Source organism: Planococcus citri, chromosome 1 (genome assembly GCF_950023065.1).
Source record: "Planococcus citri chromosome 1, ihPlaCitr1.1, whole genome shotgun sequence".
Lineage (NCBI taxonomy): Eukaryota > Metazoa > Arthropoda > Insecta > Hemiptera > Pseudococcidae > Planococcus > Planococcus citri.
In genome coordinates, this window is record NC_088677.1 from 69606529 (window position 1) to 69678617 (window position 72089).

A 72089-nucleotide genomic window follows, 5' to 3' on the forward strand; every position below is an offset into this window, starting at 1 on the left:
TAAAGTCGAAATATAAAGTTGATTTTTCTCATTTTAATTATTGAAAATTGCTCATATTCAACACCTCGTAAGGTAATTATCTTATTCAACTCACATTGGAGTGTGAAAGTAAATTCGGCTTAACTATGAAGAATATTTTTTTAGTTGTGAAAACATATCTACGCATAAAACTTCACTTTTGATTTTCGATACTTATTACTTTCTGTAAATTTTAATTTTAGCGAAAAAAAATGTTATAATAAGAAAATGCCTACATTAATTTTTTCAAAATTTTTAAATGATACAACCCAACTATGATAAATAAAAACATTTGAAATTCATGGTAACAAGTATCAGTAAGTAATTCTGCATTTATTTCACTTATGGTTTCAAGACTTGACTTTTTTTTTACATACTTAGGTAATTTTAACGCATTGTGTACCTATTTTGAAAAATTCAACCAAAATTTTACATTTTTAGTGATCTTTGCTTTTGTAGGTATTTTTATGACATTTCGAACGGTTTTAGATACTTTTGCATGCCTCTTAGGCACTAAAATTCCAATTTTTTAAAATGCTTTTTTGACATTTTTTTTTTTGAGAAATTTCATTGCGTGTTTTTTTGGGGTGGGGGTGGGGGGAATTCAAGGCATACTTTGAGTTATGATTTTTGGGATTTTAAAAAAAAGTGAAAGTCGACTCATCAAAATAGGTTGAAATTTCGTAAGAAAATCAAATATTTCCACGAAAAAGTACTTCGAGCATTTTGGAAGAATTTTGAGCCCAAATTTGAGTCATAATTAGGTATGTACTAACTTACTCTAAATAGGGGCTCAAAATTCTTCAAAAAGGCTCGAAAAACGTTTTTGTGGAAATGTCTGATTTTTTCGCGAAATTTTAATCCAACTATTTTGATTGATCGAATCATACTTTTCGAAAATTCCAAAAATATAAATTCAAATTTGGGTTCAAAATTCATCAAAAATGTTCAATAAACATCAGACACGTCTATCACTACTTTTTTTTCAAATTTCATTTATTTTTAAGTTCTTTCGTGTTTTTTTTTATCATTTTATTAATTTTTTTCTTTTTAAATAAAATGGTCTCACATATTGTTATGGATATTGATCACGCCATTCGTCACCATGTTGCCTTCGCACCCATAGACAATACTTATTGTTAATTCAAAAAAGAAGGAACAAATATAGCAGAAGGTAAAGTGTTATTTTAGTTAATTTATTGTTGCCAGAGAAGGTTATGATCCACAGTCGTGTGGGAGGCTTGTGGAAGGACCCTCTCGGTTTGAGAAATCTATCAAAAATTTGATTACATCTCACAAATTTGTGAAACTATTTATACAATTTAAATTGGAAACATTTGATGTATTCTTTAAAATTTACGATGCAAATAAGATTATGCGCGAATGGCACCTTGGCCAGAACAGATGTCCTTAAAAATATTAGAAATGTGTTCTTGGTGGGAGGGAGGGTTAATTCAGACATCGTCAATTGGCAGATCAGTTCAAACTTGAATTATGCTGCGTACAGCGAATGAAAACATGAATCTATCATACTCAAAATACCATAATTTTTTTTCATCAGTCCCCTAATTTCTTTTGATTGTAAAAAAATTAAAATTTCCACTTCTTGATAATTCCAAGTAATGAACTTCTTGCCTACTCATTTTATAAGTAGGTACCTATTGAAATCAATCATCAAGAAATAACATACTATTCACCTCTAACGAGAACAATAAAAATACCATGCATTACCTGAATAAGGTAGATCGAGATGCAGAAGAAAAGCAGCTTAATTTGATAATTTATCAAATGGGCATCAATTTGGAAAAAAAATTGAAAGCGATTTCACAAATTTTTCGCTCGAATCCTTATAACCATTCATCCAACAAATTTGTTGAAAACATAACATATAATTTTTCCAAAAATTAATTAAAGGCTTGTTGCACCCTTTGCAAAGCAGCTTAATACATCTAGTGTCCTCGCGGTGCAACCAGAAGCTACAGCCACCGTGCAGAAATCATCTTTGTTCGTATCAGGAGAGAGAGAGAAAAGACAGAAACTTTATACTAGAATACTCAAATTACAACCAATCAAAAGAAAGAAAAATATTCACGTTACAAAAAAGCTAATAAGGAACAAAAGAACTGGCGTAATACGAGTAGACGACCAATGAGTTACGTTATTTGGATTTTTTTCTGTTTCATCATTGAAATTACAAATCACGCCCGGAAAATAATTTCCTGGAAAGATGCTAAAATTACGGTAGGTAAGTCATTTCTTTTCTTTTTTTTCAGCGATTTAAAACAAAACATCCGCATGGATCGTTATTCGTTTCCCTAACGATTTGTTAAAAATATGTGAGGTTATCTACCAAGATGATTTCTTCCATTTGTACATATAAAAAGAAGTGAAAATCTCATAAAATTCAGGTTACAACAACTGTTTGTAAATGTACCTCATCGACGAAAAAAGGGGTTTCCATTCACAACGACAAGCGGAGTTGGAGCCAAACGTACGTTGAACTGTCGAGAAAATCTCGTTGACTCATCAATGTTTATGGACCAATTTATAGGAAAGAATCACAGATAATGTTTTCTCTAAATAAAAATGTTTTTGATACAAAACGTGACTAGTAAGTAATAGCTAAGTACTTAAGTAGGTAGGTATTTAAAAATGTGTTAAAAATTTTAATAGTCTCAGTGAAAGGTTTAGAGGATTTTTATTTTTGTTTTTCATTTGTCTGTTAGAAAATGGAATTTATATGACTTCATGTGAGCTCGTTGTGTTAAATATGTGAATGTGTATAATTAATTCAAGGTTTCCTTTTATTCTTATATCCTACCTAAATGTACCCACCTGATTCGTATTCCTATCTTTTAATTTCCACACACCTATTTTCTTTTGTTTTCCTCTCCGGAATCAAATCATTTTAATGTTACTCATATTCATATATAACAGAAGGTATTTTTTGTGAGTTTGTGGAATTCAATTTCCTGTTTCCATTACTCATTCTCAGTAGAACAATTACTCGAGTTGTGATAGGTAGTTTTGAATCGTCAATTCAACACATCTGGATTTGAAAACCAATAGATGCTTATTTGCTTAGGTAAGAGAAAACGAAAAGGAATTAAGCCTCTTCAAAAACATTTGAAAAATAAGTAAGTACTTTGTTTACGATAATTCAAGATGCAATATTTTCATATTTTCAACTTCAAACCAATACTTTTACTTTTACCAAAAATGAGTAGATAAGCGAGCGTAATGTAAATTTTTATGAAAAATAACAAAATGGCGCAGTAATTTTCTGCCTGTCAAGTGACTACCTAGATGTATTTTAGAAATCTTGATAGATAAGAAAATGCGATTGTTCTTAAATTCAAGTTTGATAATGTGTTCATTAATTAATCAACAAACCCCAAAAGCTTTTTTTGGTGATTGATTAAGCTACTAATACGTACGTATATTCAACCTGGATCTACTGCTCATATAAATTTTCGTAAGTACATATTACAATTCTGCCTGTGGTATATTGCATATCGTAAGTTGGTGTTGAGCGGTGATCAGCTATACAAAAAGCTTTTAAAGATTCACAGAGAAAAGAGTAAAGTACTGTTCCATTAGGCAGTGTTGCCAATTAGGCATAATTAATACCAGATCTAACATCGCGTGAGGAGTTTTAGCTGGTTTTAGCATACAGAAAAATGTATCTAGCATTTAGCTTTTATTTAGCATTACCTTACCTATAGCATATTTGACGAAATTTTAGCATAGGTAATTCTAAATTCCAACTAATTGTTGTTTTTCTTCATTTTCCTCCATTACTTATTTCATAATAACGTGAGAATAATAAGAAATTATGAAATTTCAGTTTGGTATCACAGTATTTATGATAAATACAGTTCACATCTTTCAGTTTCAATTCCGTTGATTTCATCATGAGGAGTCTACGAAATTTGGCATACTTTTTAGCATACTTGAATAAAATTTTTGAGCTTGAACCATTGGGAAAAATTGTAAAAATTATTAATTTTTGCAACATCGTGGGAATAATATAATAAGTTATTCAAATTTTGTATGGTTATTATTTTTAATTCAATGTAGGTACGACAGACAGATTTCCTTTTACGTGATGCTAATTTGTAATTAAATTAACTTTAAACATTGCCCGAGTGATTATTTTTACATTATTTTTTATTAGATGGAAAATTGAACGAATAATGATGTCGTGTACAGTTTTATTTTAATCAAGACGTGGTAACTTCAAAGAAAATAGTAGGGACATTTTCATATGTAGATAGCTTTGAAAAGGCGAAATGAAACGATTTCATTCCAATCGGCGTTGTACATCCTGAATGATCTTCCCTTGAGCGATGTCACGAATACCGGAAGATCAGTTTTCAAAAAACAATGCGAAACAAAGTACCTTTCCGGTTGCACTCTTTTGCGATTTTGAAACGATATAGCGTTCGGTGCCCGTACTAAGTATCGAAGTTGACGATAAAACAACTTGTAAGGCGGTTTAGACTGATTGTAAATGCAATTCGAGGTAGGGGGTACAAAGCGATACGATTTTCCACATCGTGTACAACCCATTCCGAGCAAATATCCAGCAGATCGTGTGGGTCATCGTGTTCAACATTTTTGAACCATTTTTCATTTTTTTTTTAGAAAATAAGTATATCAAACATGGTTTGAGGGTAATAATTTTTGGTAAGTCAATTCACGATCAATTCAAGCTGAACGTTCAAACTTCAGCGTGCCCTTTTTTTAAACGATTTATTTTTACTTACCTTTTACCTAATCATATTTTGAACAGTTTACAAATTCAGACTTTTATGTACAAGTGCCAATGCAGCAAAGTGGAAACCGGATATGTCAAGAATTCATCCAACTATTCATTTGGATTCAACGTTATTTTCCCATTTGTATACCAGCATGTTCACGTATAAGTAATGCATATATTATGTTTCACAAAAGAGACGAATCAATCAGAAAATTACACATCCACCAAAAATTCTCCAAAAAAGAATCATACATCTCGTTCTCATTAGGCGGAAGAAAGTACAGGTGCTGTGACTAGGTCAGTTACCTTACCTTATAATTAGATTCGAAATTGAACGTATAACGAAACAAATAATTATGTAATTCATAAATTTTAGTAATAAAGTGTAGTAATTTAATCTTAAAAACCCCCTTTCCACCAAATTTTTGAGGTTTTTCCTCAGAAGTCAAAATCTTGAGTTGTTTCTGAGATACACCTTTCTCACGTAATTTTTAGTCAGAAGAAGCTTCCAAGTAATAATACAAACGTGACTAAAAGTAATAAACAAACCAGTTTCAAATCTTCACTGTAAAAATCTGTATGGTGTAGCTCCAAGGGAAAAGATTGATTGTTAGGGCTTCGAGGTAGGTAGAGTGTAAAGGAAAATAGGTAAAGGAAAACAAAATAGAAAAGGGGGAAAAATAGGAAAAGGACAGTTTGGAGAAAATACATTCAAGTTTTTTTTCAAAAAACCGAACGAAAATAGGATCGCAAAATAGAAAAGTAAGTAAGTAATTTTTTTATTTTATTCTTATCAAGAAGAGTAGGTAACACCTTTTCCAAAAAAGCAGCCAAGACTGCTGGAAAGAAAAATGTAGCCCCTTTCAGGGCAATTTCTTGATCAACTCAAGTTCGAGTATGAAGGTAAATTTGAACCCACATAAAGAAAACTTCTGTCCCTCAAGGATAAATACACATTAAAATTCAGTCATCACTTTCTACATCAATCTTATTGGAAAAATTTTAAATCAGAAAATTCTTCAACTTTCTGGAAAACTTTTAATTTTACAAATCGGAAATGAAGAATATCAAAAACAACAAAATGTTTTCATGACGTATTGCCTGAAAATTGGACCTCAAAATATGCTACAGTGATCACCTTGATAGAAAATTGATAAAAATCCTGGAATACTCTTAGAGCGTGAATTTTCCACTAATTTCTTTCAACATTGTTTGTCGTTAGAATGTAATTCATTCAATTCTTAGATAATTCCACTCGCAATGAATCTGTTGAAGGAGTGAACTGCTTGCCTACCCAATTTATACATTGCATTGAGATCAACCAATCAATGAGAGACTTATTTTGATTTGGTAGCTACTTACCTGATAAAAATTCTGAAATGAGTAAGTAAATTTTCCAACGATTTTTTTTTTCGAACAGCGTTGTTTCATAAGCATAAAAAAACACCCATCGCCTGGATAAGACCGAAGGAACGAATGAACGAACGAACAAATTTATTTACAATCAACATACCTACAAGTTTGCAAAAATAATAAGATACTTCGGTATTCCCTTCAATGCGCAAATGCGCGAGCGAGGAGAAAGGCGGATGAAAAGTAGATGAATGAACCACTTCCCAAGGTTTGTTCCCATTGATATTGGATTTAATTCATGGGCATAAATTACCTACTTCCATAGTTGATTCTTGAAAAATAAAAATAAGTGTGTCTTGATCCAAACGAACCGAAACACATTTTAGAAAATTGGGGACATTATTGCAATTGAAACAAAAGCGCAGCCTGATTTACTAAATTATCCACAGTTGCATACAATGATACCAAAACTTGTGGTACAATAGAGTCGAATAATAATACCTACTGCGTTAACTAGGTATATGACAAATTTATAAATTTTCACTACAAAAAGACCCTTAACAAAATTATTTTGATTAAGATTTATACAGAGCACTGGAATATGAAAAAAGTTGTTTTCAAGTCCCGAGAATTCAAAAATGGGCAATTCTAAGGACAACGCGGAAAAAATAATTATCAACGAAATTACCTCCCAAAAATTCAGAATCTCTATGTAAGCGGTGTCAGTTCTTCAGTGAATTCTCTCACATTCATCTGAACTTTCCGTAATTTAAAAACGAGTTTCTTGGCATCTAATTTACGTTTCAAGATAAGTATTATTTCTTCAATGAAATCGTACAGCTCCGAAGCATCGTGAAGTAATACATTCTTCGAATGAATTAACCCAGATTCCATAAATTTTCCAGCTGCAAGGACCGCTGAGCACAAATATGTGAATGGAACAACATAAAATCCTGATCTAGGAAAAGTGAGCTATAATGTAACTATTAGTACAATCTAAGCTATTTCATCATTCAGTTTTTGTGTATGTTTTGTTTTGTAAGTTCAAAAATACCTCCCATTTCACATAATTTATCATCGGTCACTTCACAAATTAAATAATTATCTAAATTATAGCCATTCAAGTATGCAGTTACCTATACAAATGAAAATTTCGACTAGAGGTATTCTTTTTTGTTGAAATTTTCAGGTTTTGTTTACATATACTTATAATTGGAATAGGTTGAAACTCTTATTTTCATTTATGATGCTCCACAATTATAGCTGACGCAATTTTTGCAGTACCTATCTTTCTCTTTTTTTTTTAATTTTTTGCAATAATTTTTCAACTTTAAACATTTAAACACATTTTTTAATACAGAAATTGCAGGGATTTTAAATCCATTTCAAACAATTCTAGTACATAATAATATATCAACTGAACGAAGTGATTTCTGGAAATATTATCTAAGTTAGGTACCCATTTTCCTACAATAGTTTAGGATCATACATTCAAATAATTCCACCCAAAAAAGAAATACAATATTGATATCATAATTCAAAACACTACCTAAACTAGATAAAATCTTAAAAATATAGAAGAGATGAAAAAAATTAAAGTACATAAATAATCGAGCAGTTTTCTATTTTAGAGAACGCAATCGATAATAAATTATTCATAATTTTTTGACTCTTTTGCCATGGTCAAATAAAAAAATTGAAAAAAAAATCTGAAAAGCGAAATACGAAAAAAAAATAAATAATACCTAAAATACATATATTACTTCCTTAATAAGTACGTCAGAAATTATTGCAATGATGAGTGCTTTTTTTTTGTATTTGTTTTTTTGCAAGTAAATATTAACCAATAAAAAAGTGATTTCTTACTTTACAGCTAATAGTTTCTCTGTTAATAAAATTGGTCATGGTTCCATTTGTGCCTGATTTTACCAAAAATATTAGTCTTTTGGTAGTGAAAATATTGTCTACAATGCTGCATGCACTACAAAATGGGAAAAGTGTAACACTTCATGCAGCCACTGCAGATCCAATAGTTCAAATGTCCATATTGTGAAACTACTCCAATTAACGCACAGTTCACGATAATTGGAGTTGGCTGGTTAATATAAGGTATCCAGCAATCCAGTAAATAATGCTTGAAAATTTGAATTACCTAATTGTACTCGTGATATTTAGAAACCATTTTCCAAGATTTGTTTCCATTCATTGATGAGGGTATTCAAATTTCAAAGCGAAGAGTTACATACTCATAATCGAGAATACGACTGATTATAATTTGTCCTGTTGTTATCAGTTTTGCGCATTTTTCAACAGGGTAAAAAATTATGTTGTTGCAGGAAGTTCATTATAAAATCGTCAATGAACAAAACAAAGAACCATCTTGCAAAATATGTGAATATTATTTTTTCCTCTCGCATTTGAAATTATGTACTAAAGCTGAATAAGGATAAATCTACGTTAGAAAAAAAAATACACACGTTACAAAGATATTCTTACAAAATAATTATGATCGATCTTGACACAATCATTTTTCGTAGATTGTAAGTACTTTTTTACAATTAAAAATTCGATTTTGAAAGAAAAACAATGCTAAATTCGTGCTCATAATATTGTGAAACTACCCCAATTAACCCACTGTTCACGATAATTGAAGTTGGCTGGTTAATACGAGGTATCCAGTAAATAATGCCTCATAGCCATAATAGATAAATTCGGAAAAATCAATAATTCGGTACCTACATATTACTTATAAGTTCCAAAAATTCAGAATCGCGCGCTGTGTAAATGGTGTCAGTTCTAGAGTGAATTCTCTCACATTCATCTTAACTTTCAGTAATTTAAAAACTAATTTCTTGGCATCTGATTTGCGTTTCAAGATGAGTAATTTCTTCAATGAAACTGTACAGCTTCGAAGCATCGTCAAGTAATACATTCTTCGAATAAATTAGCCCAGACTCCACGAATTTTCCAGCTGCAAGGAATAATTATTTGTTTGAAAACAATGTTTAGTCAAAAGACTCGAAAGTAAGGCAGTATTGCCAGAGCAAGCAGCGCAAATGTGTATAGGTAAGTTAAGTAGGTACTATGAGGTAGTGCATGAAAGCTTCTGATTTTTTCCGAACTTATTAGACAACCAATAACTACAGTATCAGTGTAAGGGTTAAATTTATACTGTCAATTTTTTTTTTTTTCAAGACCAGAATATATCAATCGCCAAGAATGCAAATTATCTGGAGAAATCCTGATCTAGGAAAAGTAAGCTATAAGTAATTCAATTTTTACCCACCAATGCTAATTACTGATTATTGCTGTTCAAGAGCAGACATTTCACGATCACATAATTTACCAACCGATTTGATCCTTTTTTTTTTTTGGCATCTCGAAATATTTCAATCACATCTTACAGAACTGTCCCAGCATTTAGACTATTTTAGTGATTTTTGCAACATATGATATAGTTCTGAACGTGATTTTTTATTTACGGGACTACTTTAATACAGTCTTAGGCAATTTCGATGTTATTTTATAATTTTTCAGGTTTTGTGTTTTTTTTTGTTGAAGAAGTATAGAAGGAAAAATTCAACGTCATTTTCAACCATTTAATAACGAATAATAATAATAATAATAATAAAGTAAAAAGAATAAACTGACGGTTGAGCCAGTAATAAATGAAGCGCGATCTAGCGCATTAATAAATAAGAATAACCTATTTGTATTAATCCGATCCCACCACGGAAAGAACCAGGTAAGTCATTTTTTCAAACTTTCGTGCAACGTACGGCGTTTTGAGCTATCAGAATGCTCCAATTTTGTAGTGAATTTGAATTTCATCAAAGTAATGACTGGAAATACATCACATTGAGGCATAGTGGGAAAAAAATGAAAAGATACGCCAGTTATGAGGTGAAAAGTCACTCTTTTCGTGAAAAAATCAAGCAAAAAATCGAAAAATTAGTGTTTTGCAACGACTTGAATTCGATAAAAATCGATTATTATGATAACATAATGAACAATTTTCGCATTCTAAATAGTTAACGATGTTGAAATTTTCTTCTTATCGCCTCACATTTGGTCTCGGCTCATTTCTCTCCCCTCCTCTTTTTTTTAAAGGCCATTTTAACTACAAAAAATCAATTTTTTTTCAAAATCTACATGGGCTACATTTTTCTACTCCTCAGTGTGAATTTAATTCAACCCTAAACTGATTTTTGAAAAAAAGTGACTTCGTGTGAAGAAATGACGACTCATTTTATTGAAGCTTCATTACAAAATGGCCGCTTGAAAACTTCAACATGTCTTAATTTATTGAAAAATAATCAAATAAAAACGCAGAAAAAAAACTGCAGATTCTTCTATGTATCGTTAGGAACACATTTTAGAAAACGTGAACTTTTCATCTCAATATGGTAAAAAATTGAAAAATTAACTCTAAAAGCCACATTTTGGTATCGACTCCCAAAGTAATTTACGTCGAGTTTTGAAGTTTTTCTCATCATGGTCGACCTTTTCAGCCCAGTTTTGTTGAAAAAAAAACCGTCAAAGGCTGATTTGAGTTCGATAGTAGAGACGCGTGCATTTGTATAAATTACACGTTTATCGAATTTGTATGGATACCTACCTGTGATTTTAAGAGTTTTTCTTGTCTCGATATTATGAAAATGTTTCAATAAATTTACGAAGATTCCAAACCATTTTAAATTATTGATTTTATTCTACATACTTAGTTACTTACTTATTAAGTTATTACACATATAAGGATTGAAAAATAGGAAGGTAGGTAAGTCACTTTTTTTTTTTAATTCTTATCAAGGAGAGTCAGACTGAACACTGAGTTGGAAGTCTGCTGGAGTGTAAAACTTCAAATATATCCCTTCACTTCTATTTTTTTGCAAATTATTTTCAAAATTATTAAAAATGAAATATCTCGTTCTCCATTCTGCCTTCTATCAATCTTTGATTTTTTACCCATTGCACTTCAAGTCACGTTTTTCAGACAAAAAACTCGATAATCTGTAAATACTTTGAATCAACTTCGAGATGTTGGAAAAATTTGGACTCTCGTCTCTTCACTCTACTCTTACCCTATCCATCATTCATATCAGTAAATCAAATGTTCATCACCCAAAATTATTCCTTCATTAGTAAGTACTTTTTTTTTTTATTAGTTATAGTGTTTTGCAATTAAATAATAAGGTTAACTAATAAAAAAGTGATTTCTTATTTTACAACTAACAGTTTCCCTGTTAATAAAATTGGTTATGGCTCTATCTGTGCCTGATTTTACTAAAAATATTAGTACTTTGGAGGTGAATGGGAAGAATGTAACAAGTACTTCATGCAGTCTCTGCAGATCTAATATTGAATTGAAATTTCATTACCATTATAAAGATTTTCCACTGGTACTTTTTACCAGTGGTGATGACTAGTTTTTTTTTCATACGGGATAGTTGAAAAACAATCAATACTCCCTCCCTCCCCCACCCTTGAAGAGGGTCCACCCCCCTCAAAATTTGAAATACGTATATTTCCTAACGTCCTGCACTTATTTGAGTGCAATTTTTTTTGTTAGGTAGCAATTAATGCCTGGAATTCAAGAAACATTTTTTCCACTCACCCTCGCCTCACACTCACGTCTCAACTCTTTACTCACATAATTAGGAACACACAACTTTGGCTGTAATTCAGTTATTTTTACGCGGTTTTCACAGCTAACCTTCAAGTTGAACTTGCAATGTAAAAAAAACTACTTACCGCATCCTTTGTATCCCTGTTTCATCACCTCCCCTCCATCACTTCAAAATTTGGTACCCATTTTTGGTTGTATTTTCAATGGTTTCAACTTTCTTCTGTATGCTGAAATTTTTCATAGTAAGATTAGGTACTCGTAGCTATGAAATAATGATCACTATCCTTGGTCTACAAAGTTTGACCCCAAAGCTTCCTCCTCCTTCCCTCCTTCCTTTTTCTTAAAATCTATGTAAATCTAAATTTTGAAAAAACGAGTTTTTTATTTCTCGAAACATTATTAGCAGTAAGTATGAAGCACAGTGAAGTAGATCTATATTGTCATTTTCAGCACTTAGTTAAATTATTGTAAGTATGTGTACTTACTATTTACTTATTCATAAATTCACAGTTCATTTTTGTCAAATTGAAGAGCTCTCAAAATGATGAATCCTTCAAAAACATGATAATTTTGTAATTTTCTCCTAAAAATGGTATAATTGAACACTCAATGTAGAATTATAATATGTATTATACGACAGTGGGCATCGAAATTTTCTAATTCTTCAATCTTTCGAACTCTCGCTGGTTGGAGGGGAGGTTAGCCATTGACGTAAACATTTTTAAAATTATTCCTACGTCCTGTTGATGTCATCTGATCATAATTTATTGCAAATCCCTTCATCTTAGTTTCAAAAACAGACATATCCTGGATATGGTCTGTGTTTGAAACTAAGGCGCAACTTTGAGCGCGTTTTTTACCCTTTTACGTACTATCTTGAAAATAACAGACTTCGGCAATGAAAAGAGCGTTAAAAATCCTATAAGAATCAATTTATCTATCTCGATTTTTGTAAAAGTGGCGTTTGTCTAACTTTGTAACCAACCTCATCAAGTACTTAAATTGGTGTACGAACGCGTTGTAAAGAACCAATTAGGTGTACTGTCATTTTATAGAAATCGTGTTTACGTGTAATTGGTTTAAAATGATTAATCAACGAAATATCATCATCGGGTACCTGCTGCTAGCACAAATTTCGTTGGGAATCGCAAAACACCAAGAAGCAGAAGTGGAACGAGAAGCCAAAAGAGTAGCCGTACCAGCGTGTACCGCCTGAAATAAATCAGAACCCTTCGTCATAATCATTTTAAACTTACATATTTATTTGCTTACATCGTGTTTTTGTAAGAATCAAATTTCTCAATAATCTAATCAGATATATATTTACTTTATTAAATTATGGAATTTAACATATTAATCAGAAGTAAGCAATCCTGAATTTGTCATCCGCAGTCGTGCTTAAAAATTCTAGCTCATTTAATAATTAATAATAAGTAATTTGTAGATCAGAAAATGCGATTGTTTTTTAAAATCAAGTTTAATAATGTCTTCGTTAATTAACAAACCCCAAGAGCTTTCGCTCGAGGGTAATGTAAAAGAAAAATGGCGACGTTTTAAGCGCAGTTACAAATCAATATTATCTTGACACGTTAATTTCCATTCAATCTAACGATAAGAAGGAACGACTAACCAATGAAGCTAACCAGATAACCTCATGAAGTCTGCCTTCCCGAGATTTGCATGGACAGTGGTCTCAGGGGTTGCCCTTGACCCAAGTATCACACTATCAAAAATTTAACTGCCAGTTTTGAGTTTGGGTCCCACAGTAAAATTTTGAATTTAAAAATTGTCAAAATTCGCTACCCTGATGCTTAGGTTTTTCCCACGGTGTTGTCAAGGAAAAAAAGCGTAAACCGCTGAACCCCAAGATGCACAAATACATAAATAAACGATTATAAAATTCCCCGAGAAAAACAAAATTGCCAGTGATTTTTCTTTCTTTGCCAGTTACCAAAAAATCAGGGATCGAAATGTCATCTAATTAAAAAAAAAAAAATTGAACAATCAACAAGAATCCTGTGAATGTGGGTTAAAATTTAGCGATAAAAACGAATAAATGTTCGTGATTCAATTTTTTGACCACTTCCAAAAAATTTGGGGCCTAAAATCTCATTTTCAGAACAAAAAAAAGTGAAAAATCAATTATGAACAGTCTAAAAGGTCCGCTCGTCTGATGTCCTCTGTGGGACATTCAGAAAAATAATAGGCGTTAAGCGCACCATCCGCCTCAGTTAATATGAATTAGGCAACCATTCTTACCAATTTGTAACCACGGTAAATGGGTGTCCGGGGAGTGGTGGTACAAACTTCAGATTTGGATATAACCGGGTACGACTAAGAAAAAACGTTATATGAACAGGTTGCCTATCTTGAAAATTGAAGGGGCAAAATTACATTTTAATAATAAGCAAATAAAATGAAAATTTTGATGATGGGAACTGGTAGTACTTTGAAAACTGAGCAAATTTTGTCCATACAAATTTTTGCTAACTTGAAAATTGAAGGGGCTATGACCACATTTAGAATAAAAAAAGATTCGAAGAAAAAATCAATAGCGAAAATGGATTCTAAATTCAAAATTGATCAAATTTTGTTCTCTTCAATTTTTGGCCCAGATCAAAATTGGAGGAGCTACGCGACATTCAAAGTATGAGAAATTTCAAGGGTTGCTCAATTTTTTTGAAATTTCGCTATTGATTTTTTCTTCCGAGTCTTTTTTTATTCTAAATGTGGTCATAGCCCCTTCAATTTTCAAGTTAGGCAAAAATTTGTAGGGACAAAATTTGCTCAGTTTTCAAAGTACTACCAGTTCCCACCAACAAAATTTTCATTTTATTTGTTTATTATTAAAATGTAATTTTGCCCCTTCAATTTTCAAGATAGGCAACTTGTCCTGAAACGTTTTTTTAAGTCGTACCCGGTTATATCCAAATCTGAAGTTTTGACATCCACTCACCAGACACCCTGTATAGCAAAATAACCTAACCGCACTTGCAAGTAAACCACGCAATGGGCCACACTGGCATACATACATTCCCTTCCGCCTCACACCCACCATAGTCACCATGTCCTATAGTAACCTAGTTAATGGTTCTTCAATAGAATCAGATACTCTCGTAAAAGTGGAGGAAGTAAGTATAATCATTTATCAATCAGGAGAAAAAAAATTGTTTTTATCAGATTAGATCTCCTGTAGGAGAGATCTGAATAAATCTGATCAAATATGGATTTAGGGTAATGATTTTGGACAAGTCAATTCACAATCAATACAAGCTGAACGTTCAAACTTCAGCATGCCTTTTTTTCCAACACGAATGATTTTTCTAATTTTCAAATTATTTATTTTTACCTACGGAATCATATTTTGAAGAATAATTATTATTTGTAAATTTTAATCTTACCTATTGAAAAAAAAATTCTAATAAGAAAATTGAGATAGGTCTGGTACTTTCTTTTTTGAATGTATTATACCAGAAGTCGCAATACCGACTGAAATAAATCAGAACCCTTCGTTAGTACTTGAGTAAATTTAAAACTTATTTATTTGCTTACATCATGTTTTTGTATGAATATAATTTTGTTTCTTGATAATCATCTACTTAACCAGACATTTACTTTTTGTAGGCAAACCTCATGCTCACACATTTCATACGTAGGTATATAATATATTAAGATCAGCCATCAGAGAATGACATCAACGTGTGTGTCTCCCTAAAATAGACTGAAATAATTTCAATTCATCAAAATAAATGTTTCATCACTGCTGTTTCGTTTTCTTTTAATTTTTTTTTAAAACTACCTAGATGGATACGACATCATGAAAAAAGTGCCACAAGAGCATCTAAATAAAGAAATTAATGTTTTTTGAATTCAATTTTTATATAGGTAGGTACCTACTAAATTTGAAAACAAGTCATTTCGAAACCATTTTAACATCAAATGTTATGAAAATTGCGCGGAATTCAACCTATATGTAGGTACCTAAATTATTTTTCCATAATAATATTGAAATCTCTACACCACCATCAAAACCACCACCTGAAAGGATACCAAGTGGAGCAGATGGTCAAGAGGGATACCCAGGAGGTCCAGGAGGAAATTTCTTGGGAATAGGCAAAACGTTTGAGAATCTGCAAGGGCTCACAGTTTCAGTCAGAGGAGGTAACGGAGGACGAGAACAGGATGGTGCAAGTGGGAAGTCAATTAATATTACAATCCAAAATGATGCAAATGCGACAGTATTCAACAAGGATGGCAGAATCTACTGTGAAGCTAGTAAATCACTCCAAACTTCAGGAATAATATACTTATCTATACATTAGGTACTAATAAATTCATTTTGTCAGCAACAACAAATTTAACAAATCCAGTCAGAACTGTAGTTGAAAAACAACTTCAAAATATTTCAAACTATTCCGATAGTTGCACCTGTACCTGTATTCTCCAAAGTTCTCTAAGAAATCACTTCCAATGTTCCAAATATAATGAAATTCCTCCATAGAGATTAAACTTACCTACCAGAATTCAATATCTCACATGAAGACTTACACTGCATTGTTGAAGGGTAAAAGTGGAGGAAAAGTAAGTAATTGTTTTTCAATCAGGAGAAAACAAATTGTTTTTATCAGATCAGATTACTACTTAGACCAGATCCAATCTTTGGCCAGATCAAACTTTTGATTGCATTACATCTGTTCAGAACATGATTGGATTTCCTGTAGGAGAGATCTGAATAAATCTGATCAAACATGGTTTTAGGGTAATAATTTTATACAAGTCAATTCACGATCAATTCAAGCTGAACGTTCAAACTTTAGCATGCCTTTTTTTTCAACACAAATGATTTTTCTAATTTTCAAATTATTTATTTTTACCTACCCACTTAAATCATATTTTGAATAATTTACAAAATCAGACTTCTACAAGTGCCAACGCAGCAAAGCGGAGAAAGGATAATTTCAATATTTTTGAGATCACTTCCCTGCGAATTATGCCGTAAGTTACTATATCAACATGGAAGATTCACAATTATTGGTAAGTTATTTTTTTCTTTTAGCGATTTATGTCTTTAATCATGTCTATCTGAAAAGTGCAGTTTAAAAAATAAGTACATACTTGTTCTTGTGAAATTCTGAAATACTAAGTCATTTTTGTCAACAGTTTTTATTTGTGAATATTAAGCTTTATTTTTAGATTAGTAATTTTACTAGCAATTTAATTTTTGAGAACATGAATAGAACGCCCAAGTAATTTATATGAAAGTAAAATTCAGCTTTCGAAGAATATTTTTTTAGATAGGTCAAGAGCAAAACCATTCCAGAGCATCGAGTAATTTTAAAATTGAATCAATTCGCTTATTGACGAACGCATTTTCCAATCAAATTACAATTGTTTTCATGATCCTTTCCATCAATTTATGAACCATTTCCCAAAGTTTGTTCCCATTGATATTGGATCAAATTCATATAAATTATCTACTTGCATAGTTGATTTTTGACAAATTAAAGGAAACTATGTCTTGATCCAAACGAACAGAAACAAGCTTTAGAAAATTGGGGCCATAATTATTGTAATTGAAACAGAAACAACCTGATTTACCTACTAAATTATCCACAGTTGCATGAAATGATACCGAAACTCACAGCAGATACAATAAAGCCGAATAATAGGTAATACTGCGTTTAATAACTACGACAAATTTATGGATTTTCACTACAATAAAACCCTTAAAATTGGACAAATCGAAACCTTCATAATATAAATTTTCAAAAATTCAGAATCGCTGTGTAAATGGTGTCAGTTCTAGAGTGAATCCTCTCATATTCATCTGAACTTTAAGTAATTTAAAAACAAGTTTCCTGCTATCTGATTTGCATTTCAAGGTGAGCATTTCTTCAATGAAATCATACAGCTTCGAAGCATTGTGAAGTAATACGTTCTTCGAATGAATTAGCCCAGATTCCACAAATTTTCCAGCTGCAAGGAATAATTGTATCATTTGTTTGAAAACTAAAGTACATATAATAAAAGACTCGAGACTAAGGAAATATATCTAGAGCAAGCAGCGCAAATGTGTAGGTAAGTAAAGAACTGAATATACTAGACATGAAAACTAACTACAGGTTTGTGCAGAACTACGTACTATAGAATGCGGTTTTCAACTTTGAATATCGTCTTTTCTGGTCATAATAATTTCATTTTTGGAGTGTTTTAGTACAATTACTGATACGTACGTGCACTGCACTTAAAATGGTATTTCTCAAACCCAGAATTTTTATTTTCATTCCTTAGAAATAAAATATTCAGACGAGTTGCAAAATATCAACTGGGACATTTTTTGTTCTCATGAATTTTCTCATCGGCTCCACCATTACACTGATAAATTATAAAAGAATGAAATGTATAGGTACCTGATTTTTTAAAATTTAAAAAAAAACCATAATGGTCACTGGAAAGGGTTGTTTTCCGTTTTCAATTAAGCTGGGCAACAAGTCATTGCCAAATGAACACAATAAGAAGTGGGAGCAGTTTCAAAACTTTTGACCAATGTGTACTTCCCCACATCTGTATCCAGCTCAAACTTTCAAAAAACTTTCAATTTTCCAACTTTTTTTCAACATTTTATCATTTTTTTGGGTTGTTGTTGTTCCAGTGCCCTCTTGACGTATTTAATACTTTGCATATACCACCACTCTGTTGGACCATTATAGAAAGGTTCAATCTCCCAAGACAATTGAGCACTTCGTAGATGACATTGACAGATGAGGAAACCTAACATGCAAGATGATGCAACGTTTGGCGTATAACGTAGATCAGAAGAAGTATAAGCAATCTTGAATTTGTAATTCCCATTATTTCTTCCAAATTAACGCAGTATAATTTTAGAAATTCTAACATTCGTTTTCGGTGTTCGAAATTGCAGCCATTTCTGCAATTATTCAACTACTCGAATGACATTAAATTTGAATCTAGGCATGAAAAATAATAGGAAAGTGTGTTTTGATCCAAATGAACCCAATAGAAACTTGTGGCTGTAATTGCGATTGAAACAGAAGCAACCTGATTTACAAAATTTACAATGATACCAAAACTCATGGTACATACATATGTACAATAGAGTCGAAATACTGCGTTTAATAACTACGACAAATTTATGGATTTTCATTACAATAAAACCCTTAACAAAATTGGGACAGTACCTACAACTGTTGTTATGTAAGGTACGTGATCACAAGTTTCAAAAATAATTCAGAATTTCTGTGTAAATGGTGTCAGTTCTAGAGTGAATCCTCTCATATTCATCTGAACAAACCTTTGGCCAGATCAAACTTGTGATTGCACCTACATCTGTTCAGAACTGACTTCTAGGACAGATCCGAATAAATCTGATCAATAATCATTTTGTACAGGTCAATTAATGACCAATTCCAGCTGAATGTTCTTGCTTCAACATGCCTTTTTTTACAACACGAATGATTTTTCTAATTTTCAAATTATTCATTTTTTTTTTTTTCCTACCTAATCATTTACAAACTCAGACTTCTACAAGTACCAACGTAGCGAAATATTAATTTCTGTAAATTTTAATCTTATTGAAAAAAAATTGTTAATAAGAAAATTGAGACTAGTATTTTCTTTCCATGCACATTCCCAACAACTGAAATAAATCAGAACCCTTCGTTAGTAAGTAAATTTTTAACTTATTTATTCGCTTACATCATGTGTTTATGTGAATCAAACGCAATTACAAGTAGGTCTAGGTAGAGGTACTACTCTCGGCCGCGGCGTACTCGTACTCGTACTCAATAAGGTCAGCCTCACAATATATATATAGGTATTAGTATCCAGACTTGTCAACTAATGAATGGGTTAATTTTACTATACAAGTGGACTGACCAACTTGTCAACTATAGTTGAGAAGTTGGTCAGTCCACTTGTATAGTAAAATTAACCCATTCAATAGTTGACATGTCTGGATACTAATACCTATATATATAAAATTGAAACAAATCGCTTATTGACGATCGCATTTTTCTATCCTTTCCTTCAATTTAGGAACTATTTCCCAAGGTTTGTTCCCATTGATATTGGATTTCCACACTTGATTTTTGAAAAATTAAAGGAAATGTGTTTTGATCCAGATGAACCCTAACACATTTTAGAAAATTGGGGCCATGATTGCAATTGAAACAGAAGCAGCCTGATTTTCAAAAATAACCACAGTTGCATACAATGATATCTAAACTCATGGCAGATACAATAAAATCGAATAATAATACAAACTACATGCGACAAATTTATGAATTTTTTCAATACAATAAAACTCTTCAACAAAATTGTTTTCTCAAATACAAATGAGTTCCAAGAATTCAGAATCGCTATGTAAATGGTGTCTGTTCTAGAGTGAATCCTCTCATATTCATCTGAACTTTTAGTAATTTAAAAACAAGTTTCCTGCCATCTGATTTGCGTTTCAAGGTGAGCATTTCTTCAATGAAATTGTACAGCTTCGAAGTATTGTGAAGTAATGCATTCTTCGAATGAATTAGCCCAGATTCCACAAATTTTCCAGCTGCAAGAAATAATTATTCGTTTGAAGACTAAAGTACAAATAATCAAAACTTCGAAATACTCGAGATTAAGGACGGTATTTCCAAAGCAAGCGGCGCAAATGCGTAGGTAAGTACCAGGTACTTGAAAGCTACATATAGGTTTGTGCAGAACTATGTACTAAATTAATGTACGTAGAGACAGTTTTTAACCTTGGAAATCGTCTTTTCTGGTCTCTATACAAGCTGTGGTCTGGTTGTTTCTTGACAGCTTTTGATCCACCATATACCTAACTTTACACTAATGCAATAGGCACCACTTATCCCGTTACATCATAGTAATAAAGGAGTTAATAAATTTTTAATCGCCGTTGTCCATGTAAGCAATCTTGAATTTGTCATCCCCATTATTTCTTCCAAAATAACGAGTAGGTATAATTTTAAAAATTCAAACGTTCGTTTTTAGTGTCCGAAATTGTAGCCATTTCTGCAATTCTTTAACTACTCGGATGGGATTAAATTTGAATTTAGACATCTTGTTGTAAAGTTGGAGTGGAAATGATGACACATGAATACTTATTCGATCAAAATTGATTGAAAACTAGTCCACCTAACAATTTTTTCATCAGAAGAAAAAAAAATAGAAATCAGTCGAAACAAGCCATCAGCTATTCGCTGATTGCAATATAGTTTTTGCATATTTTGCTTTCACCATAAATTGGTTAATAGTTGCATTGGTTGCTAAGTTCGCTTTTAAATATCAACTTGAAGCTGATTTCTCATTTCTTGATCTTTTTTATAATTTATAAAGTTGAATGTGATGGCAGAATCAACATCAGTTTAAAAATTCTATTTTTCTGATTTTTCATTCTTACGTAATACTTCTTGTCGATAAAAATATATCTGATTTTTATAAAATTGAATTCAAAAAAATAATTTATCGTGCAAATTAAAAATTGCTTGACAATTTTTCATGAACCCCGTCCCAAAATTTCAAATCATCATTGACAAAAACAACTACAATTGCATGATGAAAAAGCAACCACAGTCGCGAAAAAACCTTGTAGGATATAATATAACCTTATTAACCGTAGTTACTTTAATTTTCAAAAATCATGGATGTATAATTCCATGTCAAAATCCCTTACTTACCTACTTCAATTTTGATGAAAAACTAATCCCAGATTTTTTTCACGTTTCAAAGTTCTATGAATGGTTTGGTGCATGAAAAAATCATTTTTTTTTCAAGCTTTTAAATCTAGCTATGTATTTTAAAATTAAATTAATGCACAAGAACAAGAAATTCAATATTATTCATTTTTTAATATTTTATTTAAGTTCATCGTTATTTTATTTTTTCGTCAGTCCAGTATGAAGTTGATCCAAAAAATTTCTCCATTAAAAATGTTGAAAAATGTAAGTGAAAATCCATTTCTGCCGGATTTCTAAAATTTCATTAAAATTGAAATGAAAAATCGTGAAATGTATTTTTTTCGCGGTTTTATTTCATGATTTTATTCATCACACTCGGTAAAAGTGGGCAAGGAGTGCTAGAGTGCGCAACCATAAAACAGGTGTTGAATTCGATAAACTACATATGAATTTTATGATGATTTCTTCAGATTTTTATGTTAGTAGGCAAAACGAGGCCAAAATTCAAAAATTATTCTTAAAAATGAAGCAAAATTCTAGAAAATTACAGAATTCCTGAAAAATCTCAACCAACTTTTCAAAACTTTTAAGAATCCCTTACTTTGGAGACTAATCCTTTGGGTTCTTTTTTCACAAAAAAAATCTTATTTTCATTTATCGGATTCAACATCATTACTCGTACAGGTAAATTTTTTTTAAACCTCTTCTTTCGATGTGGTACGTTGGTACGTGCCTACGTGGGTAAGGTATACCTACACTAATGGCGAAATCTGTTGTTAAGTTGAGGTGCATCAGCACTCTACCGTTTCTTTATTTTAATACCTAGCTATCTAATCGTAAGAAAACGTACTTAGGTGAGTCTGATTCTTCTGAATCCCATGACCAAACCTCTGTTACGTTTGAAATATTTAAATAAGTTTTGTTTATTAAAGCAAAGATCTTCCACCGTGTGAAAGATAAATGTGAAATTCTCTTTCAGACGTTATACTCGTACTTAGTTATAAAATACAAATACAAACAATTCAGTAATTTTGTTTGCTGAGAATGTGATTATACAGTTGTCCGAAAATTTTTGAAATGTCTTACCATTTTATTTTCTCGAAATATTAGTACATTTCTTTGCTTTACCAAAAAAAAAGAAACTTTTTGAACAACTTTTCAAAAGTAAAAAGGACGTGAGAGAAATATTGAGGAAAAACTGAAGAGCACTACTTCATAATTTTCAGTTTTTATTCTTTCAGTTAATATGTATATTGTATGTAGATGAAAACAACCCAAAGACTTTCAGCGTACTAGGCTAGGATCTAGAAAAATCTTGGAGCAGATACATTACATAATGAAATGAGTTTTTCGAAATCAATGGGAGGACTCATCTTGAAAAAGTACATTGGCCAGCATCAAATTTTGGCACTCAAATTTCGGCCAGCTTTAACAGATCAATTACTAAATTTTAATTTCGTTTTTACTAGCCAACAATATTTCTAATTTCAATTTCTGTAATTTAAGACTTCAAATCGGCATACTTTATAGCATTTGTTTAGGGTAAGTTTTTTAAACCTCTCCGTCTGATGCGGTGCACGAGTAATGTACCTAGACAAATGGCGAATTTTGTCATTTAAAACAACTACGCTAATTCAATTAATGCTCATCTAAATATACTTTCGCTAATTATCGTTGTTCTACAAGCAGATAAACGTGCCAGCAAAAGCAAGGAGCACATTCGTCTCCAGTGTCAACACATCGAAATACAAATCATCACTCACTTTTCACCGCTGTAATAACTTCATCATTGTAGAAGCTTTTCATCAAGCCAACGACATATTCAGAATCACCTCGATCATCGATTTGATTCCCGTAACAACACTCCAGCATAAATGCCACCAAGCCAAAGGCTGGAACATTCTAGAAACATTGAAATCCAGGTAGAAATAACTTGAGGAATCCTCCAACCACTAATTTTTAAAACAACAAATCAACAATGGGTTTCCAAATTCACCTCGTGCTTGTTGATAAAGACACTCATTTCTCGACCAGCGATCAGTAGATCAGTATCAGTAAACTCGTGGAATGAAGTCCAGGGCGAAACAATGGGTTTTTCTCGAAGCGTTTCGTGAAAAGTAATTAAATTTGGAATCAGGTCTGTATTTAAAACTGTATCTTCGTTGTCGAGGATTTTCAAACGTATCAAGAGTTCCTTCCTATAAGACACCCAATAAGAGTGGAAATTTACCATAATCGGATTCGTTCGAATAAATTAAAAATAACCAAGTCCTACACACTTGAATGATTCAACATTAACGTATTTAGAAGCACCGTAGGCAATTAGCTGGCTTTTTTTGAGAATCTTCGAGGGGCAAAATGAATCATGCTCGAGAATAATCCAAAACCTGAAATCTGGATGAGGTGAACTCGAAGCTAGATCTTCGCAAATCTTCGGAATGAAAAATAAAATACATTGAAGACGAAAAAAAAAGACTCAATTTGATCGTATGGAAGCACAGAAAAGCATATTAAGTTCATACTTTTCCAACTTCGTGTAACAGATTCTGGCAATTTTGCAAATTCCTGATTATTAGCCAATTTCCTGAAGACATTGATTGCTCTAGATGTGTCTGGATGGAACTTACAGCCTTGGTTAAAGTCACAACAAGACATTTTTCCGGACTAATGCCCTAAAAATAAATCATCATAATGAGAAGTCTCACGGTTTCAAGTCAGAATTGACTCATTTCATTTGAAATACTCGTACCATGTGAAGGGCAAAATTGAAAATACATTTCAACGGTTCCGAATCGTCAAATAACACAATGGCAATGGGAATATCACAGTTTGAATCTTTGAACACAGTACTTAAATCGAATGAGCCAAAGTCACAATACTCTTTACCCAATTCATCTGCAAATAAATCACTCAAATTATGAAATGATCGCAATACCTACGTTTGCAGATTCATCGCCATCATACCTTCCACAAATCTGAGTATAATTTGAACACCATTCTCAGGGCATAGACTCTGAGCGAGTAATACTTTTTGGAAACTGTTCAGCTGGACCCAAGAATCAGGAAACCCTTTTTTCCCAATTGTTTCAACCCACTGACACTTGTTTTGTTCAACGTCCTCTGGAATAGTCTGCAAATTCCCCAAGAATAACACAATTTTTCCACTTCCAAAACCTCAAGCATTTTCAAAACACAATTCACCTTCAAAAAATCCATATTTTTGATGCATTCGTCAGGCTTTGAACTTTTTAAAATCTCGTAAAACATCTGCAGTTGGATTTCATCCAAAGTACCTTTCATAAGCATGGAATTAACAGCGATTAAAAATGCAAAAATTAACTTATCCTGAAACAGATTTTTTTCATCTTGAAAGTCCTTCAATCACTCGAACAATATGTCAAAATTTTAGCATATTATCCATACCATCTCTTCAAGAGCGAAAATACTGATAGAGAAATAATTTTTCAACACCAATTCCGTAATAGTCTCGCATCTTTGTTCAGGTTTACCCGTTTTTTCAATCCTTTCCACCGTTGAACCGATCAAATTACCGAACCAATCCAAAGAAAACTGATAAATATCGCATAAATTTCGCAAACTCGCTGAAAACACCCACAAATAATTTGGAATTCCTCGTCATTAAAAAAATACTCCTGCATAAAAGAGCTTACTTGAAATTTGAAACAGATTCGAGAAATATTTGGTGTTGGAGGAATATTCACTCTGAGTGCTTTGAATGGTCTCGATACGAGACTCAATTTCGGATACTTTTTTCGAATTCTCATCTATGACCATCGAGCTCATGGTGACCACGTTTAGCTCGTCATCACCTTCCAGAATATCTTGATCAGTCGACAGGACTGATAAGATCTTAATCTCAGCTTCGTTAGCAGCTCTGTAAACTCACAATTTAATAAGCCCTGCTCAGATGAAGCTACTGCCCCCCCCCCTGAAAAATACCAACTTTTTCAAATCCAATAACTGTACAGCGATTTGATTATATTCGAGGTACAGATCGGCTCGATCTCTCATCATGATTTGTTTCAAAAGCATCATTTCCGAGGCACATTTGGGCATCGTGCAATTAACAATGGTCACTTTATCGTATATTTCCGCGGTAAAATGAGGATTCTCCATGAATGTGGTTAAATATAATCTATCAACGTTTAAAATCTTTTACAATAATAACCCAATACCTCAGAAAGAAGAAAAAGAGTGGAAAAGTGACTTTAACTGACTCTAATTCAGGCTTGTACTCGATCGAAGCTTCACCCAACTTGACGAATAAACCAGAAGGTGCCCTAAAATACCTCTTCTCCAATAAAGGGTACAGAATTGTATCTAAATATTGCCCAATGTTCTCCAAAAGCACAGGATGATCTGAGGCAATAGCTGTCTCTAGACGTTGCAGATAGTCAACACATTCGGGCTGGATTACGACTAGATTCTTATTCGAGTTCTTGATCCATTTAGTCATCACATGATGAGGATCGATTAAAATTGGATACCGACCAGAACATCTGTAAAATCAACTCACATGGTTGGAAAATACCTCAGAGGAAGAATCGAGCCAGAAGATGTTTCAGCAATAACCTGATCATGGCTAAATTTTCACGATAAAAGTCACCCTCGGGTAGTCCAATGATGTGTTCTTTTTGTACATCTATCTCATCCATGAGGATATTTCCAAGTTTGAAGTCACCTCTACACCTGATTCCTGCATTTGTAATGGTAGAATACCAAGCTTTAACTTTGGATTCTCTGAACTGACATGGTAAAGCAGTTAAATACGTTAATGAAGTGGCACAGAGTAATACATCTCCTAAAACCAGACATAAAATTTCACATTTACTAACACAGAAAGCAAACCCCATTTTTTGAAGACATCCTAAAATTCAGAATAGGAAAATGCACACCATACTCGTACCTATCAAAGTATCAAAAGTTTCATCAATAATGGCTTTCTTCTCAATCCACTGAGACTTCTTACGCTGTAATATTTTCACATACTCTTCGGCTCGAAGTTTCTTCTTGAAAAATAAGTTCTCTTTTTTCTCCAAACAATCCAGTTCAGTTTTTTCTTTTTCTAATGTCTCGATTAAACTGGCTCTCTTTGTACGTACATCTTCGAGATTCTTTTCTTTAGATTTGAAATTAGATTCGGCAATTGCGTACTCTTCTTCGGCCTCGTTCAGATTTAGTTTCACATCAGAGTCCATTTTAGTGACTTGGGTGTACTCGTAGATCACCATGATCCATTTGTAAATGGCTAAAGAGCAAATTAAGGGGTTTGCGATGAGCCTGATGTCATCAAGACGTGTAAAAATGTGACTAATAAAAATACCTTCAGCAGCCACCGAACAGCTGCGTATTTTATCACCGTCGAAATCCTCATTCGATGCGATTTTCTCTTCAAAAATACGAACGTTACGAGTGGATACTTCTGATTTATCGAAATTCACTAAAATATCGATAAACTTCGGATCACCGATAAACTTGACCGTAGGTCTCCAAGAATCTTCGACTACTTTACCCGATTCTTGTACTTTTTCTGGTTTGATTTCCTATTTATAAAAGATTCAAAAAATTATTTAAAAATAGTCTATGAGAAATAAAAAGAGGGCGACGTTGTTGAAAAAAACGACCTTGATGATAGCCAAAGCTTCTACTACAGCTTTCAGAGGTTTAGGTGGATTTTTCATTGTTTTTAATAAAGTTATATCAGTTGACGAAAGTGACTGTAGATTTTCACAAACGTTTTCCCACACGACCTGGATTTGAGCAACCTGTTGTTCGAATTCTTGTTTTCTAGAGTTCAATTTCTTTTCACAATTTTTCAACGTGGTTTTAGCTCCGTTTGTGGTTATTTCGGCCTATCAAAAAAACTCGTTTAATATTAATATTTATAGACTAATGAACACATTCACAATTCCAGGGAAAAGATACCTCTGTTTCAACTTCCTTTTCAGCTTCTACTTCGTTCTCTAGCCGTTCAACTTGGATTTTTTTATCGTGTATTGTTGGCTGTAATGTTTCACATTCTCTTTCCAGGAATGGAATTTGTTCTTTAATGACTGAAAGTCGTTGTAATGATTTTTCCAGCAATTTTCGTTTGTTTTGTAAATCCCTGGTAGAGATATAAATGATTAAAACAAGGTTTAAAGAAGGCATTAAGTGCAAGAATTTAACCCTGAACTCGATGAATCTTGTAAATAATTGGAACCTAACAAGAATGCATAGTTAAGTAGGTACCTAGAGAAATACCAAATAAAAACGAATTGGAAACCAATTTCATCAATGAAAAAAGTAAAGCATTATTTTGTTTTGTTTTTTCCTTTTTTCAATTCCACTTTAAATTTGAGTTCAGTCTACTTTTCTTCACTACCTATTTGACATCAATTCCTATCTATCTTGCCACCCCTACATGAATGAACTTGACAGATGTCACAAGAGACCGCTTCTTCAAGTTCATTCGTGTGTTTTTTTAATTTTCTGCCTCGTATATTTTTAGAATCAGTTTTTTATTATTCATTTTTCTATAAGTATAAATTGTCTTCTTTGTTATTGTTTTGTTTTGTGTAAACTTATGGTTTAAGTATAATAATAAAGTGAAATTATTTCTAGAAATTGTTTCACCACTCACCAATGATCGTAATTAAAATAATACAAAGGGTAAGGAATTACTTTTTTTTTTCTAAAATACAAAATAAAACGAGAATGTAGCTTGATAAAAATAAATACCTAATTATTTTATTTTTGATTTTTAATGGTTACAACATCAGACGTTCATAGTAGGCTATGTATTTCTTCACAATCTAATTATCCAGATCATATCTAAAAAAAAAAAAAAAAAAAAAAAAATAGATAGGTACCTATAAATGATTAAAACACGGTTTAAAAACGATATTATTTGTGACTGCAAGAATTTAACCCGGAACTCAATGCCCCATGGATAGTAATTGGAAGCCTATACAAACATGAACAAATATGGGATATAATTTATGTATATCTAAAAACAATTTCATCAATAACGGAAAGGTAAAGCATAATTTTGTTTTCCTCTATTTTTCAACTCCACATTAAATTTGAGTTCAGTCTATTTGGCATCAACTCAGATCTATCTTGCCGACTTACTGATGAGTAATGACTGTTTTGGCTTTATTGAAAAATGATGAACAAGTTATGGCGGATCATTTAAGGTTCTTATTAGAAAAAATCATTTTTGGTTACAAATTTTCATAAAATACCTACATTCAAGTGGTTATTAGTTAATGGTTATTGCAGTGGCGTAGCCAGGATTTTCTCAAGGAGGGGGCAAAACCAGATTTTTAGGCATGAAAAATCGAAATGAGGGGTAATTTTCTGGAAATCTATTGTAATGTGTGGTGATTTCATGAAAATGAAAGCAAAATTACTGCTCGAGCGAAGCGAGAGCGAAATTTTTTGGAAAAAATGGGTCCAAACAACAAAAAAACGTCCATTTTTGCATGTTTTCTTTCAAATTTTCGCTCTCAAGGGGGGGGGCATGGCCCCCTTCGCCCCCCCCCCTTGGCTACACCACTGGGTTATTGTTTTCAGTTATCATCCCTGTCGAAAACTTGATTTATCGTAATACCTATACTATAGTTATTTCATATTTTGTTTTGATTCTTGCTCGTTCAATTGTCTCACATATTATGCACGAAGCTCGTGTACCTATCTATCATACTAAAGACCTAATACAAAAGTTTCAAATATATTCACAAAGCAATTACACAAAAAAACTATCATCGCCTGGTGCGTTGAACAGCAACAATAATTATCGAAATCTTTGAAATTAAAATAATAAAACGAGTTCTTTTTATAGTCATTTCAACCACGAATTTTTCTTCTGGTTTACGTTCTAATTCATCTTTGCGCTTTTTAGATGCAAGCCGAAGTTCATTCTTTCACTTTAAAACGTTCAAAAGTTTAATGATACCGAGAATAAATTGATCATGATAATCGCAAGGATTGAAGTACTTAGTAAGTAAAAAATGTATCTATTTCGGATCCGTGACTTGATCCAAGCGAAAGTGACAATCTACTTCATCGCCTGGTGCTTTGAACAACAAGAATAATCGAAATCTTTGAAATTTAAATAATAAAACGAGAATGCTACTTAATAAGGATGAAAAATTTGTCGGATTTCACAAAAAGTAATTGATTTCTCGAAGTAGGTAAGTGAGTAATTCCTTATCTGGTCAAGTAGGTATTTATGATAGGTTTAAAATACGAGACAAGAAACGCCGAAAACTGGGTTTTGTGCACAACGAAAAAGAACGATCATCCAATGATCACTTCGATACCAATCATTATTATAAGAGTGAATTTCTTCAGCTTTCGTAGCATGCAAGAGGTCATCATTATCTTCGTCAATATTGCACAAACTCAATATTCAAGGACAAATAAAGCTGCTCAAATTGCAATCATAAGTTAGTGATGGTTCGTTTAAATTTTCAAATTGAAAACTTTTTTTTACAGTGACAAATTTTAAAATGAATTGAGCACGCGACATCTTTTATTTCAAAATTTCAAGTTTTATGGCTTGAATATCATTAGGTACCTATAAGTAATTGACGACCACCTCGAGGTCGAAACGATCTCGGTGCTTCATAATTTTATATGTAAGGGTAAATAACTAATAACTGATTGGTGAAATTTATCTGACAATGAGATGAATAGAAATTAATTCCCGTTGTCTTCTTTACAACCCTCAAGTTTCAGATAATTCAATAATTTTGTCAATAATTTTTAAAAAAAAAACAGTATGCCAGCTGTGCGAAAGAGAAACTTTAACCATTTTTAAACAGTAAGTAATCCATTACATGCATTTACCAATACCAGCATCTTGAAATGAAAAATACCGATATCCGCAAACGAAATTATAAAAATATACTTGTGTAGAATTTTTCATTAGTGCAGTTATTCTCAGTATAAATATTGCAATCAATAATTTCAAGTTTCAAAATAGTATTATCATTTTTTATTTATTCGGAGGAATGTAAGTCGTATAATTTTTTTTCATCAAGAATTGTCTGGGTTAGTTGGGAAGGAATGCGCATCATGGTGCTTGAACTAACTACCAAATTACAACGAAGTGAGGATGTCAGGTTACCTTTAATTTACAATAAAAAAATTCGAGAGGAGCCTACTTCATATACAAATTACAAACACACCAGGTCAGACAACTTAACCTAGTACCTACGCCTTAAAAATGTTGCTCAATCGAGAGACGAAATTATTTAATTATAGGGCCATTTCATAATTCTACCGAAAAAATGCGACTTTCGACCTCAATTCTTTCGATTTCCACATAATCTACGCACCCAACAACTCACTAAAACGCCATTAGTTTGCCTGCAGCCCCCTCCAGTGGTGGATGGGGGGCTATTTTTGTATGTGCGATTTCTCGAAGTACTCCATATTGGAAGTTTCTCATTTTGGCTGCAATGAAACTTGGCTAAAAACTGATTTTACATTGACCATTTTCAAAATCGACACTCTCGATCTTAGGGAGCTGTGCCCCCTCAAATTTGGGCCGAGATTTCAAAAAAAAAAAGGATGGACGTGTGATATATCAACTGGTGTGTTTTCCGAAGTGCTGAATATGTAGGTAACTAGGTATACGACCTCAGTTTTTCGATTGAGTTTCATCCAAAATCTTGCCACCCTCAAAAGGGTCAAATTCCAACAAAAAACTTGTTTGGGTAACGTGATACATGAAATGGTATGTTATCGGGGAGGTAATTTTCGTTTGTTTTGTAAATCCCTAGTAGAGATATAAATGATTAAAACACGGTTTAAAAAAGATATTATTTGTGAGTGCAGGAATTTAACCCGGAGCTCAATGAATCCTGTGGATAATAATTAGAAGCGTACGAATATGAACAAATATTGGATACACGAGCGACGTAAATGTTAATGACTAGAAACAATTTCATCAATAACGGAAAGGTAAAGCATAATTTTGTTTTTCCCCCCTATCTCAACTCCACATTAAATTTGAGTTCAGTCTATTTTCTTCGCTATCAATTTGGCATCAACTCAGATCTGTATCTTGCGGACTTACTGATGAGTGATGACTCTTTTGGACTTCCTTGAGGGAGAGGGCTACATTCACACACCCAATGCAGCTGAGGGAACGCTGAAACTATCCTCAGTGCATTGGAATAGGGTTGGACGACATTGCCTCGTCGTAAATACAGAATTTTCCAGCTCCGAGTTTCATTCATCGTAACAATCGTAACACACTTTGTTTTTTTAGTGTCATTTTGATGGCTTTATATGTGACACATTCAAATTATAACTTTAAGTAAATACGAGTATGTTGAATTATTGATGTGGGTGCTGCTCAAAAGAAAGCAATATGACATCTGAACTGTAGGAAGTGGTATCTTCAGATAAGTCTACAAACATTAGGACGCCACATCTTGGTATTATTGGGAAAAATTCACTTCAGCGAGATTATTAAAACAGGACCCATTAGACAGAAAAATGAAAAAAAAACATGAATGAACTTCACAGATGTCACAAGAGACTGCTTCTTCAAGTTCATTAGTATTTTTTATTTTAAATTTTTCTGCCTAGTATATTTTTAGAATCAGTTTTTTATTATTCTTTTTTCTAAAAGTATATTTTCTTCTTTGTTATTGTTTTTTTTTTTTTCGTATAAACTTAGGGATTTAAAATAATAAAGTGAAATGTTTTTTAATGAAACATCGTCTGATTCTGAAACAGATAAGCTCAATACAAATTAAAACGAAGAATCTTGCAGAAAACTGCAGATTGTTTTGGAAGGATATCTCGAGCTAACTTTCATTGCCTACTATAGTAATTGTATAATAGAGAAAATACTTTTTAAATTATACATTTTCCTGACCTTTTTGCAAAAATTCCAATAAATCAAAAACGAAATTCTCGTTTCTTGAATGAAGTCGTTTTGATCTTGGAATTACGACTCAAATTTGTCCTTGCTTAGCTCGGGTTTCTATGTTTTTTGTTTGCAGAATTTAAAATTAACCTATTGTTCAAAATGCGAAAAATTCACAAGCTGAAGACATCGGTTTCTCACTTCAAAAAATATGTTATATTGAAACAATTTTTTGAAAGTTTTTTTTTTAGGCTACTTTGCTTTATTATTCGAAAACCGAATGTTTTGTAGAAAGAAGAGGGGGGGTGAAGAAATTTACCTAACAATGAAATAAAACAAAGGTGGAAATTAATCATGATAATCAAGGATTGGTGATAGTAAGTAAAAAGTGTATATGTATATTTTCGGATCTGTGATTAGATCCAGGCGAAAGTGACAATCTACTTCATCGCCTGGTGCTTTAAACAGCAAGAATTATCGAAATCTTTGAAATTAAAAATTAAATGATAAAACAAGAATGTTACTTTATTAAGGGTAATATTCAAAGCAGTACCCAGTTCGACAAAGTAAAATAATTTCCGCGATGAAATGTAATGAATTGGAAAATAAAAAAATACCTATAGTCGAAAATTTGTCGGATTTCACACAAACTAATCGATATAAATTCATATTTAATTCAAATATTACAAAATTCAGACCCACGTGGAATAATCAGTTTTCCATGTTGTGCACTGATTGTGATGACGATTTCTATACACTTAAGTATTCTTTCATTTATTTTCTCTTGAGTAAGTGAGTAATTCTTTATCTGGTTAAGTAGGTATTTATGATAAATTTAAAATACGATCCAAGCGACTCAATTTGCAATCATAAATTGGCGATGGTTCGTTTAAATTTTCAAATTGAAAACTTTTTTTACAGTCATGAAAACATTTTAAAATGAAATGAGCACTCGACATCTTTTATTTCAAAATTTCAAGTTTTATGGTTTGAATTATTATAACGACGACCACCTCGAGGTCGAAACGATCTCGGTGCTTCGTAATTTTATATGTACGTAAATAACTAATGACTGATTGGTGAAATTTATCTGACAATGAGATGAATAGATATTATTAACGTCTTTAAAATTCTCGTTGTCTTCTTTACAGCCCTCAACAGTTTCAAAACAACTCAATAATTTTTCAAGAAGTAGTTACATACAAATCAAATAGCCTAATATATAAACGAAAAGAATTAAAACAAACGCCCTTTTGAAAAAGTAAGTAATCCATTACTGATCTGTCGATTCAATTAATTTCGCGAGCAATTACGAGCTTCTATCTCTCTCTTTTTTTTCAAGTACCTATTTGACAATTTTTCTATCAGCTATAAATGCATTTTTTTCAGATAATCACGACAAAATAATTAGTAGTTCATTTGTTGTTTATATTATTATTTTTCTTCTACATGCCGACGTAGTGAAATAAATTTAATGACGAATGCATTCGTGTATTTTTTCAATCAGCATTGGGAGATAAATTGAAGAGTCTGCTACTGACTGTCTCCTTTGTGAAACTGATGAGATTCAGCAACGAATGTAAATAAATTTAATAATTATTTTATAATGATAATATCATACCCAAAGTCACATATTTCCATACATATATAAAAGAATGGGAAAAATTACATATTTCATCAGTTGTTTTTATAATGTTCGATTTATTAACGCACAAATTGACATTTTTTGCGAATTCTTTCATCGTGACCTGTTATTTAGACAATTCCGGATTGTCTATAATTTCTGTTGAAAACTTTACGTTTATAGGTATTTGACACTCAACAAAAATGTAGTATTTTTCGGGAAGAATCAGGAGAAAATTTTGACCCCATATTGCTTACATACTTTTTCATTGAAAAATATTTACATGGAAGAATACATAATGAGTCGTGATTGATTTTAAACGTAAAAATTGACAAAATCCCTTATTAAAGTTTTTTTTACACCTAACAGTAAGCATAGAATTTTTCAAAACTGGTTCCCTCAATATTTCGAAAAAGTGATTTCAAATTTTTCCAAAATTGATTCATCTCTATACTTTGAAAAGTGATATCGAATTTATTCACCTTAATATTTCAAATTAATTCAGTTTTTTTTTTTTTGGTTCTTCTAGATGTTTCGAAAAGTGCTTCCAACCCAATTTCATGGCATATTTAATTTATTTAGAACTGACAGTAAGCATAGAATTTTCAAAACTGGTTCCCTCGATATTTTGAAAAGTGATATCGAATTTATTCATTTTAATAATATTTCAAGTTAATTCAGTTTTTTTGGTTTATCTCAATACTTATTTCGAAAAGTGCTTTCAAATTAATTTTAATAATTATCTAATTTATTCAAAACTGGTTCACTTCAATATTTCATACTTATTCGGTTGTTTTTTACACCTAAGCATAGGTAGAACTTTTAGAACGGGTTCACTTCAATAATTCGAATTTATTTATTTTTTCAAAACTGTTTTATCTTAATATTTCAAATTTACAGTGTTAGCATAATATTTTTTTAAAATACACCGTTGATGAATAATTTTTTAATTTGCAGCAAGGACAATCAACATTAACCGATTACCCAGTCAGCTTGACCGGACAAGTTGAGGATTTTGGTAAAAAAAACTTTTCCAAACTATCTACCATTTACCAGCCTTATTACAAAGCTAGTGAAACGTAAACTTGTCTTCACAATCACCAAAGTTACATGTAGGTATAGTTATTTCATAGTTTATTTTGTTTTTTGTTCGTTCAATTTTGACAGATTTTGGTTTACATGTAGAACTTTCCCATATATTTTCCAAAGAAAACAATTTCGAAGAAGTATTTGGACTTTATGAGTTCCGAAATATACTACGAATTTGCTGTGGACGAAGACAGCTGTAACTATGGTGTTTCATGTTTATTCGAGGTACCTACGTCGTACGCCTGTTCTAATAAATTTCTAGTTACGAGAACACCCCATGCATAGGAGAACCTGAGCCGAAGACAAAAGCAACACCGGAAGAAGACCCAACAAAATATGGTAATGTTTCGATCGTGATACAAAATCAATGTATTTTATTCCATTAACACAGATACAAGTACATTTTCCTCTTCTTACTTTACCAATAATCCAATATTCGCTGTTTTCTTTTATACTCGATTGAACTACAACTTATATAGAGACGCCATCGACGACAATTTTCTTATCAACACAACCAGCTTAATAATATATGCTGGTTATTCATTTGCAGTAAGTATTCGTGGTTTTAATTTTAATTCAGCTTCCAGTATATTCTTGACATGTACCTCTACAGAGTGCCGAAGTTCTCACGTTTTACATACGTTTCCTTACAACAGATCTGACGACGTTGCATCGCTGCGAAGACCTTAAGGAGTCAAACTGCACTAGCGACAATAGTAAGAATACCTACCTACCTAAGTTTTTTTTTGTTTTTTTTTTTTTGTAATTACGTACGAGCGCTGTAATAAGTTATTCATTATTACTTATTAACTCATTAGGTATTCGTTTTTGCCGAACATTTACGTTATTTTGGTTCTAACAAAAACGAAGAAAGAAAAAAGAACTGTCGAACAATAATTATTCTCACGAATAAATTTTTTTTCAAAACTTGGTTTTGAGATGACAAATTTTCTAGCGATTTTAGTTACAAAACGAGTTTTTCCTGCAATCTTCATGAAGAAGTTGGATTTTTTGCGATTTTGGCAAATAAAAAATAAAATTTCTGGGCAAATCATTAAAAAAAATGGGTTATTTTGAGATTTTGGTAAAAAAAAATTATACTTACTTTCTGGCAGGAAATTTTAACAATAAACAGACTATTTTATAAATTTTCATAAAAAATAGGTTTTTTATAGTTTTTTTTGCAATTTTGGCAAATAAGTGAGAGTTTTTGATAATTTTGCTGGAAAACTTTTTTTTTGCAATTTTCACGAAAGAAAACTGATATTTTTTCGACTAAAAATAAGAGACTTGTTGGAAATATTGACAGAAAAAAGTTTTTTCAGCAATTTTGGAAAGAAACATAACGAACACCATCTGGAAAAACTTCAAAGGTAGGTACCTAATTGCCGATTTGTTATCTCTGAGAAAAGATAATCATTTACTAATTTACTAGAATCACGCGGATCCTTCCAACAGAGTAAGGTATTTTTTTATTTATTTATTTTTTTAAATGCACCGTTGATGAATAATCTTTCAATTTGTAGCAAGAACAATCAACATCAACCGATTACCAAGTCAGCTTGGCCAGACAAGTGAAGGTAAGAAAAAACTTTTCCAAACTATTTACTATTTAGTAGCCTTACAAAGCTGGAAAAAGGTAAAATCTTCTCAATCACCAAAGTTACAAGGAGGTATAAAGGCATAGAAGGAGCACTCTACAATGCAGTCCAGTTAGGACTTGATTGTCAACTTCGAACAGTTTTACCAGGTAGTTACTTGAGTGGGTTTTCATCACAGTTACTTTTTTTTCGAAAAAGTAGTATTCCAATCCATAGTTTTTTTTTGTCCACAGAACGAATCAGTAATGCTACATTGAAACGTGAGGAACAAGTTATGGATCATTTATGTATGATTCTTATTTTGGGTTCGAATTATTATAGGCCTAACTGACGACCGCTTGGAGGTCGGAACGATCTCTGTGCTCCATAACTTTAAATGTACATATGAAAGTAAATACATTCAAGTATAACTAAGAACTAATTGGTGAAATTTATCTGACAATGAGATGAATCACTGAAAGAAATAAACAGTAATAGTTACATTGAAACGATGCACTCAAAGTCAGTGCATTAAAACGCGGTAATTTTGGTATAGGAATGAAACGCATTAATCAGTACATATTTTGAGAAGTAACTATTACACAGAAGTGTAGTAACCATTCCATCGTTTTTATTCAACAATATTTAAAAAGTGGGGATAGGTGATATCAATTTCACGTTTCTCCGCACATCTAAATAATTCTTACTGCAACGAATTTTTCTAGACCTAATTTCCCTAAGAAAATTTTCCTACCTGACTGGGATTCGAACCTGCGACCTCTCGTTCCTAACTACCTACACTTAACGACATGGCCGCGAGTAGAATATTTGATTCAGGCCCTCGAAGTATTTATAGGTTTTTCACTGTTTGAAAAAAATGATTTCATTGCAGTATGGCGATGTACTCAGTACATCGTTTACTGTATTCAGTAAATCACTACATGGTTCTCAGTCATGTTTAAGGAATGTAATCTTTGCTTACTGTACGATTTAATTATTACCCACCAAATGATGTTTTGAATACCATGTCTGCAGGACTGAGTTCTTAAAGAAATGTAATGAGAACATAGACATGAATTTTGAAAAGTGATGCAATAAATCCATCCTGGCGATGTACTCATTCCATCACTTGATGCATTCTCTGATTTAACCTATGTAATCATTACATCAAAATGAAGTAATTTGAAAATTACTGTACTGTGCAGTAACCATTGCATCAATTTCAGGACTGAATAAAGCGTTTTGAAAATCATTTCTTTCAGTGTAAAAATTTCGAACATCTTTAAAATTCCCATTGTCTTATTTACAGCACTGAAGCTTCAAATAACTCAATGATTTTCAACACGGGTAGGGTAGCCGACTAGCCGAAAAGCCGATCGTCCTTCGAAGTAAATAAAGGAACACAAGAACTCTTTTTAAACAGTAAGTAATCCATCACATGTATTTACCAATATGTACCTACATCTTGAAATCAAAGAGACTGATAGCTGCAAGCGAAACTATAAAAATATACTTGAGTAGAATTTTTTCTATTTATTCGAAGGAATGTATATTTTTTTATCAAGAATTGCCTGGGTTAGTTGGGAATGCGCATCATGGTGCTTGAACTAATCTAACTACCAAATTACAACGAAGTGAGGATGTCAGGTTATACCTATTGTACTATTTCCTCAATTTACGTTTAAAAAATTCGAGAGGAGCACTTCAAATACAAATTACAAACACACCCGGTGTCACCACTTAACCCAGTACCCACGAATTGAAATTTTCCTCAATTAAGACGAAAAATGGGTAGGGGGCGGTACAACGGCATAAAAAGTTTCATCAATGATCATTTTTTGCGTAATTTTAAATTGCAATTCGCTGTTATAGTGCCATTTTGAAATCTGTAATTTTTTTGGTTACAGTTATTGTTTTAGTTACCGAAGTAATTATTTTTTTTTGAAAATTGTTCAATTTGAATGTTCAACTTTCAACTTTTATACCTACTTTGTACTTTAAATTAAATGTGAAAAAATTATACAACTCATTTCGAAATTCAGATCAGAGTTGAATTATTTAAATTTTCGAAGTGAAAAAGTGAAGGGAGAAAAACATGAAATCGACGAAAAATTGAAAACATTAACCAATAGGTAATTGAATTAAATTATTATTGGTTTTAGGTTGATCCGAAAAACATTTTTCAAGAGTTATGGATCATTTATGATTTTTATTTGAAAAAATTAGTTTTGGTTACAAATTTTCGTAAAATATCTGGTTCACCTTAATATTTTAAATTTAGTTTTTTTTTTTTTAAAAAAAAGGGTTCACCTCGATATTTTTGAATTTAATCATTTTTTCAAAACTGGTTCACCTTAATATATTTCAAATTTACTGTTTTCTTTCAAAAAAAGGTTCATCTCAATATTTTTGAATTTATTCAGTTTTTATTACACCTTAGAATAGAATTTCGAATTTACTCACTTTTTTTCAAAAAAAAAAATTGTTCACCTTAACAATTCGAATTTCTTCAGTTTTTGAAAAACCGGTTCACTATAATGTTTCAAATTTATTGACTTTGTAGTTTACTCTAGAGCATATTTTTTAAAAAATATACCCTACTGTTGATGAATTATGTTTTAATTTGCAGCAAGGACAATCAACATCAACCGACTGCCAAGTCAACTTGACCAGACAAGTTGAGGATTTGGGTCCGAACTATCTACCATTTACAAGCATTACACATATGTAGGACAACAAGAACAACCATTCACAATCATCAAAGTTACAAGGAGGTATAGTTTTATCATCTTTTATTTTGTTTTTTGTTCGTTTAATTGTTTCAAATATTACGAACGAAGCTTGTGTATCTATCACACAAATGACCGAATCCGTACCTAAGTTTCGAACATTCACAAGGCATTACACGAAAAAATATTATCATCGCCTGGTGCTTAGAACAGCAAGAATTCTCGAAATCTTTGAAATTAAAATAATAAAACGAGAATGTTACCTACTTGATAAAAATCGAGAATTTTATTTTTGATTTTTAACGAATACAACATCAGACTTTGAAGTATTTCTTCACAATCTGGTTATCCAGATCATAACTAGTCGTTAAAGATTCAAAATGCTCAATCCTAATTTTCCGATTACTTTTCTGTCGAATTATCGACTGCTCACAAATGATTATTCATTTTTTTAGCCTTTTGATTTTAACTAGGTAGGTACTTATTACTTAACTATGTACTCATCATTCGGATAATCATTTACGTAAGATGAACAGATGCATAAGTAGGCAGGTACTTTTAGTGTTAGAAATGTAATAAGCAATACTTAACTTATTACTTACTGAGCTTTAACGTCAAAAACAATAACACTCAAATCGACCAATTACACAATATGGAAGGCGAAGTGCACTTTCGGCAATATAGTAGATTGTACATACATAGTAAGAATAGTTTTTTGTTTTTGTTTTTTTTTTTTGTAATTACGAGCTCTGAAATAAGTCATTCATTAAGTATTTATCAAGTCATTATTCGTTTTTACCTAACATTTAGGTTATTTCGGTTCCAAAAAAACGAAGAAAGAAAAAAATAACTGTAGGAAGACTGGCTACCGTTTTCAAAGGTATTAGAACCCACACTCTGCATGAAACGAAAATAAGGAGACAATGTACTGTTTACAGCAAGGCGAAAAAAGAAAAACGTGTGAAAACAGTCTGTAATAAATATGAGTAGCATTAGGTATGCGTAATGCGTTTTCCTATTTTTACCATAAGAAATGATGCGTAAGCTTTTGTAACTGTAATGGAATATTATGTTTGAATTCTGCAGACTGCTTTTTCCCAAATTCTAGCACGCCACACTACTAGGCGTCTACTAACCACATTTTTATTACTTTCAGAACACGTGCAGGTTACTCAGCAATACTTCTCAGCATCGGATTTTAGAGCAAGATCCTTCAAACAGAGTAAGGCATTTTTTTTTTTTTTAATACACTGTTGATGAATAATTTTTTAATTTGTAGCAAGGACAATCAACATCAACCGATTGCCAAGTAACTTGACCAGACAAGTTAAGGATTAGGGTAACATCTTCACAAGTTCACAATCACCAATGTTACAAGGAGGGAGGTATAAAGGCGTAATTCACGAGCGTCTGTTTTGTTACAGATGGCCGGTTGGAGCGGAATTTTTTTTCTGGACTTGGAGTTTTTCGAGTGTGGTGCGTGTGTGGATGTGTTGTCGTGTGTTTTACATTACGTTTTTTGTTTTTATTTTTTTTTTATAAATTTCGTCTCTGTGTATGAGCATTTCAGCATTTGTCTCTTATTGTCGGCGGTGTGCAAAACTCAAAAATAAAAAATATTTGATCAAAAGTCAAAACCAACTAACCAAAAACCAAATATAAAAAAATTAAAATTTGTATCATCAAAATATGTATAATGTTTTGACTTTTCTGCATCAATTGATTAGTAGAAGTGAATACAATAATTAATAATACTAATACTAGGTACCTAATTGGCAGAAAAAAAACTGAAAACTGAAACCAAAAACTCAAAAAACCAAATAAAAGTACCAAAAAACTATAAACCAAAAACCAAAAATCAATTTATTTCAGTTTTCGTATTTTTTAAGTATTTTTTTACCCTTACTTTTATACATGGTGCCAAAAACCTATTTTTTCACTTTCATATTTCTTTTTACTTTTTTACATTGGCGATGGTGCTAAAAACGTATATATTTTTTTTACTTTTTTACCCTTTGTTTTGTAGGTATAAATAAGTGGTACCAAAAAAATATTTTTCGTTACTTTTTTACCCTACTTTTGTAGGATATGGAGCCAACATTAATTTTTATATTTTTGTTTCAGTATTGAATTTTATTTCATTTTTAAAAGTGAAGATAATTGAAAATTCAATTGAAATACATAATTATGTTACGTACATATTTTTAGAGGTGAGGAGTTAGAGAAGTACCACAAACCACAACACAATAACAATAAGAGACAAATGCTGAAAGGCTCATACACAGAGACAAAATTTATAAAAGCAAGAACAGAATATATTTCGGAGAATGCCGTCAGGTGCAGCAGGAAGGGTTGTCAAAATAGGCATTCTCCCATTTACTGCAGTATACCATCCAAATTTTGTCGGATCTAAAGAGTTACCTATTGCGTTTTGAACCTCAAAGTAGACACGCTTACTGTGTTGTTCTAGCGCAGCTTTTGTTGGAGGAATTGATGACAAAACAGTTGCATGCTTTTTCAGGGATTTTGCAAAGCATTTGAATCTGTAATCATTCAAGTCTTCATTCTGTTTTCCGCCATACAATGCAACAGTGATGATTTCGCCAGCTTGTACAATTTCATCCAATTTTGCATTTCTGTCATAAAATTTATCTATCTCTTCTTTGAGGTATGGTATTTTTAGAAGTTTTTTGATAGATGAAATTTTTCCTTTAACAAAACAAATGAAGGAATAAAGACAATTTTTTCGCTCGTAAGGGATGGATATGCACACAATAGGGGTCGCGAATGGTTCACTTCTAACTTCCTTGCATCTGTTGCCAAATATCTGCATTCCATTCATTCATAAGAATCGAGAAAAATCATATAACTACCTTCAAGATTACGAAAATGCCATTCTCACATATACTTTTGGTATACCTACCAAAAAAGTTCACTCCCCTCCAGTCCTAGGGGCGAGAGGTAGCTGTCATGTTCATTATGTAAAAAATTCTTCGTTGTTCAAAGTTGCAGAGAAAAAAATTCCCAAAAAAATATGGTATTTGTGGTGAAAACGGTAAAAATTGAATTGGAGGGGGTCAGGGGGTCCACATGTGGGGAAGCGCTCGAAAACTACGCTGTACAATGTAGTAGGGATGTGTGCACATTACAATGGATGCTTATAGAAATCTCAATATCTTTAACCCCTTTCCCTAACACTCGCATTCGACATGGGCATCACCTCAATGTGGGGGAGAGGAGGGAGGGGAGGTCATGGTTACTCAGAATGTCACCGTAAAGGGTGTAACATGGTTTTCATACTTACATCGGACTCAAAAATTGGTTTAAAAACCAACTCCCTTCGCATTTATAGCATTTTTCAAGAGAACACGTTATTCGGATAGCTGTAGGTCCACCCCCCTTTTGGGGTTACGAAAATGATCGATAGATCATCTGAAAGGAAATTTCATGCAGATTCTTTTATTACTAAACTATTTTTAAGCTCCGGGCAATATTTGAGGAAATAATCTTCAAAAACCGAAATTGGGGGGCTAAGATCCACAATAAAAGGGGAAGCTCACACCGGACGCACCCGGACACCTCAGATCCTTACTCAGGGCATCAAAAAGGACCAGTATACCAATTTTCAGCTTGCTCCCTCAAAATTCCTTATAGAACCCCAATTCTCCTGGACTATTGCGAAGAATGCAGTCGAACAGCTCTACCAGGTAAGGCACTTCAGTGTTTTTTTTATGACAGTAGGTATAACTTTTTTTCGAAAAAAATATCATTCTAATCCATGTTTTTTTTGTCCACAGAGTGAATTCAGTAATGTTTATATTGAAAAGTGAGAAACAAGTTATGGATCATTTATGGTTCTTACTTATTTGAAAAATCATTCTTGGTTACAAATTTTCGTAAAATATCTACCTACTTGATTATTGATAGTTATTCTTTAATGGTTATTGTTTTCAGTTATCATCCCTGTCGAAAACTTGATTCATATCGTTATAGCTACTTCATATTTTATTTTGTTTTTTGTCCGTTTAATTGTTTCACATATTACGCACGAAGCTCGTGTATCTATTACACAAAAGACGGAATCCATTGGTGCTTTAAACAGCAAGAATTCTCGAAATCTTTGAAATTAAAATAATAAAACGAGAATGTTACTTGATAAAAATCAAGAATTTTATTTCTGATTTTTAACGGTTACAACATCAGACGTTCATAATAGGTAGTATTTCTTCACAATCTGATTATCCAGATCATAACTATAGGTAGTCGTTAAAAATTCAAAATGCTCAATCTTAATTTTCCGTTTACTTTTCTGTCGAGTTATCGACTGCTCGCAAATGATTATTCATTTTTTTTTTTTTTTAGCTTTCTGATTTTAATACCTGTGTATCTTTCGGATAATTACGTATGTATTTACGTCTGATAAACAGATGCATACTTTTAGTGTTAGAAATATATAATAAGCAATACTGAACTTTAACGTTAAAAACAATAAAACTAAGTTCAAAATACCACACAGCCTGGGGGGTATCAAACTGCACTTTCGGCGATAGTAGGAAGTAGTTTTTTTTTTTTTTTTTTTTTGTAATTACGAGCCCTAAAATAAGTTATTCGTTACTATTAACTCGTTATTCGTTTTTGCCGAACATTTACGTTATTTTGGTTCTAAAAAAACGAAGAAAGAAAAAGTAATTACAGGAAGACCGACTGTCGATCGTTTTCAGAGATATTAGAAACCAGACTCTGCATGAAACGAAAATAATAAGACAATGCACTAGGCGAATAAAGAAAAACGTTTGAACAATTAATCTGTAATAAAAATATGAAATTGCGTAATGCGTTTTCCTATTTACCATAATAAATGATGGATAATAAGTAATGGAATATGTTTGAATTTTGCAGACTGCTTTTGCCCAAATTTTAGGGGAACTGCGCCGATATTTTGTTATAATTTTAATGATGCCAATTTCTTAGCCATTATTAAAAATTTCAAAAAGTCGAAAAATATGCAGTCCAGTCAGGACTTTTTTGGGGGGGGGGGGATTTTATTAAATTGAATTTGAGGAAATTTTAATATTAGCATTACACAGGGGCTCCCACAGAGTAAGTAAGTAAGTATTTTTTTTTCAAATTACAGATCAAAAAGTGAATTTGGTTGTCATATCCCAATTTAATACCTAATATTTATGTATAAGATGTAAAAAAGCTAAATATGGACAACCACGTTCACAAAAAAAATGAAGAATTCAAAACCGAAATGGGTACAAAATTGGCTGAAATTTAAGGAAATTAATACTCACATATTAATTTTGATTCGTTACCTTATTCCTTAGAATTTCGAATTTTTCGTCTATTTTTAGAACATGACCAAGCAATACAAGTATTTCACCAAGTCTTTGAAATTTTACCTGGTTTAAGATACCTTTCTCACATGTGAGCAGCATCAACCGATCTTGTATCAATTTTTATTTCTTTCCATTAGCAACAGAACGATATCTCACGAAGCACTCGCACTCGAACGTAAAGAAGGAGGGATATGAGCTCGAGTGGCTCCAGCCTTCAGTTCTCAAAAACTGAGATAATGATGCTAGAATGGGTGTTCACGTTCACGTGGGGATATGTAAATCGTACATTTTCAATTCATTTTCAATTTTAAAGAACATTATTTATTGAATAATTCAAAACGTCGTTCACTGTTAATTACTTCACAGTGTCAAAACGCCACAATCGCGAGTAAGGATTTTTTTTTGAATTACCGATTCTAAAGTAAATAAAATTTGGTTGTCACATCCCAATTTTAATAATCGATGGAATAATATAACTTAAGGATGGGTAAATTGATTCGTATCTTGAGCGTTGCGTCGTTCATTTGATTCATTGTTTTACTATTGGTAGGTACGTAGTATGTACGTACATATGAAGAGTGATATTCCAAAACTCGCTTTGTCCATTTTCACAACTTTTCAGGAGAGAGGAAAAACAGTTTCCCTTCAAACGGGTAAATTGGCTTTTTAGGCGAGTTTAGCACTTTATTTGGGTGGATTTATGATGTAGGAGTGTAGGTATACATTTCATCCACTAAATACTGCTGAAAAAAATTTCAATAAAAATGGACAAAACGCGTTTTGGAACATTATTTTTTTTTAATTTTTAGTGAATTGGCTATTTAGGTGAGTTTAACACCTCATTTTGGTAGGTTGATGATGTAGGAATGTGAGTTAATACTTCATCTACCAGGTATTACCACTGAAAACCCAACTTTGATAAAAATGGACAAAGCGAGTTTTGGAATATCACTCTTCATATATTAAAAAAATTATTTTTTGCTTCATTTTTGTTTTTAAAAACTTCTTTTATAACCTGACGGTGTCAAAAACCCCACAATCGTGCTTTTACATGAGAATTTTCAGTTGAAAGCTGAATTCAATTGACGATCGATCCCTGTTAATTAAGAGCGATGAGAGATATGTAATACGAGTAAGTAAACTCCCATCCATCTGTCATCCTTTCTTTTATGGCCAAACGAGTAAAAATAACCTGGTCAATTGAGCAGAAATAACCAATTAAAAGGGAATAACCCAGTACTTACATTTGTTTCGTCGTCACTAAATGCTTAAACGTAGACACAAGTTTGATGTACGATTTCTGAGTAAAATACAATTTGATATTCAGTCGATCATCGGCTTCTTGAGCCACGTGTTTCGCATCATTGTGCAACTTTTCACACAAATTCGTAATCGTTTTGAAATCCGTCGTGTCTAGTTTCACGTCGCTGAGTAATTTCTGCGATACGATTTTCAACGCGCTTTCAGGCCAAGGCTAGAAAACCCATGAAATTCAATATTTCCTACGGTATTGCGGTAAAAGGGGCAGGGCACATCAGCCAAAGAAATATCCATACCTGGAACCAGTCAATAGTGCAACAGTTGTTGAATGAGGGGAATTGATGGATGTATTTTCGCAGCTCGTAAATGGATGCGTTGAAAACCAACACTATGTGGATTTGTTTACGAACTCTTTGATGGAATAGATTATAAAGAGCTTCGTGGCTGCCATCGGTCTATTTGGAAGGGAATTCGAAATACGAGTAAGTTTAGATCATTGGAATCGAAGTATTAGGGAGAAAAAACGACTTTTGCGGTTTCTACTTGTAAAGATTTATCTCGTTGATTATCGATGATCTCCATTTTCTCGTAAATTTCTTTCATATCTTCTGCTGTGAATATTTCAGGTATTTCGCCTGTTTGAAGCAGGTTATTGACATCTTCCAGCATCGACTCTGGCATCATCTTCACATACAGAAGTTCACATATGTAAAACTAAACATATACGAACGACTTTTAGAACCAAGATCTAGCATCAAATTAAGGCGTACTTGAATATTATTGAGTAAAAAAGCAGAATGCTGATCGGTATAAACACTACAGAGCAAACTCTTCATATCTTTACGCCAATCCAGTTCGTTATAACGAGATGTAAGTTCAACCTGAAACCTCCTCAATCAAAATATTTCAAAAACATCACTAACAAAACAATAGGTAAATCAGCCAAAATACCAACCTCAAAAAACTCATATTCGCACATATGAATAGCCAACCTAGCCAAAGACTGCTTGCCTAGTCCACAATTACCCAGTAATAAAGCATGCCCTTGAGGCTGCTTCAATATACGACATATTCTGGAAATATGCTCGATAGCGTACGGAAACAGAATCAAATTCATCGGTTTTTTATTCACATTGTTATGCTCGACCAGATACCCCTCGACGATAGATTGCAACCCTTCCATATCTTGGACTTCGGCGTAATTCCTAACGTCAGCTTTGGGGTTGATAAAGTCGCAAAATATCAATCTCCTCAGCACTAGTTGGTTCACCTGAATGAGGCGATCCCAATTAGATCTTACTTTTCGTACGTATGAGGCAAAAAAACACAAATTTACGAGTCTTAACTATAAATTAAACCATACTTCGGATTCGTCTTCTTGTAACAGATGACTGAGTAAATCGTTCATGTTTTCTTTTAATTGTTCATCGATGACTGATTTCAAATTACTCATGAACCAATTTGAATCTCGTAAGTCGACTACTTTATCGTGATAGATTCGCATCACCTCGTGTACCCAGAGTCTTTTCATGGCTGATAGATCTTCTATAGCTTCCGGAACGGATAACACGACTCCCTAGATGAAAGAACATGACCGATAAAATGAGAGGTAAATTCCATGATGGATGAATCTACTATTCAACTACAGAACCTAAGGTGCAAATTTATTCTACTCATCTACAATTTGCATCTGCTGAACTCGAAAGCTCGCAGCAGCCGTATTGGGAGGCCAATCGGTTTCTCGAAAAATCACTAAAAATTTCTGAAAATCACCTAAATTTGATTTTGGCGGAAAATCACTAAAAATTGATGAAAAACATTTATTAAAATAAGTAGGTATGTATTAAGGAAATATTACTAAAAACTGATGAAAACATTACACAAAAATCTGATGAAGAAATTAATTAAAAATTAGAGATATCTAAATCACTAAAAGTTGATGAAAGCATTGCCACAAGTTGGTGCCAACACTATACTAAAACGAATGCCTTCCCTGATGATAACAAAAGATTGACAAAAAATTGCAAAGTAAGTAATCAAAATTACTGAAAATTGGAGAGAAAAAATGCCTACTCAGAAATTGTCGAAACATCTTTATTCACTATAAGCATTGATGAAAGCACCGTTAAAAATCTGCTTAAAAATTGATGAAAAAGTTGACGAAAAATCGCTGAAAATAAATGAAAACTTGCTACAAGTTGGTGCCAACATCACAAAAATTATTGGGAAAACCAGTAAAACATTGGCGAATAACGTCAAAAATTTATGAATAAAATACTCAGAAATTGTCCAAAAAACATTGAGTAAACATTGATAAGTAAGAACATCGCTAAAATTAATGAAAACATTACTAAAAAATTTGTAAAAAAAATTAACGAAAAATCTCTGAAAATATAGGTAGGTGAAAACTTCATTAAAAACGGATGAAATGAAAACATCGCTAAAAATTGATTTAAGAAAAAAACATCGCTACAACATTGATGCTATAATCACAAAAATTATTAAGAAAAATTACTAAAAATCAATTTTTAAAAAAATTTTAAAAAACAAGAAAATTGGCGAAAAATTAGTAAAAGTTATTGAAAATAAATCACCAAGAAATAGTGATACATCCTATTTTCCCTCCAAAAAAAATTAATTAAAATACTAAAAATTGATGAAAATACCATCGTAAATTGATGGGAAAATACTAAAAAATTGACGAATAACTACAAAAAAATCCACGAGTAAAAATATTTAAAAATTGACAAAAAAATTATAGTCTTCAGCACCTTAAAAAGTCGTTAAAATTGAAAAAACGTCACTAAAAATTGATAAAAAAGCACCACAAAATTTAAGAAAACTCGTTCAGAATTATTGAACAAATCATTGAAAATTGATAAAAATTTAATTAAAAATCGATGAAAACATCACTTGAAATTGGCGAGGAAAAAATTGCAAAACAATTGGCGAAAATCACTAAAAAAAAAAATAAATCGATAAAAATATCACTAATCACTAAAAAATTTCTGAAAAAAAATCAAATCAAGAATTGTTGATTCCTCTTGCTCACCTCCCCTTCCCACCAACAAAAAACTGATAAAAATATAAAATACCCTACAAGCAATTGATGAAAACATCACTAAATTTTTCCAAATTTCTTTTAATGGTAAAGAGACACTACAAGATTGATGAAACAGTCGCTAAAAATAATTGGTGAAAAAACCAACTGATCAAGAAATTGCAGAAAAATCTTAAAAAGCTTATGATAAAAGCGTTCAAACCCGGACAAAAATCACAACAAATAGAAGAAAACATTATTAAATACAGCACCCAGACGAAAAATAAAAACATCGCTATAACGATTGATGAAAAAAAAAACACTAATAGCAAATAAAATTGTAAAAACATTTGATGGAAAAATTGTTAAAAACAGCAGCAAAATTTGGTGAAAAACACAAAAAATTGTTAAAAGTTGATGAAAAAAATCACAAAAAGTTGATGTAGGTATTTGTAAATGTTGCTAAACTTCCTGATGAAAAAAAATTACCAACAAAATGAGCGACATAGCTGATAAAAATTGGTCAGAAAATCACTGAAAATTGATGAAAAATAAATGTTGAATGTTAAAAATTATAAAAGAATTAATAAAAGACAATGTAAGCAAACCCATAACTTTTCACATTTTGAATTAAATTTAGCAATATTTTTTTCTCAAATTTGAAAAAATTCACAACGATGATTCAGAAATGGCCTAGCCCTTACTCTAGCCCTTTTCCTAGAACGGCAAGTGAATGCTCTCGTTAATTAGATACGCATTTGAATGCAAATTACACAAAACCTACTTTTTAACCAGTTAAAAAAAACTGTTAATGATGCAAAATTTTCAAAATCAAGAATTTGCATGGCTCAAGTAAGTATGCACTTCTCATACGATGAAAGGTATTTCAAAAAACTCAAAAATCGCACCTCTTCATCTCGAATGAGACTAATTCGTTGAACACAAGGATCCGACCAATTGGTTAAATTATGGAAAACATTATAAAATAAGTATTAATTTGTTTAGGAAATAAAAAGTATTGTAAAACAGTCACTTTTGACTTGATTGTTATTATGCAAAATGTGTCCCTTATCCTAAATTAGCGTTTATAATATTTATATAGGGCAAATGCTCTAGGTTTACGTACTAAAATATTAATAAGTCAAATGTTCACTTTGGAATCTGACGTGTGGTCGTACGGAGTACTTATGGGGGAATTTTCAACACCGATGTAAGTATGTAGTAAATTATTTATGTAATATATCTTTAAAGCCAAATTATCACCTAGCTGATTAATTTTAATGGTTCTTTTGAAAAATTGCCGATGAACCACAATACATTTGCAAAAAAAGAACTCTGGAAATTCCTGATAATAGCCCGGATCAAGCAAATAACTAAGGTAAGCAGTTATACAGAAGATAGCGATTCTACGAATAATACGTGTAACCCATACAAAGATTATAACTTAAAGCTACGTGCGACTGAAAAAATCAAATCAGATTACTTGAACAATTCTGGAGAAGTCCCTCAAATTAAATATATAGTGAGATTTATCAGGCAAAGGCAACAGATTATTCTGAACTAGACGATGAATGGCTAAAGTCGCATCGACAATTTGATCAATGCATGGATCAAATTCTTTGCTGAATCCTCTGTAAAAAAATACCATTCTAATGTGAAAGATAGCACTTATACAATTCACTACCTAGTAAATTCTGTACACTTGAGTAAGTTGGTACCTATTTAAAATCACCATAAATAACTAGGTATAATATAAGTATCTATCGCATTTAGTTACCTCGTATCCAAATGCCACAGCATTATTTTACTAAAAATAGACTTCAATGTTTCATCGTCGAATAAATCATTCGAAATGAAATTAAAATGACGACAGAATCTGGCATACGATGGATAACTATCCACATCATGTTTCGTAGTAAATGAACAAATCAACTGCAAAGTAAAAATGTCTATCGTTTAACTAAGCTGGGCAAAAGCACCGAGCAAAAATGTTCACTTTAGAAAAAGAAAAAAAAATGCAAATCGATGTCTCATACTTGTAAATCGACTAATTGAACCGGAGTTGCTGTTTCTGTATTATACCATTGATTATATTCTATGCAATGGCGTAGTAATTCAATGGATGAAAATACTCCGTATTTATTTCGAGTTGAGGTATTCACGTCGTCGATGAAGAGAACGTAACGCATTCCCAAAGGAGGTCCATAAACTCCTAAAGGATCAGAATACCCAATTAGCTCCATCAGATGAAATGGTGTCTACTGTCTATTGATACCAGCTGCACTTTGGATGTTGTCATTATTATATGTAAGTATTTATTTTTTTCACTCAATTTGAAACGATTTTATTTTGATCAATTTACAAGAATATTTTTTAGCCAAATTTTTGTAAAAAATGGACTATTTGCGATAGGCCGGCCAGCAGTTTTTGATTTATAAGTTTCAGCACAATGGTGATTTTTACGTTTTATGACCTGGAGCCTGTTCTAATTGATCAAATAAAGTCAAACTTGGGGAGTGAGGTTCTCTTGGGAGCTAGAATTGACCCCTGCAGTTTGGAGGGTCAAAGTTGAAAATTACAGAAAGGTCATTTTTTTGGAGAAGCATAATTTGGCCTCAAATCAATGAAAATGGTCCAAATTCATAACCATTGGTGAGTATCGCCATTGTGAACAACATATCCAAATTTCAGATTCCTAGGTCATCCCCACCCAATATAAGGTGGAAAATTTTTGCGCGGAGGGACGAATCCTCTTGGGCAGTTTTCCCACGAACATGCCAAAAGAACACGTTACGTCTTGTGAAGAAAAACACAAAGAGGAAGACAGCATTGCAGCGAACAAGCTGTAAATACATGTTAAAAACACTTATCATGTCACCATACAATTTTCAATGTTTCATGTAGCGGCATACTGCTACGACTTTTTTGTAAGTTGATGTTGAACGATGATTTATACGACACACACCCGAAGAAAAGGAATTTACTGCACTCGGTATCAGTAGACGAAAATCTTGAGATGAATTCCTCATTCGAGTCACTCTCATGATTGGTTTACCTTTTTTCCTCTTGTCGAGATGATGGTTAATGCAACGTTGGATCACATTACCAGTTGTACCGCATGAGAAATTGAGGAAGATCGGTTTGTAGATCGATTTGTCTAGTTTATTGTTCAAATAATGCTGTAAAAAATAAGAAATTAGTTTTTTTTTAATGTAAACAAACGATGGAATCAGTTTTGAGCCAACAATGCGGACTCTTCGATTTAAACGAAACATATAGTCCTTTTGTAACGATCAAGTTGAAACACATTTCAGTACTTCAAAATTCTCAATATGAAGAAACAGCTGATAGGAGTGATTTTTTATTTCAGTGCAAGTGTGGCAGTGTGGCTATAAATGATGCCATTATTGATAAGTAAACTGTTTATTTAAATATACTTATGTTATGTATGTACCTAATAAATTAGACCATTTATAGGCACTCTTTTTTTCCAAATGTCCAAATATACGAGTATGTACTACTTTGACTTTTTTTTTCAAGCTTCGTCAATTGCCAAAGACGAAAAGTGAAGCCTGGAAACAGCGTATCATTGAACATTTCTACTTAGGTACCTAAGTATATAGACGAATCCGCGATAGAACTTGATTTTCAAGGCAAACACATATCCGATTCACTTGGACATTGAGTTCAAACATTGCCCAGTTTAAACATGAAAATAAAGTAAGCAAAATGAAAATAAAGTAAGCAAACTTTTTCAGCCATGATTTAACAAAAAAAAAAAAAAAAAAATATGTACATACATCGAAGACACTACATTGAAAACAGAATCGAAGCAATATGTACCTACAATATTTGTGGCGATGAAATAAAATTTAAGAATCCAGCATAAATCAAGGTATTTCTTTATTGGAAATGTTCTCTAATTTTGTGTATTCGGATTTTGGATCTAAAATGTCCTCCGATGGGTTTGCAATTGCGTATAGATTTTGATTTAGGTTGTTTTTTCACAGGGGGGGGGTGTCGTTTGTGGAAGCTGGAAGTCTTTCAATAGGTAGCTGATGAAACACGTCAACATTGAGACATCAAATGCTAATAACAAAAGCACAGTGCCCATTCCTGTTCGAGTAAAATGTGATAAAATTACGCAAATGTGGGTATGTGCTCACCTTTCAAGTTTTTTCTACCCCTCGCCATACTGTTTTACCGTTCCATTAAAAAACTGTTGCGTCCTTTTTATTATAGTTGTAAGTTGATTTTTATTTAATTTTCATTGTTTGATTATAAAATATGCTCATAATTCTATATAGGTTATGGGCCCAGCGAGCTTGTAATTGTTTTAAAATTGCGAATAAGTGTATTTTAAAAACTTGACCAGTGTTTTATTGGATTTTGTGTATCATGGCTAATGAACAACATCTACTCTTGATTACAAGTTAGAATTTAAAACGTTTAATGATAGGGAACAAAGCATGTTAAATTCGGCTATTTTAGCATAAATGCTGATGCCAGCTATGCAACCAATTCTTTAGATGCATGATCAACGAGTGGTTGTCTTCTTAAATTATTCAATAATACTGTAATGTGGTCATCTAAAGAACAAAAGGATATGGCACTTAGTACTATGAACGCAGAATTAATAGCTCGTTCTGAAGTACATAGTTACTTATAGAAGTTTTATGGACTAGGCAATTTTTGTCTGAATTGAACTATTGTTTATCCGTACCTACTGTTCATGTTGAGTACAAAGACAAAAATAACAAAAGTTGTATAGCTGTTGCTCAACTACCTTGAAAGTTACAAATTACAATCTTCACTTCGAACGTTCCAAGTCGGAAAACAAATTGTTTTTTTTTTATTTTGAGCCGAATTTTGCAATTTCGATATTGTTTTTTAATATAAAAAATTAAAATAGTTATGAACTAAAAAAAATTATGAATGTGGCTGTCTAGAATGGCCAAAAACGTCTACCATGTTACGGGGTTTCGTGATTTTCATAAAATTAATATGCTTTCTTTTTTTATGGAAACAGCATAAGTAAGTAAGCAACATTACTTTTAATTCCGCAGAAATTTTAGTGTAAACTCAAATCTGAAGCATGTTTGTACACACCTACAGAAGGCCTTGTTTACATTTCCATGATTCAAATTTCCTTTTGTGTTGCACACACAGGGTGGTTATAATGTGACTGACCCCCTTCCAACTGATAAGTAGGCAACTCATGGTGTGCCCAAGTAGGTGCTTTTGCCCAAATTTTACTTGGAAGAGGCTCAATTATGCTGGAAAAAATTTCTTTTAATATTATTCAGTAATTGAAATTTTGGGTTATTTAGGAACTATAAGTAACAACCTTTTACAATGAGTAAAAATTGCTCTTTGAGACACCAAATAGATCATTTTGTTTAGCATTTTTTCATGCAGATGATTATGGTAGGTACATAGGTGATCAGAAACAGCTACCTATACAAAACAAAACGTTTGATGAAATGTGTTCAAAAAATTAATACTTTTTAGGATTTTTCTTAAAAATCTCAAAGAGGTTCCTCTCAAATAACTTTGTTTCGATATGTGTCATGTAAGTAGGCTATTTATTTATATTCAAATGGAACTTACTTTTACAATAGATTGCAATTTTTTTTACACTACATTGAAATCATTCACGTTGAGTCTACCTAGCTACTCATTGCCGAACTGAACGCATTGAATTTGAATAAAGTTACTTAAATTTAAAGTTTTATAAGCTACATGATGGTAAGAAAATGGTTTTTAGTTGTAGATCTAATATTCTTTAAATTAAAATCACAATAACATAAGTGATTTCGATGAAAACTGTGAGTCGATTTGTGAAACTACTATTTGTTTTGTAAAAACTTCTTTTGGTTCGAGTCCTCGATATCAAAATTTAAACCCGCGGTTTGTTCTATCGACCCAATCTGATTCACAATTTTTGAATGGATTTTGAAATTCTTTCATCCTCATAGAGAAATTTCCTTTTTCAATTTTTAAAACTCAGTGGGAAATGGCTAAGAAACTGTTGATCACTCAAAAGTAACAACAAAGAAGAACATGGAAAAAAGCCACAAAAATTTAAACACAATCGGTTCATCGGTTGCTTCTACTTATATGTTTATATGTAGATTGTAGGTGAGTGAGATGAAGACCTCAAGATCATTAGAATAAATCAAAGTATTCCTTCATTGGAAATCTTCTATAATTGTGTATTCAGATTTTGGACACAAATACCCTCCGATGGGTTTGCAATTGCGTATAGACTTTGGTTTCAGTTGTTTTTTCACAGGGGGATGTGCCGTTTGTGGAAGCCTTTCAATAGGTAAGGTACCTGATAAAACACACCAACATTGAGGCATCAAATGCTAATAAGAAAAGCGTACTTAGGTTTTCATGATTGCAGATTAAAATCTTCACTTCAAACGTTCAAGTCAGTAAGCAATTGTTCTTTTTTTTCATTTTGCGTCGAATTTTGTAATTTTGGTAGGCATTGTGTTTTTCAATAATTATAAACAATTAGAAATACTAAAAAAAAGTTACCTATAAATGTGGCAGTCTGGAACTGCCAAAAACGTCTTCCATGTTACGGTTTTTTGTCTTATTTTACATTTTTTTTTCTTCAAAAAATTATAACGACATCTTATGCATTTCTCACGAATAATATTTGTACCCACATATAACTCTTACCTACTTATAGAGGTAGAGAAGATCTAGCTATTATTAGCACTTAGGCTGTCGTTCATTTTCTTTAAAACAGACAAACTGTTTTTCAAAATTTTAGCCAGGGTTGAAAAGCGTTTGAATTTGAATTGGTTTTGCGATGGTAGTGGTTCTTAGAATCTTTAAAAATAAGATGGTCCCCATTTTCAGTTCCCAAAAGGATCTCAGACGTGGCTTTGAAATGGTTTTGTTTTGGTTCCAAAAAGTACCTTTCACATTGTTCTTCCAAAACAGTTCTCAATTTTTTTCAAACTCAAAATGGTTCTGGTGGTTCCTTTTATTTCTCCTTTGATGTTTTGCTGGTGGTGCTGGTGGTTCCACCAATCAAAAAACTGTTCCAAACGGTTCCAGGTCCAAAAAATGGCCAAAAATTGAAAATTTGAAAAAAATTTCCCTTAATTTAGCATATTTTGCATGAAAAACACAAAATATGATTTCAGCTTGGTAAAAAAAAAGATTGTTCAATGAAAAATTATGCAGATGCCAATAGAATTCAGAGAAAGACGACGATACCAAAAACATGTACCATGAAAGCATTTATTTATATTCAATTGGATCTAACTTTTACACATTACACAGGGTGTTTGTAATGTGACTGACCCCCTTCTAACTGGTAAGTAGGCAACTCATGTTGTGCCCAAGTACATAGGTGCTTTTGCCCAAATTATACTTTGAAGAGGCTCAATTATGCCGGCAAAATTTTCTTTTAATTTTGTTCAGTAATGGAAATTTTAGGTTATACATACAAGAACTACATATTACCTTTTATAATGGGCTAAAAATTGCTCTTTGAGACACCAAATAGATCATTTTGTGTAGCATTTTTTATTAGGACAGATGGGAGAAATGCGCTCGTCAGGAATCAATTTTTCTTTATTTTCTGAAGGTTTTTCACCTTCAAACGTTCACTTTTGTTCAACTCGAGCTATAAATTGGTTTCAAAATTAAATTATTTAAGCATGTATTTGTATCTAATATTATAAATTGTAAATATCCGCGAAAAATGGTTCCTTTGGCAATCGCAGGCTAATTTACTGCATGCCTATATCATAGGCTAAATTGTGCTGTAACGGTCGTTTTTCAAGAAACAACCCAATATGTATGTAGGTGTAGGTAGGTAGGTATGTACTACCAATTGCCTTGCGCTCGTAGTGTTGAATTCAATAGGTTGCTTTTTGTTTTGTATATATACCTACATGTAAAAACCATACATTACGAGATCCGTTTTATATAAAATCGGGCATTGCGAGATCCTGAGATCCTTTTGCCGGATCTCGCAAGTTCTCTCATATGCCATGGTACTCGTGAGATCCGGGGGACCCTGTACACACATTTTCAGCCGGATCTCGTTTTACCTACTATTTATATACTTATATACAATTTTTGAAAATAGATAAACGACGCATCTTGCGAGATCCACCCCCAAATCAGGTTTAGGCCGTTGGTGGATCTCGGTTTATGCGGATCGCGAAATTGATGGCGGCAATGCATTGAAAGGCACTGTTTACACACTGGAACGTTCGTTCGAACGAAGTTGTAGGGTTATTATTTGAGTTTTTAGCATTTTTCGAAATTTTTTGGGTCGGATCTCGCAATGCCTGTGTATATGTCGGATCTCGCAATGTACTATAAGACAGTATAATTATGAAGAGTGATATTCCAAAACTCGCTTTGTCCATTTTCACAACTTTTCAGGAGAGAGGAAAAACAGTTCCCCTTTAAACGAGTAAATTGGCGTTTTATTTAGGCGAGTTTAGCACTTTATTTGGGTGGATTTATGATGTAGGAGTGTAGGTATACATTTCATCCACTAAATACTGCTGAAAAAAATTTCAATAAAAAGGGACAAAGCGCGTTTTGGGACATTATTTTTTTTTTAATTTTTAGTGAATTGGCTATTTAGGTGAGTTTAACACCTCTTTTTGGTAGGTTGATGATGTAGGAATGTGAGTTAATACTTCATCTACCAGGTACCACTGAAAACCCAACTTTGATAAAAATGGACAAAGCGAGTTTTGGAATATCACTCTTCATATATATAGCTAAATCAAAAACTACACAAATGCTATTCTTTCCTTATGTAACAGTCAAGTCAAAACACATTTCAGTACTTCAAAATTCTCAATATTATGAAGAAACATCTAATAGGAGAGGTTTTTTATTTCAGTGCACGTGTGGCTAAAAAAGACGATATTATTGGTATGTACTCGTATAAACTGTTTATTAAAAAATATCTAATAAATTAGACCCTGGGTACTCTTTTTTTCCAAATGTATGAATATATGCACTTTGATTTTTTTTCAGGCTTCGTCAAATTGTCAAAGACGACTTGGAAGTACACAAAACCTTTTTTGAAAAATGTGAAAATACCTACTTAATTCAAAAAAATATAAAAAATTGATAGACCATCAAAAAACGACAAAAATCGAAAATAAATTGAGAAGCATCAACGTGATGCCTAAAGTGGAATCGAAAAAATGTTTTTGTGGTCTTCAAGTTTTTTTTTGTTTTTTTTTCAACTTTTTTAGGATAATTTGTACTTTGAATTTTGAAAATAAAAACTGTTTTTTTTTTGGCTCAATTTTGACAATTTTTATGACACTTTCTGCAGTTTTGACAAATCATCATTCAATTTTGAGAATTTCAGAGATTAATTCTTGGTAGGTACGTACTTTTCAATAAACCAAGCAGTCTGTGCAAAATTTTACGCAAATGAGACATTTTCTCAAATTTTTGTAGTTTATTGATTGTCTTATCATTTTTTTCATATTTTTGAATGATTTTCACATTTTTCAAAAAAGGTTTTGTGTACTTCCAAGATACATATGTCATTCAAAATTGAATTTATAAAAAATGAAATGAAAATTTTTTTGAAAACATGAAAAAAGTAGGTAGAAGCAATCTGATGAAATTTTCAAATTGATGAAATCCTAAAATGTTGTACAAAAGTTGAATCATGTACCCTATCAGCGATCTGAGGCCATATTGATGATTCTAAATTTAACCCCTCGACTACATATACAACTTACTACATCGATATGTCCCCCTACAAAACACCATTTGGGCATAAATTCGCGGAAACGTTTTCCTGACACCTTAAAATCAGCAATTTTCATACTTTCAACGAATTTGTGCCGACGTAAGGGACCACCAAAAGAAAAAATGAACTCCACAGGGAGATTCAGCATCTCAAACTCTACCGATTGAGTGCTAAGGCTAAATTTTTAAAGTCGATTTTGGAGCTTTTAACCTGAAAAAAGTGAATTTTTAGCTAAAATGGCCCCACTTTGAGGCCACGTGGCTCAGCCCCATGGTGCCGTGGGGGGCTAAAAAATTTTTTGGGGTGGTTTCAACTCAAAAGGAACCACATATTTGAATTTCAGAAAATTCTGAGACCTACGTTTTTTTTCGACCCGCCCTACTGTACATATGGAATTGAAAAAATTGAGTTTAAAAATGAAAATAAAGTAAGCAAACTTTTTCAGTCATGATTCAACAAAAAAACATACATCGAAGACACCGCAACGAAAAAAGAATTGAAACATATTTGTATTCAAAGTAGGTACCTAATACTGAGTATGATCGATCAATTTCAATATCTTGCACAATTCAAATATTGATTTACTATAGGACACCTCATGAAGTGTCATGTGTAATTTTGCAGCACACGAAAGTTAGTTCATTTCATTCAGAAAATCTCATTTACAGTTATAAACATATTTTTTAGAGAGATATTTTAAACATTTAATTAAGGCAGATGTGAATGTATTCGTCAGTAAGCAGTTTCTCTCTATTTTCCCAAGGTTTTCCACCTTCAAACGTTCACTTTTGTCTAAATTGAACTATTGTTTATCGGTAGATACCTAATGTTGTGTACGAAGACAACAATAACAGAAGTTGTATAGCTGTTGCTTAAGATCCTATCAACCATAAGAGAACAAGAAATAGGAATACTAAAATGTTTTTCATGGAAACTAATTAAATAAAAATATTGTGTTGGAATAAATAAATTCCAATGATAACCTAGCGGATATCTTGACAAAATCTCTGCATAAGTCAAGATTCCAGCCTAATAAATGTGTTTTTGTTTTTTAGATTGAACAGTACGTTTCTTAGAATAAAGATTTCATCAGGGATATTGTTGAAAATAGTCTAATTGAAGCTTGACAAAAATACCTAATCATGTAACCATTTAACCAACAAACACTAGTGTAACAAGAAAATATATTGTTCAATTAAAGTGTAATTTCCCAGAAAACATTTTTATGGCTTCAAAAATGTAAGGTTTGTAAGTTTTTTCTACCTCTCGCCGTATTGTTTTACTGTTCTAATAAAAAACTGTTGCGTCCTTTTTATTCCATACATTTACGTTGATTTTTATTTAATTGCTATTGTTTGATTATAAAATTGCTCATGAGTCTATAATGATAAAGGTGATTAATTAGGTAGGTACCTTATTTTGTTGGGGGAAAAACACAAATAGGGGTAAATGATCTCATCAGCGATGAAGATCATTTTTGCACTCGACAGTTGCTTTCTGTACGATAAGAAAAGAAATAAATGTAGATATTAAATTAAAAACTATACAATAATTCCATTTTTTTCCTTTCATAGCGGTGAAGTTTAACACATTTCAATAAATTCTCAGCATGAAGAAACAGCCAATATGAGTGATTTTTCATGTTAGGGTATAAGTGTGGCTTTAAACAATTATACTAAACGAAAATATTATTCATTTAAAAATAATAAATTAGACCCTGGTAAATTTTTTTTTTCAAATTTTCCAGTACCCATAATATGTATTTTGTAGCTACATACTCGTATTATGCATTTCTCACGAATAATATGGGTAGGTAGAGGTACCTACATACAGGGTGCCCAGAAATATCGGGTACCCCTAAAAAAGTTTTCTGCTAAATACTTCGGTTGGTCACAATGGATGATAGTAATGATAGCACATGATTGGTTGTTGGACTGGAGAGATAACATTCCACCAATCATATGCATCTATTTCACGCTGCCAACTTATATTTTTAATGAAAAACTTTCTTTGGAGTAGGTACCCGATATTTCTGGGCACCCTGTATGTATAACTCTTACTTACCTACTTATAGAGATAGAGAAGTAGCTATTATTAGCAGATGTCGTTCATTTTCTTTAAAACAGACGATTCGTTTTTCAAGATTTTAGTTGATTGTGTGAAGTTGTAGTGATCGACAGTCAGTTAAAATTTATAAATTTCAAAGTTTTTTTTTTATAAAAACATTTAAAACATAAATAACACTGTCCTACCTACGGTATTGGTGCTACCCAGGGTTTAAACTCATTAGGATTTTATTGATTGTTGTGGTAGGTGGTTTTTAAATGACTCAAAAATTATGGTTTTTGGTTGTGGTTCCTGAATTGGATTTGCAATCACAAGCCATAATGGTTCCAATTGGTTTCAAGTTTTAAGTTTCAAAATTTTTCTTTGTTCTGGGTGTGAAATGGTTTCAATTTTTTTTCAACATGGACGTGGTTTTGGTTTTGTAATTTTATTTTTTTTTGCGGTAGTGGTGGGTTTTCGCATCATCAAAAACCATTTCAAATTTTCAAATGGTTTTGGTGGTTTTTATATCAAAAACCATTTTAAATTTTCAAATGGTTTTGATTTTTAAAAGTGTACCGAAAAACAAATTTAAGGTACCTACGAGTATATAAATAGGACTACTAAAAGTCTAATTTGAGACAAAAAAAAAAATGGCTCCTATAAGTATTAGTTACATTCATACACTGCTACCAACAACGATTACTATAGTAAGTAATTTTTATGCCTTATCGCATGACCGGAGCATGTGGTCCGCGCATTTTTTTTTTTGAGCACAATACGAGTATAGTGTGCTAAACTACCTACTTAAAGAATTAAAAGTGAAAGTTTTGGTTTTAATTTCGTGAAATTTAAACGTATTTCCACATACGAGATGAGTTAAAAGACACGAAGTTTAATAGATCACTTGTTTTGCTAGATGAAAACCTGAAAAATTCCGAAGTAAAGCTGCTATGCGATCCTAGTGACAACACCATGGTCCTAATATATTCAAAAATTAATTTTACTCATTTATCAGGGGGTATTCCTGCCGTTCATTTTATAAGTACCTAGCGATTTTCATCGTTATACACAGACTAGCTAAGTGTCATATGTAAGTATGTATTTCTACTTATTAATACTCAAATGGATCTTTTTACAATAACTGTGATTTTTTACACTATAAGTACATTGAAACCCTCGCAGAATTTTACTACTAGTTCTTTTTTTACTTGTGCTTACTTTTACAATCCACAAGTGTGGCTATAAACGGTGATATTATTGGTAAGTAAATTGTTATCTTAAAATAATGAATTAGACCCTAGGTACTCTTGAATGTCACAATAACACTTGATTTTTTTTTCAAACTAACAACAAATGATATCTTAATCATTTTGATAAGCATCCTGGAAACAGCGTAAGTAAGTAAGTAAGCAACTTACTTTCAATTCCGCATAAATTTCAGTGTAAACTCAAACCTACAGAAGACCTTGTTTACATTTCCTTGATTAAAACTTCCTTTTCTGTTGCACACACAGGGTGTTTAGAATGTGACTGACCGCCTTCTAACTGGTAAGTAGGCAACTCATGTTGTGCTCAAGTGGGTGGTGCTCAAGCAGGTGCTTTTGCCCAAATTTTGGTTTGAAAAGGATCATATTATGCTGGCAAAAATTACTTTTAATTTTATTCAGTAATTGAAATTTTGCGTTATTCGAGAACTACAAATATTACCTTTTATAATGGGCAAAAATTGCTCTTTGAGACACCGAATAGATCATTTTGTTTAGGATTTTTTCATGTGGATGATTATGGTAGGTACACGGTACACAGGTGATCAGGAACAGTTATAGAAAACAAAACGTTTGATAAAATGTACTCAAAAAATTGATACTTTTTAGGATTTTTCTAGAAAATCTCAAAGAGTTTCTTTTCAAATACTTATGTACGTACATTTAGTATAATTTTTAGTACAATTCTTGAAGAAAAAGTTTAGTTTCCCAAATGGTTTAGATTCCAATTCTCTATACATGACTAGACTAGTTAAAAAGTTATGAGTGTTTCGAACCTGAAAATTCAGTTCAGAAAAAAATTCTTTTCAAAATTGATGCTAGGTATGCGTTTTTTTCTGTTCTATAAATTTTAAACAGTTTTAAAAACAGATTTTTTTTTGAATTTTTTTTCTTGATTTTTTTAAAACTCCAAACACGTATAGTAACTTTTTCAACTCTATAGTAATGAAGATTATAGAGAAACTGGCGTTGCACCATTAGAAAGATCGAAAATTACGGGGAAACTAACGAAATATAAAAGCTGTATTTTCAATTAATTTTATAAAGTGAATAATTTCAACATTTGAAATGTCTGGGGATGGCGTACTTGAAGCGAAATATAAGTTGCATTTTTAATTAATTTTATCAAAGTAAACAATTTTAACATTTGAAATAGCGAACCTCACGTGTCGCGAGTTTTTGAATAATGGCGCACCATTGTCTAAGAACGGCAATTACTTATATTTTCAGTTTTACCAGAGTATGATCAAATGATTGGAATGAACAAAACATCGCAAGAAGTATTCGATGAAATGATTTCAATAAACCCAGATTTTGGCGAAAAACTATCACCTATAAGAGTAAAAATTGCAGACTCACGGCAACAACTTGATAAGCAGGTAAAATTATCACACTTGCTGCGAGTTTCTTGATTTTTACGTAGATATAAAAACTGACGGATGTATTAGATTACAACTTACAAAATAGTGAATGATAACCATGTCCATACCATATCTTCATCTTAAAAAGTAAAAATGTGTAAGTAGACCCTTGAGGAGATCACATCATTATTTTGTTATTCAGTTTCTGTGTTCTCTGAGAACAAGAGTGAAACATCTTTGCAAAGATGCCGTCTAGTCTACTTTTCATTTTCTTATCATGAGATTGAGAATTATTTTAAGAAATCAAGAAGCAACCACAATACAGGTAGTAACACAGAAGAGGTCGGGATCATTCCTATTAATGTAATTATTTTGTTTGAGCGATCTAATAATCGACTTGATAATTCGAAATCAGGCTCAATAGATATGCCTTTAATAACCATTGTAAAGGAATCATGTCTGATAAGTTATAATTATTATTTGCGAATTCGTCGGTAAAACGTTGGTGAATCTTGGAGCTGATAATTTTTTTCAAAATGTAGATATTAAGCTCATTTGCTCTATACCAATTATTCATCTCCCCATACTTCGTGTGCCTCTTCATTTAGGCCTAAGTATATCGTCTTTTCTGAATTTTAATTTCTTTCTATTTTTTATTTGTTCTTTGAAAAATTGTTTGTCAAATCGTGTCATTGAATTAAGAATCATGATGATCTTGCTCTGAAGGATTTGTCTGCTTCATAATGACTTTAGGAAATCGAAATGGGTAGGTAAGGTCATCATATGTATTATTTTTTCTCAACTTTGGACAAGGTCAGAATATTCTGTATTAATCACAAACGTCAAAATGAAGTATAGTAAGTAAGCGAAATGGGGAACTTGATCAAAAACTCCAATCAGAGAAATCTATTCAATGTATACACAGGAGATTTCATCCAATGAGGGCGGTCAACTGACCATCATAAGACTAACCGATAAAAATAGACAACACAAACGTGACATATGTGTACATATAAACGCTATTTTCGCATTCTTCAATTACCAGCGGTAAAAAAACCAGCAAAACTCGAAACTAATGGTGCGAAAATCATCAAAACCCAATACCCACTCACTTATTAATATCGACTGTTTTCCCAGTAGCAGCATCGCCCACTAACATGACTGGTTTTCCATGCCTTAATACAAGCATCGAAGGTCATAAGTAGGTATAAATGTTATATCAATCGGTAAAATTAACCTAATTATTATCACTTAGGTATTCAACTTTGAAAAATTGCAATTGTAATTGGAAAAATTTTCATTTTTTTATCATATTTATGGCCCAATTTTCTTTTGACGCCTCTCTATTGTGCACAATTTTTTCCCAAAAAAAGTAACTTTGGTAACCACAAAAATTGAAAAAAGTAACTAAAACGCAATCAAAAAAGTAACGATGACCCCTCTGCCCCCTTCTTAGCGCCTCAAAACTTATTTTTATACTTCAAATCGATAAATTTGCTTCAAATTTTCAGGCCTAAGTAAGGTACCATCAGTATACTGAATCATGTCTAATACGCCAAAGACATTCATTTCATTTTAGATGATTATATCACCAGTTTAACCAGAACAAGTGTATCCATCAACGTAAACCGCAAATTGGAGACCGGGAAGTCCGTCAACGATGTTGGATTTGGAAGTAAGTATTTTTTTTTTTTCAATAGGTGGTATGAGAGATCGTGATGGACAGGGTGTCTACTGGATTTAAAAAATCAAATTCCTTGCTATTTCCTTGTTTTTCCATGCCATTTTCCTTGCTTAAAATTTGAGTTTAAAAAGACAACCCCCCCCCCCATTGTGTGTACTCGTTTTGTAGGGAATTTCTTAAAGTTTTTCTCAATCAATTTCATTCTGATGAAGCATCACGAAGAAAAAAATTGGCATGATTAAGAATGAAAAGTGTACTAATAACACAAATACAACTACAGTTGAGCTTCACAAAAATTCGACATGGAAAAAAAATCATGAAATATAATAATAATAGCAAGTGGCGTTCAGTAAACTGAAAAAAGGTGGGGCGAAACGTGCAACTCTGATACCCACCACCACATCCCCTCCCTTTCACTATTTTTTACTTTTCCCACTAGCCGAAAGGAAAAACGGACAGAAATTGTACATTTTTTCGTTTTTTTGTGATTTTTGAAAATTGAATCTAAGACGAGAAGGGAATATTTTTTGCCCGACGAGGACGATGGTATCAACAATTTAGGACAGTAAAATCATCTTAATAAGAAATTTCACTGATAAATTTGAGTGCTTTTTGATGTTTTTAAAGAAATTTCCCACCTCTTTTCGCTACTTTGTGCTTCATAATACAGTACAATTTTGAGTTTTTCGTACCCTCATAACCCTGTAATTTTATAACTTTTGATTAGAAAGCGAAGCGAGGGAAATTTTTTTAAAAAATTGGTAATAATTCAAGAAGTAAGAAGTATGACTATTATTTTCTATTAAAATCATTTTTTCAATTTTCACCTTCACTTTCAACTGTTAAATTGAAGATTTGTCTAACAAAACAATTTAGGAAAAATAATCAGCCCGAGCGAAGCGAGGGCGAAAGCTTTTGAAAATTCATAATTCAAAAAGTAGAAAGCAACAATTTCTAATGGGAAAAATTACAAGAAAAAAATGGAAAGTACATGTTTAATGAAATTGAAAATTCAAGAGGAAATTTTTTGAAAAATCCTTGCTATTACACAGAAATTGTCAAAATCCCTGCTATTTCCCTGCTTCCTTGCTACCTCGAGTGAAATCCCTGCTATTTCCTTGTTTTCCTTGATTTCCTTGCCAGTAGACACCCTGGATGGACATAGTTATAAGGGCTTTTGTGTACATTTGGTGTATTCAAGTGTTGTGAAAAATCACAAAAATTTGATCTGAGATCAGCGATCACGTTCAATTTAAAGTGAACGCGTTCAGATCACATTCATTTCAGTTCGAGATCGTGATAGTGAACGGATGAACTTTGAGCACCTTTAGCCAATAAATTATTGAAAATTCCTCTTTCGCCAAAAATTCCAAATTTACATTGTCAAGTTCATCTATTCTTCTCACAGTACAATGCGCAAGCAGAAAAGTTGGAAACCACAGGTATGTGTCATGTAAGTACATATTTATTTATATTCAAATGGGTCTTACTTTTAAAATAACTGCGATTTTTTTTTACACTACTTACATTGAAATTCACATTGAGTCTACCTACTCATTGCCGAACTGAACGCATTGAATTCGAATAAGACAGCTTAAATTAAAAGTTTCAATTGTTTCATGTTGTAGATTTATTCTTCAACGTTAAAATAAATGGATTTTGAAATTCTTTCATCCTCCCTCGTTTCGCCACTTTCGCCAGTCAACAAAGGTCAACAAAAATCATCTTCTATATTTTTAAGATTACTAACCTAATTCTGCAATTTTTTATTCTTCGACCTTTTGACTCCTCATTTAGCTAAGCATAACTCAATCTCAATCAGGCTCACAAGAGGGGAGGGCAATTTCAACATCTGTCTATTAATTACCTATCAAGATGTCCGTCTCTTGTCTCTTCATTCTGTTTCAAGTTGAAAAGCTTAAAAATCTCCTTTGAAATAATAGCATTTTTTAGGAAAAAAATCCAAAAACAAACTTTTGGATTAAGTAAGAAATTCTATTTACGAGAGTTTTAGGAAATACTCTTTCAATCTAGCTAGATCTCGTTCAAATAAAAAAGTTTCTTTGTATCAAAAAAATATTTTCAAATTAAAATAAAACTGGGATGGAATCAATTAAGTAAGTACCTAATCCGGAAGATCATGGTTGCCAATTTTAAATTGATAAGTACAATCATTATTACATCACCTACACTATGCACTTGAATATAAAATAACAAAAAAACATGAAAAATTATTTATTATGAAAATTTTTTCAAAAATTTGGAGTTTTGTATTTAAAAAAAAGAAGCAAAAAGCAAAAATTTATACTTATAAGATATACCTAGTATATTCAAGTTAAAAAAGTGAATTATCAAAGAACTATTTTATTCGTATTTAATTTTTGTCACTGAAGTATCAAAAAAAAAGGGTCATTCATAAGATTAAATTGGTATTGTTTCAACGTTAGTCTAGATCATTTTTTCAAATAGACTGCTAATTTGTGAAGTTGTATTTCATTAAGGAGCGTACACATGATCCAATATATTTGACAAACCAGGTTTGTCAAATTGATAAAATTTATCAAAATATATTTGGTTGCATGGAAAGTCAAATATATGTATTAGATCATGTAAACGCTCTGATAATCTAAGACGTTTTTTTTTTCAAATTTTCCATGTTATTACATGTTCAAGCCTAGAAACAACGCAAGTAAGTAAGTAACATTACTTTTAATTCCGCAGAAAAAAAGTGTTTCTTGTAATGTACTGTGTGTATGCGTGAAATAGCGATTTGCGAAACTTCTTTTGGTTCGAGCCCTCGATAGCAAAATTTAAACCCGTGCATAAATTCTAATTCTATGGACGCATGCAATCTGATTCAATTTGCAATATAAACTCAGTGGGAAACAGGTAATCCACCCTCACCGGTTTGGAAATTGTTGATTAACCTCAAGTAAAAACAAAGAAGAACGTTAAAAAAAAACAAAAATTCAATCACAATCAGTTGTGTGTCTACTTACTTATATGTAAATAAATATGTACTTAGTAGTAGATGAAATTAAGGCTGTAAGATCATTGGATATCTTGACAAAAAAAAATGGAAAAACAACAGAATGACCACTCTATTCTCACAGAGGTATGTGTCATGTAAGCATTTATTTATATTCGAATGGATCTTATTTTTACAATAACTGCGATTTTTTACACTACATTCACGTTGAATCTACCTACTCATTGCCAAACTGAACGCATTGAATTCAAATAAGGCTGCTTAAATTTAAAGTTTGGATTTTCGTTGCGGTTTTTCCATGTATGGAAGAAAGCTACCTAAACGTGAAATCCCATATAAAACTTAGGTACAGTGGTGCAGCAAACCAATTTTACTGGGGAGGGGCGACATATATGTATTTAAAATTCCAACTACAAGATCGCCAATTTCCAACAACTTGGATAAACCCTGCATTTTTTTTCATGCTCTCCCAACATGATACTTTGAAGGCGCGAAAAAGTTATGGATAATTGGTAAACAGTAAACACTATTGAAACAGTGTTGAATTACACTTTCCGGGGAAAAACATGAATTAATGGTTAAATGATCTATCAGCGATGAAGATCATGGATGGGCCAGGTCAATAAGTCTTTCGCTTTAGCATTTCATCACTTAAATTCTGTATGGTCAGAAGAGAAAATATATTAAGTAAACTTTTTCAGCCATGATTTAACGAGAAAACAAACATTGAAGAAAACACGTCCAAACAAACGAAAAATAAAAACTTCAAGTTGATTTTTGAAGACACTGAATTGAAGTACAAGTAAGTAAAATTTTTCAGCCGTTTGTACAACGAAAAAACATAATAATTATATCGAAGAAAAGACGTTGCGTCGAGAAAAGAATCTAAACAAGTTTGTTTTCAAAGCAATAATTAATCTCGATATCCTGCACAATTCAAATACAAGTACATAGAATATGTACATAAATTGATTCTTCACTATAATGAAGTGCTCGACCCACAGCTGAAGTTGGTTTTCTTTGTATTAACTTTTTATTTAATGAATCATGCAACATTAGGTAGGTACTTTGAATTCCACAGAAATTACTCGTATACTTACTGTAAATTCAATCTGAAGCATGTTTGTATGTGCCAACAGAAGACCTTAGCTTCGTTCTTTTCGCTGCTCGGAGCAACTCCTGAACTCCGAGCAGAAATTTGACTTTATATAATTATCTCGTTTTTTAATTGTGATTTTTTTTATCAGGGAACAACAAAGTTACCCCTTTAACACTTCCTTTTTAGATACGTAGTGTAAAAAGAGCAAAAAAAGGAGTAAAAAATTACCAAGCTCTTGTTTAAACCTTGATTCAAATCATTTTCTGTTGCATTACCTTTCGTTTTCGCAAAAATTTTTGCACTTGTCACTTGCTTTCTGTGTGATAAAAAAAGAAATAAATGTACGTATATGTATTTTCATTCGCTATCAATAAAGGTAAAAAGTCCTATTCCTCAAAGTAATTTCTATGATTAAGTTGGTTACATTTTACAACATTAAATTGTATGATTAAATCATCATCCACTACTTGAAACTACGTAGTAAAATTTACCATTTAAGTATGTGGAGTATTTCATGAAATTTGTTGAGAAACTGAAAAAAATGTTGAATTTCCACAGAGTTTCGATATGTGTCATGTAAGTAGGCTATTTATTTATATTCGGATCTTACTTTTACAATAAATTGCAATTTTTTTACATATGCACTACATTGAAATTCACGTTGAGTCTACCTATAGCTATTCATTGCCGAACTGAACGCATTGAATTTGCATAAAGTTACTTAAATTTAAAGTTTTATAAGATACATTATAGTAAGACTGGTTTTTATTGTTCAAATCGATATATTTGCTTCAAATTTTCAGGCCCAAGGTACCATCAGTATACCGAATCATGTCTATGCCAAAGACATTTATTTCATTTTAGATGATTATACGTATCACCAATTTAACCAGAACGAACAAATCCGCCAAAGCACACAATTTGGGCCTAAACACTGACAGTTTCTCAACGATGTTGAATTTGGAAGTAAGTATTTTTTTTTTTTTTTTAATAAGTGGTATGTGAGATTGTGATGGACATAGGTATAAGGGCTTTTGCGTACGTTTGGTGTATTCAAGGTGTAGTGAGATCAGCATTCACGTTCAATTCAAAGTGAACGCATTCAGATCACATTCATTTCAGTTCGAGATCGTGATAGTGAACGGATGAACTTTGAGCACATTTCGCCAATAAATTATTGTGAATTCCTTTTTCGTCAAAAATTCCAAATTTACATTGTCAAGTTCATTTGCGTTCACAGTCAGATCACCAAATTTCAAACTCTGGTGATCGGCGATCAGATCATTCGCTTGAAAAGTGATCGCGAGCGTTAGAATACTTAAATTCTAATAATAACCTGGCAGATATCTTGACAAAATTTCTGCCAGAAGAAAAGTTGTTTGTTTTTTGTAAATCAATTATTGGTCTTAAAATTTAGCCTATATTTTAGCCTGTGGTGACACTGTAAATAGTTTTACAAAGGTTTTACACTCGTATGTACTTGTAGTACTTGATGCTAATAAACATTATTCGCATGATTTCCGCTATAATATTAATGATGATTCAACTGGAAAAGATCATCAAAAAAAAGTTTAATGGAAGTTTACTGTCACAAAAGAATTTTCTGGCCTTCAGTGATGAACGCAAATGAAATTTATGGCTTTAAAAAAAGTAAGTAGGTAAGTTTTTCTCGTACCTACATTGATTTTTATTCAATTTTTATTGTTTGATTATAAAATTGTTCATAATTCTATTACGATAAAGGTGTTTAATTAAGTATCTTATTTTGATGAAGGAAAAAAACATAAATAGGGGTGAATGATCTCATTCAGGGATGAAGGTCATGGACCACGCCAATGAAACCTATGTATTCGTAAAAATCAAAAACTACACGAATGCCATTTTTTTTGGTAAGCTATGTTGTACATCAAAATTCTCAACAGTTGATAACAGTGATTTTTTATTTCAGTGCTTAAGTGGCTTTAAACAATGATATGTACATAATATTTGTAACTATAAAATAATTTTTATTTTAAAATAATAAATTAGACCCCATAGGTACTTTTTTTCAAAGTTCCCAGTACCCATAATATTATTTGTAGCAGCATATTATGCATTTCTCATGAATAATATTATGAGTACATATAACTCTTACCCACTCTTACCTACTTACAGAGGTGAAGACCTGGCTATTATTAGCAGATTAGGCTGTCGCTCATTTTATTTAAAACAGACGAACTGTTTTTCAAAATTTTAGCTGATTGTGTGAAGTTGTACTTAGTGATCTATAGTCGGAATTATAATTATAAAATTAAAAGTTGACTTTTTAAAAAATGGATAGAATCGTAATTTGTCAACCATTGGTGCTACCAACGATTAATAGTGTAGAGTAAGTTTTAAGGAAAACATTTGAATGGGGATTTTAAATGAGACTTGGCGTATGAAAGGAAATAGGTAAGGATTGACTGAGACATGGAAAAAGATTAAGGGAATAGGTTTACAGGAAATGAAATGAGGACACCTGCCTATCTACATAATTTTAACCTAATCAAGTTGCATAGTATTCAAATTATATTCAAACGTGTTGGGAGTATTTACAATAGATAGGCAGAGCCTATCGAAAACCAAAAGCACATTTGGGACTTTCACCCATTTTGAAATTACTCGAATTCTGTCAATTACAATTAGACTCCTAAGAAAGAACAATTGGTTAAAAAAGGGATCGTTATCTCGACCATACATAATTGTGTGTCATGTAAGTATTTACTTATATTCAAATGGGTCTTACTTTTACAATAACTGCGATTTTTTTACCCTACATTGAAATTCACGCCGAGTCTACCTATTCATTGCCGAACTGAACGTGGTGAATTCGAATAAGG

The 72089-nt window shown here is 32.1% G+C and overlaps 3 protein-coding genes and 1 long non-coding RNA gene across 4 annotated transcripts; all 4 read right to left on the reverse strand.

Moving 5' to 3' along the window:
• Nucleotides 1–19732: 19732 nt before the first annotated feature.
• On the reverse strand, nt 19733–25380 carry LOC135834637 (dynein axonemal heavy chain 7-like). The gene is made up of 9 exons (XM_065348606.1): nt 24884–25380; nt 24662–24805; nt 24425–24590; nt 24210–24355; nt 23983–24132; nt 23740–23891; nt 23457–23658; nt 23224–23362; nt 19733–20331 (listed from the first exon to the last, which is right to left on the reverse strand). The coding sequence occupies exons 1-9, from the start codon at nt 24884–24886 to the stop codon at nt 20138–20140; spliced, it is 1296 nt and encodes a 431-aa protein (XP_065204678.1). The 5' UTR covers nt 24887–25380; the 3' UTR covers nt 19733–20137.
• Nucleotides 25381–27019: 1639 nt separating this feature from the next.
• Nucleotides 27020–28212, reverse strand: LOC135834814 (dynein axonemal heavy chain 3-like). The gene is made up of 2 exons (XM_065348817.1): nt 27407–28212; nt 27020–27333 (listed from the first exon to the last, which is right to left on the reverse strand). Exons 1-2 carry the CDS (start codon nt 27629–27631, stop codon nt 27052–27054), a joined length of 507 nt encoding a protein of 168 aa, XP_065204889.1. The 5' UTR covers nt 27632–28212; the 3' UTR covers nt 27020–27051.
• Nucleotides 28213–40035: 11823 nt separating this feature from the next.
• On the reverse strand, nt 40036–48394 carry LOC135834907 (uncharacterized). Its single transcript, XR_010556795.1, has 2 exons — nt 46746–48394; nt 40036–46659 (listed from the first exon to the last, which is right to left on the reverse strand). It is a non-coding gene; the product is annotated as an uncharacterized LOC135834907 (long non-coding RNA).
• Nucleotides 48395–49626: 1232 nt separating this feature from the next.
• Nucleotides 49627–51767, reverse strand: LOC135834722 (dynein axonemal heavy chain 12-like). Its single transcript, XM_065348719.1, has 3 exons — nt 51052–51767; nt 50793–50947; nt 49627–50646 (listed from the first exon to the last, which is right to left on the reverse strand). The coding sequence occupies exons 1-3, from the start codon at nt 51256–51258 to the stop codon at nt 50490–50492; spliced, it is 519 nt and encodes a 172-aa protein (XP_065204791.1). The 5' UTR covers nt 51259–51767; the 3' UTR covers nt 49627–50489.
• Between the last annotated feature and the right edge of the window lie 20322 nt (nt 51768–72089).

Bases quoted from the DNA above. Each gene is read 5' to 3' on its own strand.
- LOC135834637 (XM_065348606.1), bottom strand. The intron at 24,356-24,424 runs GTATGATGGCGA...ATTTATTTGCAG, and splicing joins TATACTCAGATTTGTGGAAG to ATGAATTGGGTAAAGAGTAT. The intron at 23,659-23,739 runs GTGTGTAGGACT...GGTGTCTTATAG, and splicing joins GTTAATGTTGAATCATTCAA to GAAGGAACTCTTGATACGTT.
- LOC135834814 (XM_065348817.1), bottom strand. From the start codon at position 27,631: ATGCCTTCTTTAAACCTTGTTTTAATCATTTATATCTCTACCAGGGAT. The intron at 27,334-27,406 runs GTATCTTTTCCC...TTTTTTTGATAG, and splicing joins AAAAGGAAGTTGAAACAGAG to GCCGAAATAACCACAAACGG.
- LOC135834722 (XM_065348719.1), bottom strand. From the start codon at position 51,258: ATGGAGCTAATTGGGTATTCTGATCCTTTAGGAGTTTATGGACCTCCT. The intron at 50,948-51,051 runs GTATGAGACATC...TTTACTTTGCAG, and splicing joins TTCAATTAGTCGATTTACAA to TTGATTTGTTCATTTACTAC. The intron at 50,647-50,792 runs GTAACTAAATGC...ATTTTTTTACAG, and splicing joins CTGTGGCATTTGGATACGAG to AGGATTCAGCAAAGAATTTG.